The following is a 66,316-nucleotide window of genomic DNA, read 5'->3' as shown; positions in this document are numbered from 1 at the left end:
ACTAATCATGTGCTTAAATTGTCTGCCATTTTGGACATGACAGTTATGGTGGCAATGTACAATGAAGTTAGGTACCTTGGTCTAGTGACCCAGTGGTTCTGATTTTCTATGTTATATTCTGTGACTTAGTATTCCTATTATTTAGTTTCTGTATTTCTTGCTCCCTAAGTTACTTAGTATCTCCTGATTTCCAGTCTTAGGTTTTGTTTATATGCCTTCCCTGTGTTCAGTGTTATGCCTTTTTCCTGTCTCTGTCTCAGTGTCAGGTTGCTTTGTTATGTCTGACCACAATGCACAGAACCACCTCCTCATTCTCCGTGGGCAGCCATCGTCAAACCATGCGTCAGCCTGAGTACTACAGCACTAAGCCTTGTTGTGCACCTTTGACAAATACAAATACATAACTGTTCCTAGGAACCAGTACAAGTATCTCGTACAACATGGCACACTACTCTTAAGCAATACGCACATGATGTCATCTCATTACATTCATCAGCCATTTTATTAGTTACATCTCATTACTAGGTTTGACTGCCTTTTGACTTCAGAACTGCCTTACTTGTCCATGACACAGATTCAACAAGGTGATGGAAACATTTGTCAGAGATTTTGGTCCATATTGACATGACAGGATCATCAAAATGATCAAAAACAATCATTTCTGTTGTTTCTTTAAGTATCCTGCTTTATATTTGCTTTTTTGTGATCCACTGTGCTCAGCTAGTTTCTAAGCTTGTCTTGTTTATTCTTGTTTGGAAGGTAGCATATAAAGGGTCTATCAAAACTAGTTAACGGCAAAAATAGGTTTCTGTGTCCTGAAAAGCAATATTAAAACTGCTCCGTAGCAAGAGCTATAACTGTAGATTTGGGCTTGTTTCATTTCAGTTCAATAAAGTAATGCCACCAAAGATAAAAATAATCCTTATTTATAAAAAACATTTATCCTGACATTTTCAGCTGAGCAATTTTGACAAAATAGGTGTTTCCACTTTTGGAGCACATTAAAATCTTCATGTTGACAATTCTTATAGCAGCTCAACTTTATATCATCAAGTTTCACAATCACATTTCTGTCTTTTCTTCTGTTTATGCCATTGTGGCTTGTGTATAACAGTCTGCTTGGCAAATGTTAAAGGGACAATAAGTTGATTAGAACCATGCAAAGCCCCCAAATTCCCCACATAATTCTTTTGGGAAAAATGCTGAAACAATTAGAATAGAATAAATACAGATGAGGATAATCCCTCAGCTTTTGAAGTTTTACATTTTACGATATCAACTTTGATCTCTGATGACTCAGATTGGATTATGCCATTGATTAAGCCTTGTCCTAGACCATCGATTTTTTTTTCTGTGGAGGTTTTCTGGGCCTTTCTTTTAGTCTGGGACTAGGCATAATCCATGTTTGGGAAACTTGTGTCTTAACTTTCCCCACAGATTTATACTTTCTGACCTCTGTTACCAGCTCAGAATTTGGTCTTTCTTGGACCACGACTGATAACGCAATTAATGTGAATTACGTTTTTAGTTTAGACAAAGGGCCTTACAGGCTAAAGAGCCAGTAATTAACAAGAAGCTGCATAACTCCTGTTAAGAGGGTGGAAGTAACAAAGTACAAATACTTTGTTATTGTGCTTAAGTAAAATTTTCAGATATCTGTACTTTTCTGACAACTTTTTACATTTACTCCCTACATTCTTAAACAAATATCTGTACTTTCTAGTACTTACATTTTCAACATGTACTACTTTGGTTTAACAAATTTGAGGGGAATCATTACTTCAAATACCAAACAGATTTGAGTCTAAACAGTAAGACAAGAAAGAAAATCTTGTTCATGTATTAATCACCAGGTCATGTGGCACAAAAAGAGATGAAAGAGGAAAAACTGTGTGCCATATTCAGGGGTTAAAGTGGGCTGATGTTTTGATTTATTTAATTAAAATAGTTTTTTGGGTTGTTTTTTTTTTTTTTTACTTTTTGGCATGAAACCAAAAGTTGCGGTTGTGGTACTTGAACATTTTGCTAGCCCTACAAAAGAAGAATCAAAATAAAGGGAGTAATATTTTTTAAGTGGCAGGTAATTTCAAATGTAATGTCAGATGATCAGATTTTGGGTCTGTACATGTGACATTATGTTTTTTCATACCGTGAAACATGCTGCCAAAAAAACTGAGATGGACTAACTGTTATTTAAAGGTTGCATGAAAATCCTCTGCAGGTTAGTGCAGGATGAACAGATTCGTTTACTGTACTGTGATAGATTTAAAGTAAAGAACAGTGTGTGACTGATTCACAGTGGCTGTGGTTTCATAGTCAGAGTTAGCAGACATGAATTTGAAGTTAAGTGGATGATGCTTAGATTCATTCACTGAATTCCACCTTCATACCAACTTTATACTGTCTAATATAAAGACAGTAAGAACAGTGTACTGTCAGTGTAGAGGATGGAAATCAGCCAGGCAAACTCAAAAAAACAACTGCTGACATCTGGTCGACTTCAGTTGTGTAAATCCACAAAGTGCAGCAGGTCAGCTGATCACAGCTTGTACATTAAGAATATCTACTGGGACTGTAACTTTATTATTACTTTAATAGAAACAGATGGTAGAATTTTCCTTCAAGGAGCTATTTTCAATTTCTTGCTTTGAGTAGATTTCAGAGCCAGTATTTTTCACTTTTACTTGAGTAAAGAAGTTGAATCAGTATTTCAACTTTTACTGGAGTAACACTAGTACCTGTACTTCTACTTAACTACAGAATGTCTCTACTTTTGCCAACTCTGCTCCCATCTAAATTCATCCTAAAACTCAGTTTAGCAAAACTATCTAAGCTAAGCTCTTTATTTGGGACTCCAAGCTCTAAAAACCATTATTATTGTCAGTTAACATTAAAATGCTTACCTTTACTGAACAGCACTATAGATGTAGGAAATAAAACACCTGATTAGAAACCGAGCTGTTTTTCATCAACAACTATTTGAGTATAGTAGCCGTAGACTCAATATCCTTCCTTCAAAAACAAGGTTGGGGAAATCATTCCTCAGTTTCTCATAAACAGCATTTTGCATGCATTGCAGTACCAGGCTTTGGCAATGTAATCAACAATGTTAAAATGCCAAAATGCATTTTTATACCACCATTAGAGCTCCGTCCAAAGTACTGAGTCTTTCCCGAGATGTAAACAAGCCCCCAGCCTTTGAACAAATTGAAAGTAAATAGTTTTGGGAAATGGGGGAAAAAACTGTAAATCATGTTACTGCTGTTCACTGGGGCACATATTCCTTGAATATGTTTGCTCTTGGAGTGCTTAATTTGGGGATATTTATGTGGAAACTCTCCTGCTGCATTGTGAACTGTAGTAAGCTAATACTTACTCATTCAAGTCCCAGGCTATCTATTTGAGTGGGAGGTCTGCCGATGACCTGACGATTTTGTAATTAGTGTGCACATGATCTAGTAGGCTGACTGTTTAAGTATGTGTGACACAAATACAGAAGATGTGGTTCAGCTAAAAGTGTATGTGTGTGTGTTTACATGAGAGATCTCAAGTGTTACAAGTGCTATCTGGTGCCCCACAGATGGGATTCTTCCCACTGCGTCTGTGGGTATTATGTGTGTGAAACAAGTGTTAAGTACTGCTTATGCAATGTTCTGTTTATTGTGTGTAAGATGAAAATTTCACACAGCCCATGTTAGACACTTGCCTCAGACTCACTTTAACCTACGAAGGATGCTATCATTGTGTGTAGCAAGGTATCAGCAATAAATCAAATGTAATGTAAGTACATACTGTGAGCGCTCCCCAATAGGAGTCATATGGTTAACAAGCATCCGTCATTTCAATATTCTAAATCTAACAAGACAGACCTTTAGCAGGACATGTTTGTTTGCTGTTTATGCTTCAGTCAGATAAGAAGATCAATATGCTTTTTCATGTGTGTCTGCTCCAGCAATAGGTCAGCCACTCAAAAATGCCAATGTGCTTTAATTTGCTCTGTTATTTACACAACTATTTTATTTTCTAAAATTTAAAGGATTTGGTTATTTTAGAGTCTGGTTTGTTTTTTTGTTTTTTTTGCTGAATGTGCAAGACATTTCCAAAGTGAGGGTGGATTACCATTCATTTTCTATGGCGGTGACTTGTGACCGGGAACAACAACGTTGATTAAAACACTCAAAATTCAATAAAGTGCATAGTGTGGAGGATGTCATAAGGCCTCGAGGCAATCGGATGTAAAACAGAATATTTATGAGTTTTTTAATTTGTAAAAAGCGAACACGACAGGAAGGTTAAGCTATTAACTTTGCCTTTGCTATTAACCATCTTGTAGCTAATGCTAGCTTAACTTGTAATTAGTTGATGCTAACTCAAGCTTCTTGAGTGGTCTCTCCACCGTTTGGTTTTACAACTGAAGAAGCTTCTCAGATGAGAGATGTCCAGTCACTTTCTTTCCAAGCTCCTTACACTACCGGTACCTCGATTATTGAGAACAGATATGCTACCTTAACCTATTTGTTAAGGCTAGGTTAATTTTTCTGTTGTCAGTTACTCCTGTTAGCAAGCACACCTCAGTTGCTATGTGAAAGGATCAGGCAGATTTAGCAGGAACAAAAAGACCAAAGGTACAAAAACATAGATTGGTTTAAGCCAGTATGTATGGCGTTATTTTTGTGCCACTATTCTGAGCGCACGTAAAAAAAAAATTGCAGGTGCAAGTGTTGCATTTTGAGGAGGAATTTATTTTGAGCAAAGAAAAGCAAAATTTCAGTGAGCAAAATTAATTGCTGCGTGCAAAAAATGTATTTCAGTGTTTGCTATTATCCATACACACACACAATAGCTGCCCCTCTCGCTCAGTTTTTACATTTGCGCTAGCTCGCAATGTGTTGCTTGCACTCTCAACATTTCTGCCCGTGCGGGCTCAACTCTTTCTGTACACCGTTATATTTGTGCCACAAAACCAGCCAATCACAGACTTGGATGCAAAAAAATCTGATTGGCTGTTTTCATCTCCAATCAGCTCAAAAGGACGAAATGCAATTTAGTCCAAAACTCAAATGAGGCAGTGGCGGAGGAATGCAGAGTGGCAGAGTTTGAAATATTACTCTTTCTGGGTCACAAAATAAACTTTTAAGATATTTTCATGCGAGAATGGTGCTGTGTAAACTTCAAATATCTGCTCGATTCATCAAGACATCACATATTTCCATAACTGCACAAACATTTTTGGAGATACCTGTTATCCACCAGCTGACCGGGTGGTCACTCGGGTTAAACATAATATATAAGGCTGAACTGACAAAAAATCAGCCGACTAGACCACCAGGTATTATAGGAGAAACCATAAAGCCTTTGAACTAAAACAAATGCTGTTGTGACAGTGATGTACACTGTCTTGTTGGTATATATGTATGATTTGTATCACCTTCATGTTTCCCTCTCACCACATATCCAAACCGAAATCATGAGCAGCAGCTTTTACAGCTGTGGCTCCAGCAAACATCAGCTGATACTAGAAAATAATATTAAATAAATTCTAACTACAGCTGATCAAGCTTGAACGTGCTGCTGTTGTTGTTTAGCGCAACATCCACTGGTTTCCTCTTTCTGGCGCAAAGTGGGCGATAAACAAACAAGAGAGACGATCAGCTGATCATTGATCAGTTTCATGATTGAAGTAGAAACGGGAGAGGGAGGGGGAGAGAATGAGAGAAGAAGAGGCAGCTGACAGCGTAAAGACAGAATAACTCCAGCTTTGTGTCTTTTTTATTGTAGCTGAAGTCCGGGACGAATCACGTTCCTTTTCACCTTAATACAGATGTATTGTAATTTGTCCAGCCCAGAGTTGATCATGACCAATTGGCTAATCCACCACCTTTCATTGTTTATACCGTTACAAAAACAAACATAAAAATGAAAAAATCACTATCAAATGCCCGGTATGCCCAATGGCCAGTCAAGCTATGCGGTCAGCTGGTGGGTAACAGGAATCTCCGAAAACGTTGGAGCACTTTTGCAAATATGTCATGTATTGATAAATCGAGCAGATATTTGAAGTGTACACAGCACCATTCTTGCATGAAAATATCTTAAAAGTTTATTTTGTGACCCAGAAAGAGTAATATTTCAAACTCCGCCACTGCCTCGTTTGAGTTTTGGATGAAATGGATTCTGGGATATTGCATTTCGTCCTTTCGAGCTGATTGGAGACGAAAACAGCCAATCAGATTTTTTTGCATCTATGTCTGTGATTGGCTGGTTTTGTGGCACAAATATAACGGTGTACAGAAAGAGTTGAGCGCGCACGGGCAGAAATGTTGAGAGCGCAAGCAGCACATTGCGAGCAAGCGCAAATGCAAAAACTGAGCGAGAGGGGCGGCTGTTGTGTGTGTGTATGGATAATAGCAAACACTGAAATACATTTTTTGCACGCAGCAAATAATTTTTGCTGAACTTTGAACTTTGCTCAAAATGCAACACTTGCACCTGCAAATATTTTTTTACGTGCCCTCAGAATAGTGGCACAAAAATAACGCCATAAGTATGTCCATCGGCTTCAGTTTCTCCATCTCTCACCCTCAGCCAATCACAGAAACACTGCTGCTTAGAGGACACTGTGAGTGCTTTTCGAGACCCTCAAAGCGCTTTACAATTCCACTATTCATTCACTCTCACATTCACACACTGGTGGAGGCAGCTACAGTTTTAGCCACAGCTGCTCTGGGGCAGACTGACAGAGGCAAGGCTGCCATATCGCGCCATCGGCCCCTCTGGCCATCACCAATAAGTGAAGAGTCTTGCCCAAGGACCAAGTCGGGGCTCGAACCGGCAACCTTCTGATTATAAGACAACCTGCCAACTCTTGAGCCACGATCCCCCAAAAGCAGAAGTGTCTTCTGCTTTTTCTATTGAGTGCTACCTTTAGGTGTTGCCACAGAAGATTGTCTCCATCCATCTCAGCCTATCCTTAGCATCCTCCTCTGGTATACCAACCATCTGCATATCCTCCTTCAATCTTTTCTGTGGTCTACCTCTTTTCTTCCTGTCTGGGAACTCCATATTCAACAACCCTCCTCTGCACATGCATGTCCAAACTATTTCAGGCTTGCCCGTCTTTGTCTCTAAAACACCCAATCTGAACTTTTCTTCTAATTTAATCTTCATTCGAATCTTGTTCATCCTCTTTACGCCCAATGAAAATGCTCAACTTTATTTCAACTCTGCCACCTTCACCTGAGTCTCCAGTCTTTTTGACAGTGCCATCGCCTCCAAACCCTAAATCATGGGAGGTCTCACCACCATCTTGTAAAGCTTCCCTTTCATTCTTGCTCCTATCTTTTTGTCACAAATCACTGCTGAAGTTCATTCCCACCCAGCCTGTGTCCCCTTCAATCTTCTCTTCTAAACACATTTTCAGTATTTAGTAAATATATTTGTTATCTTAATTTAATGATCTTGTTAAATAATCAACATTACTTTGTAACTGGTAAAAAATGTGGGTTTGGCTATAATTAAACCCCTGTAATAGTTCAGGTTATTTAAGTAGTTTTGATTTGTGCTTGTTTATTTCACAGGTCAGATTCTGGTTCTTCTTTCCACCTTTGGAAGACATATTTCATGACAACCAGGATTTCAACACATCTTGTGGTTTACACAGATGTGGCACCTTTCTCTGGCTGCTCACATGTACTAACCAGCTGCCACATTCAAGAAAGATTCACAGTATCTGATGTTCTCCATGTCCAAGCCATTCTCAGGTCTGGTCCCCAGGTCTAATTATCACTTACACCAATCAGTTTATCAGTATTTACAGGATATATACCACAACCTTTCAAGGTGAACTTCTAATTAAAAGCCTGTGTTCAGCCTCATGCAGCATCCAACACTTTTTAATGCTGCATTGAATACAACACTATTGTATTACAGAGATTAGAACACTCCATAGGTATTAAAGGAAATGCACTGCAATGGTTTGAATCATATCTATCTGATAGACTCCAATTTGTTCATGAATTCACACATGAATTTAATCAAGGAGCTCCACAGAGTTCTGTCATGGGATTTTATTTACATTATTTATGATTCCCCCAAGGTAACATTATCAGAAAACACACCGTACAATTTTATCGCTTAGCAGACGACATAGATTTATTTATCTACGATACCAGATGATGCAAATTAATTAATAAACTGCAGGCATGTCTTTAACATAAAGGTGTGGAAGACTTTTGATGCTATTGTTTTGGCCCTAAAAGTTTTTATGTAATCAGATATTTAGATGAAATTACCTTAGACTCTAGCAACACTGTGCGCAATCTTGGAGTCACTTTTGATCAAGATATTTCCTACAACACACACGTAAAACAAATAATATCTGGGATAAGGATTATTTCAGTTAATTATCAAGTTATTCTAAAAATAATACACTACACATTAAATACATGGTTTTCTTTATGTTAGGGCTTTGAATATCAAGGGTGAGAAGAGACTGAAAAACTATAACTAAAAGGGGGGGGGGGAGATGAATAAGAATGAAGCTGAAATGCAACTAAAAGTAGTCAGGTCAGGTCAGCAACAAACATCCCTTTCCAATTAATGCCTCTAATTACATGGAATAATACAAGCTATTCTATGCACTGAACATGAAGACCTAGCAATCTTCGTGAATGAGCCAGAAATGAATACTCCATCAGGCCTATTTGTATGATAACAATGTTGCCAAAATGACAGCATCAATTTCTACCTCTGAAAAATGGAAGCGCCGCATTTTCATACAAACAATCAAAACCTAATCAGTTGAATTTCCACTGTAGCAAATTAAGCGTGGAGTGGAAATTATACAATTGTCCTGTAAAAATATGGCAGTAATCACTTAAATTGAGCAGGAAAACAGAAATCAGCAACAAAAGGCCTTTAGACATACTGTGTGCTGGATCGAGTGTGAGAGTGGGTGCCTCGGCTCATCAGTGGAACATTATGAATAACTGAGCTCTGCACGTAGTGTTGTAATAAAATGTTTTTTTGTGTGGAAATGCTTAAAAAGAAACTATAATGCTATACATAGCTACATCATTACCATTTTTTTGTGTATTTCACACCTTCGAACCCGATCTTTCTCTGCCTTTTGTGAGATGTGCTGTATGCGCGTATTCTTCTTGTATTAACAGCTGCTGTCCATGCGCCAAGTCAATATGAGCTCAGTCTGGGAATTGGAGCACGGAGGGGAGAAGTAAGAAGGAGAAAACACCCCAATTAAAGCCCAGTGATGAAAGAGGCGGAAAGCAGTGGGAAGTAAAGAAAATGAGAGGTCAAAAAGTGTATGAGTTAAAAACAAGGGACAAAGAAAGGGAAACAAGGGAAGCTAGTTGATGTTTATGTCAACTGCGTTTGAGGGGGACAGAATGAGTGGAACAGAAGAGATCCCAATGAAAGAGCATCCAGATGCTACCTTCATATTTCATCAACTTCCCTTTTTCATCTTTAATTTTTTTTAAAGTTCAATTATTTAGTCAGTCTCATTAATAGATATGAATGCAGCGTGTACAGTCTCTGTGCCAGACATTTGATCTCTTCTGGCTCTGAGCATCCGATTGGTGGCGGGGGGCGGGAGATTTAGTGGGTATTATTTTTTCCCCCTCTTTCATGATGGCCAGCACTTCAGACACTGAAGTAGTTTGGTGGTGTCTGCATGCCTAGAAACGTTGACTCGTCATTATGTAACCTCCCTCGTACACACACACACACACACACACACACACATAAAGTAACTCAATGCTGCATATTGTATCGCAGCGGGAGCAGCATTAATAAAGGAGGATTAAGAATCTCATGGCCTTTCACTGTCATAAGTCATTATTTTATCACTTTCCTTCTGTTTATTATTTTATGATCGTGCAATGTTACAGCCGTGCTGTCTCTACTGTCTGTACATGGTCAAAACTGTAATGCTTATGTAAGTACTACAGTGCAACGTGACTATAAAAGCCGTGAATAACTCAGTGTTCAACTTTTTTTTCCATCTATTACTGATGAATACTTAAGGTTGGTTTTACCAAACTCTAATTAGCCTTGGTGAAAAAGCTGCCCTTGCAAGAAGGACCCTCAACTGATTTTGCATTTCCACAAGTGTCTTCACAATTTCACCGCCACATAATCACACTTGGTTAGGATGTCTTTCATCACATTTCAGAGCCTGACCATATATCTTAAAATGGGTTATGCTGTGAGATACAGTATATACTACTACTACTACTACGACTACTACTACTACGACTACTACTACTACTACTACTAATAATAATAATAATAATAATAATAATAATAACACAATTCTGGTATTTTTGTCACTACTTACTTACTTACTGTTACTATCTTATTAACTTGAGGTTGTGTTTTGCATCTGTATAGTTTAGCACTTTGCTATCCAAGTATAGTCACTTAGTCACAGCTTGAAAATACTAACATAGTGACTTAAATAATAATGTTGAGACTTTATTTATGTTCATATTCTGTCTATGATTGTTTGTACATTTGGTTTTGTTTTTTGTTTTTTTTTTCACCGTAGAATCTGCAGTTGTTTTCACTTTTTCATGATTTTTTTTAATGTTTCTAACACAGAAGCATAAAACTGTCCTGGAAAATTTAGTGGTCGGTTTAAACACAACACCAACTATTAGCAATGTTGCAGCTATAAAGGCAGAAACTAGCACTACATTAAAAACTTTGTTAGTTGCTTCACTGCCAGGCAAAAATGTCTTGCATTAGGTAAATATGTCAGCGCTGGACTGGTTTAAGTTGCTTTATCTTTTTTTTTTTTATTCTTTGCTGCTAACTATCATCCTGTAGTTTCAGAACCATCTGAACTGCAACTGTACCTCTATGATTCTAAGCACGCGTTGTTTCAGCAGGTCTCTGTAGTAAAATGGCTCTCTAAAAAAATAATTACTAAAAAAAACAAAAAAACAGTGACAATGTTCCAAAGCGCAGACTGACATAATCTTATGTTTGCTTTGTCAAGCCAAAGTTAATTAGAGCTTTGGTGGACTCTGCACTCTGAGGGGATTTATTCAACAACAATAAGTCTTATCACAATGAGCATCACACTGACTGCAGGGGTCCACACTGGTTACATTTGAGTGGATTAGTTTTACACCTACAGGAGATCACAGTGAACCTTTCTTTTTTGTCAGTAGACAAAAAACCCTGTCACTATCATAAATAATTCTGAGGGTTTATAATAATTATAAATAAGATTATAAAATAAATATAACAACAACTCTACAAAGTCTTTTTTTCTTGGTTGGTTGCTTTTTCACTCAAGCACAGAAAAGAGATGAACCAGTGTCTACACATGACTCAGCAAAGAAGTATTTGCAAATTGTATATTTAGGTACTTTGTTATTTGCAACCTATTTTCCAAGAGACATAAAATAATATCTTTGCACCAAGAAAGTGATCCTTAAAGAGCTGAAAACTTAGTATATCTCTGCATGGGATGCCTTCCCATGTGGAAAAGAAATAGAAAAACCTTATAAAAGACTTGCATCAGATGTGGCCTACTTCATATAGTGAATCATATAAAGCTTATATGATTTACTCATGAAAGTGGCCACTTTCATATATTGTTTCAGTAAGTATCCAAAACATACACGTTTCATTTATATAATTTTTGTAGGGATCTTATATCTGTTTTCACTCTTGCTTTTCATACAAGTTTCACACAAGACAGATACAAACTTTATAAGATTTATATATATCTTTTCCATATGGGTTGTGTCTTCAAAAAATGGTGGGCACTGGAAAAGTGGAGGACAAAAGAAGAAGTGGGAGGCAGAAGAGCAGTGTCTGAGTGTTACGTCTTTAAAACTTAAAAAACAAATCACTGAAACTTCAACGTTTTAGGTACATTTAGGCACTGAAAGGTGTTGGTTGGGTTCAAGCACTCAAAAAAATGCTTCTTGAGGTTAAGAGACACATCAGTGAAAAACTTCCATTATTCTCCACTTTCATTCTCAAGATAAATAATCACCCTGGTGCAGCAACTGACACCCTGTGATATGTCTTCAGTAGGTGTTTAAAAAGAAATCATGAATAGCCCTTGAAAAGGTATATTAAGTGTGTCCTTTCAACTAGACTGCGCACCTTGCCAACTTCCACTCGTGACTGGGGTGCTGCAGGATTTGGCCCATGAGTCCAACCATATGTTCCTGCCAGCATGAGGCATCTATCATGGCCACATGAGAACTGCTTCACCCAATGCCAAATTGGAAGTTCACATGCAGTGAACATACTCAACACCATAAGTGCACTGATTGATGACTAAGACATAAGGTGAAGTGACCTAAAAAGATCTGTCCTCAATATTTTGTTGCTGCAAGTGTGACCCATTTAAATTAGTAGTTAAAGTATCTGGTGGTTAAAGGTTCATATTTAATCAGCATTTAGAGATGGGGATGTATTTCTATGGTGTGGACCACCTCTGGCCCATGAAAATAGACGGCATGTGAAAGTCATAAGGAAAATCAACAGACTTTTCCAGCCAGCATTAAAGTTCGAGCAGTGACTGTCTGATTGATAGGATTTTTCTTTTAAAATGATAGCATGGGGGAGTGCCTTGAGTGCTTTATAAAAGTATTATGATTTCTTTTAATGAGCTGATGTCCCAGAGGACATAAAACTACATTATCTTACTACATTTTCGGTTAGAAACATATCAAGTTCGGGGCTGCCAAAGTTAACACATCTGCCTCATTTCTAAGATAGAACACCATCTTGAAGATGTGAGTCAAATTTAATGTAAAAGCACATTTTCATATTGATTAGACAAACCTGTAAATAACTGCTCAGTGCTTCCTGTCCTTATGCACTGCTGCCTGTATAAATTGCCATTACAAATTCCTATTGAAAATGGGAATCAATCCTTGTTTGATCAGGTGGAAACAAACAAAGATGAAAATGAATTTAAAATGTGATTATTTTGCTGATGAAGGGGTAACGAAAAAGTTCACCTTTCATTGATGTGAACTCTGTTTTGAACTTTTTGAAATTCAAAGGTTTTGTGTTTATTTTAGTAGATTGGTGTATTAGTAATAAACACTTCAAAAGGACAGCTTTAAAACTCTGTTCTTTTTAAAGGCCAGCTTGGTGTGAATGCTGTGGGGACTTATAGGGGGAATAGTTGGCTGATCCATGTATAGTCCAATGCCAAAATAAGCTCATTTTTTACAAAGAAGTAAAAGAATGATCTTGTTTTTGACACTTGGAAAATGTGATTTTTGATTATTAAATAACTGTCTTTCCTCAAGTCTATATCTCCTATTCTCCGATGTACTTTAATTATGTGGTATTGGGCATTTTGTCTTAGTTTTTGGTAAGTAAATAAATAATATATTGTGCTGTTTTTCATCTCAGTTTGTATTTCCCCAATTTTAAGACCTGGCAATAGATATATATAGATTTTTTTTTTTTATCCTTTCCTGAAATATAAAGGCTCAGAATTCTACCATGACTGTACTAGTATCTTCATGTGTCACTTCCATACTAATAGAGCATGAACTTAAACTCATTCAAATGTATAAATGGTACATTTTGCAGGAAGCATGAATATTGTTGCTTCCTTGGCAGTCTTTAGACTTAATAAGTGGTAAAAAGAAATAAATAAACAAGGATGTGCAAAACTGACTTTTAACTTTCTTCTTCTGTTAAAACCTGAATTCAATGTTTGACAGGCTTCAGGGTAAACACATGCTCATGTGTTCTGCTCTTCACAAATACCATATTTTCCTATATATTGCTGCATTAGAAATTGTTAAAGGGCCCTTCCAAGGTTGCAGTATATAATGATTGATTACACAAACACATACACACAAGCAGAACTTTGTTAACTGATGGTCGATAATAAAGGTGAAGACTGAGCCCAGGGTTTGAGCCGTATTGACAAGTTAGTATGCTCAGGTCAATACAGTGATCAAGGCATCTCATCAATGTGCAAGAGGTGCTTGTGTGCATTAGTCTGGAGTCTCACGGGAAAGCATGGCATTGACTATTATTGGACTTGCTTGCGTTTGAAGTATTTATTTTTTTCATTTTATTTTTTTTAACAAATTAATTTCATATACTACAGTTAACAAGTATTTCATTTAATTTTAGCAATCTGCAGATGGTGTCAAAAGTGTAGTAGTGGCCACTCATTTCATGGAAATGCTCTCATTAGATCTGATTGAGATCAAATCTAATGAGATTACAGTCAGATCTGATATCACATCTGCTGACTTGAATTAAATTAATTATTGGCTGCCCTGAAAAATGTATTGTTTTTCACCTCTGATAGCTCTATGAAGCATATACAGTGGGGCAAAAAAGTATTTAGTCAGCCACCGATTGTGCAAGTTCCCCCACTTAAAATGATGACAGAGGTCAGTAATTTGCACCAGAGGTACACTTCAACTGTGAGAGACAGAATGTGAAAAAAAATCCATGAATTCACATGGTAGGATTTGTAAAGAATTTATTCGTAAATCAGGGTGGAAAATAAGTATTTGGTCACCCCAAACAAGGAAAATCCCTGGCTCTCACAGACCTGTAACGTCTTCTGTAAGAAGCTTTTCTGTCCCCCACTCGTTACCTGTATGAATGGCACCTGTTTGACCTCATCATCTGTATAAAAGACACCTGTCCACAGCCTCAACCAGTCAGACTCCAAACTCCGCCATGGCCAAGACCAAAGAGCTTTCGAAGGACACCAGGAAAAGAATTGTAGACCTGCACCAGACTGGGAAGAGTGAATCTACAATAGGCAAGCAGCTTGGTGTGAAAAAATCAACTGTGGGAGCAATCATCAGAAAATGGAAGACATACAAGACCACTGATAATCTCCCTCGATCTGGGGCTCCACGCAAGATCTCATCCCGTGGGGTCAAAATGATCATGAGAACGGTGAGCAAAGATCCCAGAACCACACGGGGGGACCTGGTGAATGACCTGCAGAGAGCTGGGACCAAAGTAACAAAGGTCACCATCAGTAACACACTACAACGGCAGGGAATCAAATCCCGCAGTGCCAGACGTGTTCCGCTGCTGAAGCCAGTGCATGTCCAGGCCCGTCTGAAGTTTGCCAGAGAGCACATGGATGATACAACAGAGGATTGGGAGAATGTCATGTGGTCAGATGAAACCAAAGTAGAACTTTTTGGTATAAACTCAACTCGTCGTGTTTGGAGGAAGAAGAATACTGAGTTGCATCCCAAGAACACCATACCTACTGTGAAGCATGGGGGTGGAAACATCATGCTATGGGGCTGTTTTTCTGCCAAGGGGACAGGACGACTGATCTGTGTTAAGGACAGAATGAATGGGGCCAAGTATCGTGAGATTTTGAGCCAAAACCTCCTTCCATCAGTGAGAACTTTGAAGATGAAACGAGGCTGGGTCTTCCAACATGACAATGATCCAAAACACACCGCCCGGGCAACAAAGGAGTGGCTCCGTAAGAAGCATTTGAAAGTCCTGGAGTGGCCTAGCCAGTCTCCAGACCTCAACCCCATAGAAAATCTGTGGCGGGAGTTGAAAGTCCGTGTTGCTCGGCGACAGCCCCAAAACATCACTGCTCTTGAGAAGATCTGCATGGAGGAATGGGCCAAAATACCAGCTACTGTGTGTGCAAACCTGGTAAAGACCTATAGTAAACGTTTGACCTCTGTTATTGCCAACAAAGGTTATGTTACAAAGTATTGAGCTGTATTTTTGTTATTGACCAAATACTTATTTTCCACCCTGATTTACGAATAAATTCTTTACAAATCCTACCATGTGAATTCATGGATTTTTTTTTCACATTCTGTCTCTCACAGTTGAAGTGTACCTCTGGTGCAAATTACTGACCTCTGTCATCATTTTAAGTGGGGGAACTTGCACAATCGGTGGCTGACTAAATACTTTTTTGCCCCACTGTATCATGGAAGTCCAGGAAGTTGCACATCCTTGGTGTACAGTAGCGTAGCAAAGTAAAGAAAAAAAATACATATTTGTAACATTAAGAGCCTCCACTTGAGGCCAAAAAAAGCTTCAGTGCACTTTGCAATGAATTGTCCAGGTGTCTGGTAGGGGTTCAGTTTTAAGTTCTTCTGTATCGAGAGGAGCAAGTTAAAATGGTCCCTTAGAAAAAATTCAACTGGGTTACATAAAATTATGTGTATCAGTGCAAACAATAATAATGTTTAGTCCACCTTAGTTTCGATGTTATAACTGCACAATTATTATCTGTCAAATTAGATTTTTTTTTAGGTTTTAATAATTATCTTATGTTAGCGTAACAGTGAATGATTGTGTTTACAGTTCAAACTTTCTCTCCTGAGTGTATTTAACACCCACTAACTGAGCAGTTATTTGCTGTTAAAACAGCATAATTATGTGATTTGAATAATCCCATTATAATGTCATATTCTAATTATTCTAATATTATATCTTCCAAACCGATGTCCAGCATATTAGGACTAACATTTATTTATATTTTTTTATTTGAAATGTTTATTTCAGTCAACAACAACAGATTATAATTTTACATAAAAGTACACAAACATTTATGCTGCTAATCTTAACATCATCACTAAGAAAAAAAAAATTATACTTTAGGCTCAGTTTTGATAATAATAAATGCATTTTGTACATCCCTATACATTAACTAGATAGTTATGACTTATTTACCACATTTCTTTCAAGCTGCTGTAGCCATTCTCTCTTGCTTTACCTGCTTGGCTCTCCCCTCTCTTCCAGGTCCCAGCGTGCTACTGAAATAGAGGAGTTATGATTTGATGATCATTACCAGCTGCACTAGCCAGCCTCTCCTGGCACACCCACTGAACTCACACCCATCCCCTGCACCTGAGCTAGAGACCCCACCCCCAACACAATGGCAAATTGCAGTAGCTGAAGTGGCAGTGATCCCAGCACACTGTGGGTTCAAGGTGTTCTGTACTTGATTCACTTAAGAGAGGATCAGAAGTTCCCAAAAAGTATAGTGGAGCCGTAGCCTCTGTGACATGCACGCCAACAGGGATTTCATCAGGTCTGAATTTTAGTGTGACAGCTTTCCAAAAGGTGTGCATACCGTTTGCTAACACAAAATGTAACCAGTTCAAAAATCATAGCCTGACCTGACGAATCTCCATTTCATGCCATTTGGTGTTACTAACATTAGGCTATGAAACCAGCCTGTTGTGGTTTCATAGAGTACTGTTTTGAGTACTGGACAAGTAAAGGGGGGATTTTTCCTTTACACACTTTGGGCCCATTACTACTGTACCAATCAGTCATGGTCTGAATGCCATGTTATCTGAGTATGTGGGAATGGCAGCCCATCTTATTACTGCCATAACCCATTGTGTCAAAACTATCTTGTGCATCACTGAGATACACCACTGAGTTGGACATTATTTTCATTCTTGGCTCAAAAAATGTTGTTGATTTAGCTCTGGTTACTGGGGGCCGCTATAGTACACTGAAATCATAACCCTTTGTCACGGTCTGTGGGAGGCAGACTGAATGGAGAATGAGTGGAGGACTCAGGTGCGGACACTGACGAAAAACAAGCCTTTATGATCAGAGAGCATACAAAAATTAAGCAAAACTAAGAAAACTATTACAAGACTAGAGAGACTGAAAGCTATGAATGCTGAAAATACTATAAAACATGAAGGGACGCTATGAAGTGTAAACTTAGACATGAGGAAGGGAACACAGGAAGACTGAGGACTTAAATACACACATGAGGTGATCAGGGGACGTGGAGACACATGGGGAAAACAGCTGATTGGAATGAACATAATGACACCACAGTAGAAGCAAAAGCAAAGTACATAGAGCATGGAAACAAGACTTCCAAAATAAACAGCAGACATTACGAAGACGCAGACAAAAGGATCTGCAAAGCAAAGGACTAACACAGCAATCTAGGCATGGTAGCATTTAATAAGGTAAACTAAACTCTGACCAGAACATGAATAGAAAACAAAATACAATAAAACTCAAGCACTGGGTCACCCAGTACTGTGGCACCCTTTGTCACAGATTTATGGAGTATTATCTTCCTGAAAGTGGCCATCAAAAGATAGTAAACTATCTATAAAGGTATGCAGAAGGTTAGCATGGTGAAGAGCCCTAAGCCAGCATCTTTTGCAAAACCTAACTATTTAGTGTTTTGACCTAAACTGTCATAAACTTTAGAGTAAAGAACCCAAATGCAGTCAAAATAATAGAACAGATTGCGAGTCATTTATTAGGTGGTATTCAAAACCAAAAATACAGTCCAGAGATCTCTCACACACACATTTGCTAACCATCACAACACTTAGTTACTCCTTATTTCAGTAAACACACATACCATAAACAATGTTGAAGGCAGGTGAAAGTAGAAAACTCAAAATGTATTTCTATTGTGAGTCAGCAGGGAGTAAACAAAGGGTAGAACTCAGGCACTTTGAAAAAAGCCCAAACTTTCTAATGAGATGTCATGTTGCCATTACTCATAGCCATTCTCCACTGTGGATACTAAAACACTGCTGCCTTAATGGCATTATTAAGCACAAGCTCTTCTGTTCCTTGGCTTTATTCAACAGGGAATAAACAATTGGGTGTCATACATGTTTACCACTTTGTCAGAAACACGCACAATTGCATTTGGCTGGATCTTGCAGGGCAACAGCAGGACAGCCAAACCACTTGCTCCTTTGTATTTAGTCAAATCCTGACAATGTCATCACAATTCCCAAGTATCTTTACACAAAGCCACTAAAACTCTGTTCATTTGTCAGCCGTTTCCAAAAATGTATTAAAATTGAATTTTGCTCTGGCATCACAGATAGTTGTTGGCCTCTCCACATAAATGCATTTTTCTGATTTATCACTCGAATTAATTTAATACATTGAACATCATTATGTATGCCTTCACTGTGTAAAAGATTCAGTTCAATTTTATTTATACAGCGCCAAATCACAACAACAGTTGCCCCAAGGCGCTTTATATTGTAAGGTAGACCCTACAATAATACATACAGAGAAACACCCAACAATCAAATGACACCCTACACTGAAAAAAGTGATATTGGCTCCTTTTAGATATAGCATATTTTATTTTGGTATATCTTTTTAATTCAAATGGGTAATTCCTGTCTACATATATAATTTGAGTAACTCCAGAATACATTCCCTGCGTTTTAATCCAATTAATTTTAGTTAATTAAATGTAGCTCAAAATGCTTAAGTATGTTTTTCATAGCATCCTGCTGGGCCATTTTGCGCATGCGTTAGGACAGGCCACCATTTTGCGCGCGGACTGAAAAAGCGGACGGTTTGTGTGCTGCAAGCGGGCTCAAGTTAATCACACAACTTTGTGTAAAGGTGGTCTAGCTTCGGTAAGTAAACCTTTTACGGTCGTTTTTTTTTTTTTTTTTTTTTTACCTCAGTCAAAGCATGTTGACTCTTTAAGACGTGTGCACATGGAGAAAGAAGTCTAAGTAGTTCTACACCTCTGAACTTTGTCGTGATTTGACTTAAGCTAGCTATGTGCTCTATTAGCTACTGCTCTATTAAAAGAGTAATTGTATTGATGAAAACTGTTATGTTAAAATGTCATGTTTTTAGCTTAGTTCTGGTGGCACACTTTGTACTAACAAATTATGAAACGAGGCAATTTCTCTGTTGTAGTTAGCTGTAAAATTCATACAGACAGCCTGCAGTTTTAAATTGAGAAATCGTCCCTCCCGCCACAACATTGGCATTAAGAAATAGTCGGGCGGGGGAGGGGGCTTCTGAACGCACCTGCACAGTCAGGGGTGCGGTAGGAAATAAATAAGTAGGACTGGCGTTGCACAACGTCTTTTGTGCAGAAACAAATAATGGTTGTAAACTGTGGAGGAGAATAACTCAGTGGTTGCCAATAATGTGAGATCAAAAGGCACTGAGAGTGATGTTTGTCAGGACTGAAATTAACTCAGAAAAGAAGTTGCTTCACTTGATAGAGCTGTTGAGTGCGAGACCTGTCAGCGGTCTGGTTTAGCATTTGAAACATCGCTACGTGCGTCCAAACCGCTGCATTTAATCTCAGAAAAAACTAACACAGAGAAGTAAAGCAAGTGTGTAAGTTCATCTCTGTATGTTTGCATAGTATTTCCATGTTGAGCTTAACAACCGATGTATGGAGCCACAGCTGGACTGGCTGTCGGAGTTTTGTATTGAGGGGGAAAGGAAGCGATTTGTTTCGTACTTCAGCTAGAATGAAAAAAGACACAAAGCTGGAGTTATAAGGTGTCTTTACGCTGAACAGCCACAACTTCTTCCCTCATTCTCCCCCCTCCCTCTCCTGTTGCTACTTCAATCATGAAACTGATCAATTATCAGCTGATAGGCTTTTCTGTCGCTAGTCCCGTCTCTGTCGTTTGTTAATCGCCTAGTTTGCGCTAGAAAGAGGAAAACAGCAGATAAACAATAGCAGTACATTTAAGCTTGATAAGCTAGAATTTTTTTTAAATATTACTTTCTAGTATCCACTTGTGTTTTCTGGAGCCACAACCGTAATAGCTGCTGGTCATGATATCAGTTTGGATATGTGCTGAGAAGGAAACATGAAGGTGAAACCAGGAGATGTTTTTACTGAATCATTAGAGCTGAAGAAACAGGTTTACATTTTAGGTGACATGAATGAGTTGAAGGGAAGTTATGAACTGTTTCTGAGAGACAAATAACACCAGGATCCTTGTGGCTGACAGCTGGTAACTGTGCAGGGGCAGGTCTAGCAAAGTGTTGCTAGGGGGCCAGGTAAATGGTAATGGTAAATGGACTGGTTCTTATATAGCGCTTTTCTACTCTTCTGAGCACTCAAAGCGCTTTACACAACTTGTGCATTCACCCATTCACACCCATTCGCACAAGCACATTGATCTAAGTGCATTCTAAGTAACATTCACACACATTCATACTCCGATGGATGCATCGGAGAGCAATTTGGGGTTAATATCTTGCCCAAGGATATTTGGCATGCAGACTAGGGGAAGCCAGGAATCGAACCACCAACCTTCCGATCAGTAGATGACCTGCTCTACCACCTGAGCTACAGCCACCCCAGGTAGGGCATTAACAGGGAAAGGGGGGCACAAATAAATAATTTTCTTTCTTATTCTCATTTAAAATGTCTAGCTTTTAATAAATAATTATCTAAATCTTACAACCAAAGTGGTGATCTGGTTAAATGTATAGAAATCCATTATTGTATGTAGTAAATATTAAGTCTAATATATACCCTAGTAATAGTAGTACATATAGCACTTTTTCCTTTGGGAAGGTACCATCTGTGCTGTCTGCAACTGTATTGAAGAAAAATGTTGAATTTAATTATTGTAGAAAAATTGATTTCTGTGCATTAAAGTAGATTACGTCAATTAAGCATTATGAGGCAGAGGGTGGGGGGTGGTTTCCTAATATTTTTGCTGGGAGTTGGCAGCCCTATTAGTTAGGTTGTTTAATATTTTTATGTACTGTTTAGAATACCCAAATAAGGAGGATGGTGTAAGTTTTTTAGGTTGATCAGCATTGCTGAAGTATAAAATATTTTGGGAGCAGTGTATTTTTTGCATACAGGTATAACAGAATAGCTTTAATGTTTTTTTTTTTTAACTTAGTATGAACTTATACAAAATGCAGCAAAATATTTTTAAAAAAAAAACAGTTTTATTTTTTATAAAATACACTATATCGGATTCATATCAGCATCGGCATATAATCAAATTTATGATATCGGTTTCGGACATAAAAAAGTGGTATCGTGCCATCTGTAGTTTGTACAGAAGCACAAGTAAGATTTGTTTTGTTACAAGGGAGTATCATGAAGTGGCTTGGAAATGGTAATTGTTTGTCTTTCTAAAGTCCTCATTTTAATTTTTTGTATTTGTTTTCCTTTTCTGGCAGATTTTCATCTCCTTATGTGTTATTGTTTATTCAAGGAAACGGTGTTATTTTGGTAAGTACATGCAAATTTCTTACATATTTATCACGACAGTATTGCAGTGACAAGTTTATCTATCTCATCTTAAGGGTTCTTGTGATTATTAATATTGATATTAATTAATATCAATTAATACATATGACTAATATAGTTTAAGAAAAGATGCCTCTATATTTTGTACAGTTTTTTTTTTTTTTTAAAGACTAGGGCATAGAACACTGATTCCATGTGTTGCCAACAGTTCCCATCCTTTAGAGCAAATTATTTAAAGTTGAACATGAAAGTTGCTGGCTGTAACATATTAGTTTTTGTTTTTTTCTTTTATTTGATTGTTCAATTGGCACTGTTATGGTATTGCTTTCTAACCTGATCAGATTTTAGGTGCACTCTAGATCAATGTTTCCCAACCCTGTTCCTCAAAGACCTCTGTCCTGCATTTTTTAGATGTCTCCTTGCATCGCCACACTGATTTGAATTAATGTTTAGCCTAATTTCTTTAAGTTGTGCACAAGTCTGTCACTGACACAGTTAATATGCCAGGGTGCACTGAAGCAGAGAAACATCAAAAATATGCAGGATGGGCATCCTCAAGGAACAGAGTTGGGAAAAGAATGCTCTAGATAATACAGCCTACAAGCATACTTCTAAGATGCATCCATTCTTGTAGGTTAACCACGGCTAAAGCTTTCTTTGTGTAAAGTACTAAGTGTGTTTTTTGTTTTTGTTTCAAATTTTCTCTCTTTGTTGTATGTCCAGTTTATGTGGAAGTTTCTAGACGATCAGAACTTCTTAAGCACTATAGACTGAAACATAGTCATTTTGGGCGTGGCCATCACATTAAGTGCCTATATCCTGAGTGTCCATGTCTTTTAAAGACTTGGAATTCACTTCTGACACACTTGTCAAGGAATCATAGCAATACCTCAGAGCACTCTGACAAATTTGCAACTTTTTCCTGTCAGTTATGTGGTTGTAGTGAACTAGGAACAGAGCGTGAATATTTTGTGCACATTAGCCGTCATTTAAAAAACAATGAGACAGTAACATGTATGTTTAAAGGTTGTGACTACAAATCAAATATTTACAGTACCTTTAAGTCACACAAAAGTCGCAAGCACAGTTTACACTTGCTGGTAGACTTCAAAGAGGATATTGTCAGAGGATCTTTTGCAACTGAAACTGCAGAGCATGATGCTTCAAATGCTGAGGAATTGTGGGGTGACGAACAGCCTGTTGATTTAGAGACTTCAAATGATCATGAAGACGTAGTTCAGCTAAAGCTTGCGGCAGTGTTATTAAAACTAGAAAATATTTTTCACGTTCCAAGTGCTGCAGTTGATGAACTTTTGGAGGAATTTCAGTATTTGTTGGGCACAGCATCTTTGTGTAGTGCAGCAAACGTTATCCAAGACACATTGAACAGTCACAGCTTGCAAATAGACCAGTCAGTCATTGAAGAACTTGCATCTGCACTGTGTACATCTAACCCTGTGTATAAATCGGTAGGTAAAGGCTGTCCCCTAGCAACATCCTTTAAGCGCAAAAATTTCTACAAGGAAAATTTTAAAGTTGTAGAGCCTGTAGAGCATGTGCTGGATGAAAAAAATAAAAGAACATTTCAGTATGTTCCAGTTTTAAAGGTTTTACAGCAGCTTTTCAGTGATTGCCACCTTCTTGCTAAGGTTTTGGATGGTAGTCGCATAACAGAACAAAGTGGGGAAGAAGTGATTTACAGGTCTTTTAAGGAGGGGTTGTTTTTCAAAGAAAACAGTTATTTATCAGCAGGTGAATTGCGAGTTTTACTGAATTTGTATATTGACGATTTTGAGATTTGCAATCCACTTGGCACTTCCCGTAAAAAGCACAAAATCTGTGCCATATATTGGACTCTTAGCAATTTACCACCTGCTTGCCATTCATCACTGACTTCCATTTATCTGGCTTTACTCTGCAAGTCTGAAGATGTAAAGACATATGGATATGAAAAGATTCTAGAGCCCTTGTTGAGTGATCTTGTTACTTTGGAAAGTCAAGGGAGAATTTGTCAGGGGCACAATACAGTGTGTCATAGCAGATAATTTAGGAGCACACAGTATTTCTGGATTTATTGAGAGTTTTTCAGGTGAATACTTTTGCAGATTTTGTGAGGCCAAAAGATCTGATATTCAAGAAACAGAGGTTAGTTCAGGTGCGTTTACTCTGAGAAGCAAAGAGACACATGAAATGCATGTAAGTTCTGCACAGAGTAATGCAAAACCATGTCACGGTGTTAAAAGACGGTGTGTTTTCTCTGCACATCTCTCCCATTTCAGTGTTTGCAGTGGATATCCTCCAGATATTGCACATGACATTTTTGAGGGCATATTACCAGTTGAGTTGGCATACTGCCTGAATATCTTAATTTTGAAAAAATATTTTACACTTGACAGCCTCAATGAGTCCATTCTGACATTTCCCTACAAATGGGCAGACAAGAGTAATCGCCCTCATGCTATTCCCAGGACTTTCATGCAGAACAAAAGCATTGGAGGAAATGCTCATGAAAATTGGAGTCTCTTACGATTCCTTCCATTGTTGGTAGGACACTTGGTACCTCCAGATGAAACAGCTTGGCAGGTAATTTTGGACCTAAAGGACATTGTTGAACTAGTTGTTGCAGCAGTACACACAGAACAATCAATTGCTTTCCTTGAGTCTAGAGTCTCTGACCACAGATGTAGGTTGAAAGAGCTGTTTCCAGGACTGAAGCTGTTACCAAAACATCATTTTGTGGAGCATTATCCACAGATGATTAAATTCTTTGGGCCACTTGTTGGCATGTGGACCATGAGGTTCGAGGCAAAGCACAGTTTTTTCAAACAGGTTGTTCGTCACACACGGTGCTTTAAAAATGTGCTACTGTCACTGGCAGTGAAACATCAGTTCATGATGGCATACCACTTGGAGTCTGTCACAACTGTAAGGCCAAGCCTAACTGTTTCATCTGTTTCTACTGTCTCTGTTGACATTCTGCATCATGATGTACAGCGAGACTTGAAGATTAAATTCCCTGATATTACCCATATTCAGCTCACAAAGAATGCTTCTGTGAATGGAACAAACTACAGGCCTGGCATGATTGTAGTTTATGGCTCCTCTGCTGGATTGCCTGAATTTGCAGAAGTTGTCCAAATGGTTGTTGTGGAGGAAAACCTGAGCTTCATTGTCAAAGAGATGGATGCCTGGTATAGGGAGCATTTTAGAGGTTTTGAACTTTTTCCCACATCACACATCTCCCTCGTTGATCTTGGTGCCTTGGGAGACCAGTACCCCTTGGCAGATTACAGGATTGGAGGCCGGCGAATGGTCATACTTAAAAGATTCATTCATATAGAAGGTAGTAAATGTTGTCTTCAATTGCATGTGTTCAGTTGCATGTGTTCAGTTGCAGTTATCTTCATGGCAACAGGAGGGGCACCACAAATTTTTAGCTTATTTTTAATAAAGATTGGATACTTCCCACAAGGGTAATATTTTTTTCCATTACATTTGAGTTCTTTTGGCCAAACATGCCTCATGTTGTCATATGTCTTTAAAAAAAACATCATTGATGATGCTCAAAACATTTTGATAAAGGATAAATTGCAACACATACCACTAAAAGCAAAGTGACACTTTTTGAGGATTCTGGCTGACGTAAGCAAAAAAAACAGTATGAAGCTATAGAATAAAATTTAATAAACTGCTTTTTACCCGTAAAACCTGTGTTGCAGTTCTGCACTCTCGTGCTCCGTAATAAAATTATTCAATGCAAAGTATTTTAACTTTTTTTTTTCTCCTAATGTCTTTAAAAATCAGATTGAAGAATGGCAGAGCAGCTGAAGCTGAGAGTCATTGTGGCAGATGATGATTTTAGGAGACTTGACGTTCCATCTGGGATGTCAAGAACTTTGACTGATCTTCAGAGCACAATTCGCCAAGCATTTGGAATTGAAAGAGACTTTCGTATTCAATTCATGGATCCTGACTTCAACAATGAGTTTATGAACATAACATCAATGCAAGACATTCAAGACCGAAGTACAATCAAACTTGTGTACCTGGCAAATCTGGATACAAGTGCATCTTCTTTGTCAAAGCAGTATCCCACATGCAGTCTTGACTCCTCTGCAAGTCCAGAAAGTATTCAAAGAAACTCCCGTCTCTCATCGTCTTCATCCAACTCAGACAGCACCATAATTCTACCACAGTCAGACAGTGAGCTGAGATCATGTGCATGGCCTCGCGAGTTTACTATTCCTCGATTTTCATTCAATGTAGAGGTGCAACTTCAGCGTGGAAATGAGACCTTCAGAGAAACTGGAACTCGGCTCAAGATTACTCCAGGTGTTAAATCTGACATCTTAGAGAAGCTAGCTGAGGCGATTTTTCAGTTTACTGCTTATCCTCAAAATTACCAAATAGATGAAGTTGCAGGGGCACTGATCAAAAAATTTCCTTGTCTGCGAGAGCCATCTGCCACAGGTTACTATGGCTGGATGATTAGCCTGAAATATAAGATGGCTAATTACAGGACAAAGATGCGCAACATTGGCTGTCCTGAAGTGACTATAAATGCTTTGAAAAACAAATCCAGTGATGATTGCCTCCCAGCCAAAAATGTTAAGAAACCTAAAAAGGCTGAGGTCAATTTTTGTCCATTACACCCAGCTGGCGAAACGGATGACAGTCTAGAAAACATCAGGGTTGAGCTTTTGACCGACGTCAGACGAAGAAACAGTGCCTCAGATGTAAGACAGAAGATGTCAAGAACATTTTCCTACCGTAGACAAGAGGTGGTGCAGGGAAGTCCAACTGCTGGGGAGTTTAAAGCTAGGTGGCCTGCACTTTTCCAGATTAATGAGGTAAAGGCATGCTTTTTTTGCTGAGTGTTCTTTTCAGTAATTCCTTATGTTATACATTAATTAATCTGGGCCACTTGGATTAAGACTATCCCAAATATAGGTATAAAGAGGCTGGCATTTATAGTTATTGTCGTTAAATGCTTGACCTGTGTACCGAACAGAGTATTTATTTGAGCAGCACTTAAAATACAAGTATGAAAAAGTGACTTAAAGTGTAGAAACATGAATAAAATTTATTTTTGATTTTTCTTGTAAATAAAAAAATATTTGATTATTTAAGTAAGTTTGCACTACATATAGGGCCCAAACTATTTTATAGTGAGTTTGATTATTGAAATGATTGATTAATCATCTCAATAATTAATAGTGAGATTGAGTGAAATCAGATTATCAATTGTGAATTAACCTAAAACCTTTTATTTAGCTATTAGTTTTTAGTTGGCCTGAGATTGTTAAAAGCATGTGCTAAACAAATGTAAATTAAAAATGTGATGAACAAACTTTGTTGCTCATAAGATAAAAAATAAATGGGTCAAGTTAAAACCCCTAAGACCTCTCACCACCAAGAGGTGCTGACCTCACAGGTGAGACACTCCCACCAGTGGACAAAGAGCACAGGAAAATGTGTTGCCAACCACCTGAAACAGACAAATATCTGCTTTTTAAAACCCTTTAAACCCGCTAAATGGACTGATGCCATTCATTTCGTCTTTGATTAACAGTAGTAACATCCTTCATGCACTGTATACTAACCCACATGCTAATCATGCTTTATGAAGTGATGGCAATTGCATTGTAGCATTTAATAAAGAAATAACAAAATAATCATACCAATGATTAAGCACCAGTCTTTTTTTCTCTGTGTGTGTGATACAGGTAAATGCTGAATTCCAGCGTATTACAACACTTCAACTGGAGACAACCTTCGCGGCACAGTTAGAATTACACCTCAGCTGATGACAGCTTTCCAGAAGAAGGGCGGTGTTTCTGGGCAGAAACTTGCCCACCACTTGCAGATCATGCAAGAGGTAAATCTGAATATTGCAAATTCTATTTGGATTTCTTTTGTCTTAAGTGGCAGGTCACTGGTGAGTCAAATAAGCCATTTTAGGTGACCGGCCAAGCAATCTAAATTTTGAAATTTCATATATAAATTTTATTTACTATGTTTGAACTGACTTATGATAAAATTTACTTATTGCGAATGTCAGACATTGTTGTTGTTTTTTCCCCAAATTGGTTTAATCAGCAACTCTCTTTAAACAGGCTGAAAGTGATGTTAACGTGAAAAGGGAAGCAGTTCTCAGGGCACTTTGCCTCTACCTTGGTGAAGAGGACGGAAGCCTTATTCGGGAGTACTTGGTAAGTCATTTAAGTCATTGTTAGCAAGTCATCTATACACACACAAATATCTATCTAAAATGTGTGTGTGATACACACACACACACACACACACACAAATGACTAGATTGGAATTTAATTGTTTTTCTTTTACCTTTTTATTAAATGTTTAGGACATTGAAGGAGATGACATCCAGAGAGACCTAAAGAAGCACACCATGGGCATTTATGTCATCAACAAGGAGGATGGACAAAATGGACATTATGATGACATTGGAATATTTGTTGAAGGGGAGATAGTCATGGACAACATTGGATCTCCGGCCCAAGCTTGTGCATTGATGCTTGGAGTAATCTATGCACTAAACCTAGCCTACCCCAAGGAATTGAGGCACTATTATGAATTCATTCAGAAAGTATTGATGGGATTGGATGGGGAAAAGCTCTCCCCCAAAGTCCTTGGTCTGAAGAACAAAATTGCTACTGGATAGGAAGATTTCTAAAACCACACATCCAGAGAATGTCGTTATGTAAATTACCATTGACTGGTGCTCTTGTAAATAGGAGTGAAACTCTTGTATAACCATCATTCGTTCTCATGTTATGCGTTATGTTTTGATTGAACATTTTAACTTTCAATAATGAATGTTTCACGTTTGGTACATTTGAGTAGCTTGAAGAGCAACTTTATAATTATTCAGTTTACCGAAGCAATTTTTCTTTATTCCGGTCCTTGATAGCTGCTGCCCTATAATCAGTGTTAACTCACCTGATTTTAAAAAAAAAAAAAAAAAAAAAAACAAAACAAAATACAGTATATGCATGATTACCACACTGGTAACGCTTTGTTTTAAGTCTTATTAAAATGCAATTTTTTTTAAAAAAATATGGATCACAGAACAGCAAGTCTGAAACTTTGGTTTGTGGATGCATCAGTTTCTAATTGTGATACTTGATACCACTGGCAGTGTTTTATTCTTTTTTTTTTAGAGGAAGAGAAACATTGCTTAACATTTCTCTTGTCTGTTGTTTCTGTTTTATTTGAATAGAGCTTTTTAAAGCTATTAGTTCATAGGCAAAAGTTTTGTAATTTGTATTATACAAATTACAGCAATTTCCCTTAGATGTGGATTCTTATTCTGTTTGCAACAAATTTTGCATTAATAAAAGATGTGAAAGAATTTTGTAGTTTTCATTATTGACGTTAATAAAAGAACTACAAATCAGGGTAAGCATTTTTTTTTTTTTTTTAAGTAAAATTTACTTAATTGAAAGAGAGAAATTAACAATTTGATTGATTTGAATATAACTTTGGGACATAAGTTTAAAGAAAACAAATTATTCTGGTACACTTAACACGACCTTAGTTGGAATTACTAATATTATTTGACTAAGTCGTATCCACAACAGTTAAGTTAAAGTAGCTTAAAAATATATGTTGGCTTTACTCGCTTAAATTAAATTCTGTGTACTTAAAAAATATTTCTGGATTCAAACAAATTTATTTCGTGCAACCACTTGTCATAAAAAATTTTAGTAAATTGAACAAAACATTTTTTTCAGTGTATGAGCAAGCACTTTGGCGACAGTGGGAAGGAAAAACTTCCTTTTAACAGGAAGAAACCTCCAGCAGAACCAGGCTCAGGGAGGGGCGGCCATCTGCTGCGACTGGTTTGGGTGAGAGAAGGAAGGCAGGATGAAAGACATGCTGTGGAAGAGAGACAGAGATTAATAACAGGCATGATTCAATGCAGAGAGGTCTATTAACACATCGTGAGTGAGAAAGGTGACTGGAAAGGAAAAACTCAACGCATCATGGGAATCCCCCGGCAGCCTACATCTATTGCAGCATAACTAAGGGAGGATTCAGGGTCACCTGGTCCAGCCCTAACTATATGCTTTAAAAAAAAAAAAAAAAAAAAAAAGGGAAAGTTTTAAGCCTAATATTGAAAGTAGAGATAGTGTCTTGTTCTGGATTTGACAGGAAGCCAATGAAGGGAAGCCAATATAGGAGAAATATGCTCTCTCTTTCTAGTCCATATCAGTACTCTTGTTGCAGCATTTTGGATTAATTGAAGGCTTTTCAGGGAGGTTTTAGGACATCCTGATAATAATGAATTACAGTAGTCCAGCCTGGAAGTAATAAATACATGAACTAGTTTTTCAGCATCACTCTGAGATGGGATATTTCTAGCTTTAGAGATGTTGCGCAAACGGAAGAAAGCAGTCTAAGGTCTATCAGGACAAGCACAGAGATGAGTCCACTGTCAGAGGCCATAAGAAGATCATTTGTAACCTTCACTAAAGCTGTTTCTGTGCTGTGATGAGCTCTAAAACTTGACTGAAACTCTTCAAATAAGCCATTCCTCTGCAGATGATCTGTTAGCTGTTTGACAACTACTCTTTCAAGGATTTTTGATATGAAAGGAAGGTTGGAGATTGGCCTATAATTAGCTAAGACAGCTGGGTCTAGGGGTGGCTTTTTAAGTAACGGTTTAACTACTGCCAGCTTGAAGGCCTGTGGTACATAGCCGATTATCAGAGATAGGTTGATCATATTTAAGATCGAAGAATTAATTAATGGCAACACTTCTTTGAGCAGTTTTGTAGGAATGGGGTCTAAAAGACACGTTGATGGTTTGGAGGAAGTAATTATTGAAGTTAATTCAGAAAGATCAATTGGAGAAAAAGTCTCTAAATGAATATCAGTGATACTGAAAGTAGCTGTAGATAACTCACAATGGGAGTTGCTTCAGTTATGTTGCCCGTCATCACTCTAAACTGTCATTGACTTTCCATGATCTATGGTCACCTCTATTGCTGCCAGTTGCTTCCTGTGTGAACAGGGCTTTAGTTCTAAGAGGGTCAAACATGGCTGAGACCCACATAAGTGTCTCATGACAGTAATGTCAGTGTTTTAAAAAGCTAGGTTATATTTATGTAGATTCCTATTTTAATATCCTCCAGCAGTGTACTAACTGTGCAACCTTGAATGAAATTGATTTCATTTGTCACTGAAGTTGTCATTGTGGAACTGATAAAATGTTAAAAGCAAAGGAATCTAAAGTCGAAAATCTAAATGAGCCAAGGCCAAAGTAGATGGGAAACAGAAAAAGCAAGACCAAGGAGGTAATGAGTTAGAAACAAGTAAAGAAATATCTGGAATCTGTGTTTCAGCATATATTTTTAGAACCGTGACAGTACCCTCCCCACAACAGGAGCCTCCCGGTGACCCCCAGGCTTGTCCGAGTGGGCGCGATGAAAGTCCCGCTCCATGGCCCTGTGCAACACAGCAGCCCGGGGAACCAAGGACCGCTCCTTGAGTCCATAGCCCTCCCAGTCCACCAGGTACTGCAAACCCCATCCCCCGGCGCCTGACGTCCATAATCCTGGTAATAGAGCACTTTAGTCGGCCAGACACTGGGTTGATCAATGAGTCCACCACAAATGGGCCAATGTAATTTGGAGTGAGCTTCCTATATTCAGTTCGGATTGTCACAAACCTGGTCGACAGCCATACCTTTTGTCCAGGCAAGTAGGTGGGAGCAGGGGTCTTATGCCGGTCTGCCAGACGTTTGTTTCGGTCCTTTGTGCGGACCAAAGTGGCTCGGGTGGCCCTCCATGCCCGGCAGCACCTACGAAAATGATGTTGAATAGATAGTACAAAGTGCTCACCTTCATTCGTAGGGAACAGTAGTGGCTGATAACCAAGGGACGCTTCAAAGGGGGACAGTCTGGTGGCTGAGGAGGTGAGGCTAATGTGGGCATATTCGATCCAGGGGAGTTGTTCACTCCAGGTGGTTTGGTTCGTAGAGGCCACACAACCAAGAGCCGCCTCCAAATCTTGATTGCCACGCTCTGTTTGTCCGTTAGTCTGGGGATGAAAAACCGGAGGAGAGACTGACCTGTGGTCCCCGGTTGGAGACAATGTCGGCCGAAATTCCATGGAGTCGGAACACGTCCCGGTTAATAACCGTGTGGTTTCTAAGGCTGTGGGAAGCTTGGGCAAAGCAACAAAATGTACAGCTCTGGAAAAAAGGTCAATAATAGTTAGAATTACTGTGTTACCTGCAGAGGGAGGAAGCTCGGTGATGAAGTTGACCGCTATATGAGACCAGGGGCGGCCTGGGGTCGGCAGGGGCTGGAGTAGGCCAGCAGCCGGCTGACTTATTTTGGGCACACGTGGAGCAGGCAGAAATATATTCACGGACATCTTTAACTAGGGTGGGCCACCAAGCAAATCGCTGGATAAAAGAGGCAGTGCGATGGATTGCGGGGTGACATGTGAACTTAAAAGTGAATGCCCAGTGTAGTATCTGCGACCGGACTGCAGCAGGGACGTAGAGTCGTCTGGGAGGTGCGGTTACCGGGTCCGTGCGCTGCGCCTCCCGAATGGCAGATTTGATCTCCCAAGAGATGGCCTCCACGATGCAGGATTGGGGGGGGGGGGGGGGGGGGGGGAGGAGAATGGGTAACTCACATGTCACTTTCCTGGAAGCAGTAAATTGTCGTGAAAGTGCGTCTGGTTTGATGTTGCGAGACCCCAGTCGGTAAGTAATGGTGAAATCACAGCGAGTGAAAAACAATGCCCACCTGGCTTGTCATGCATTGAGCCTCTTTGCAGACCGGTGGTACTCCAAATTCTTGTGATCAGTCCAGACGACGAAAAGCTGGACTGTTCCCTCTAGCCAGTGTCGCCACTCCTCCAGGGCCAGCTTGATGGCCAGCAGCTCGCGGTCCCCGATGTCTTAGTTGTGTTCTGCTGGGGAGAGACAGCGGGAGAAAAATGCACAGGGGTGGAGTTTACCTTCACTGCAAGCACAGCTTCCACCCCTGAATCAGAGGCGTCCACTTCCACAATGAACTGCTGGTTAAGATCTCGTGGTGAGAGAATGGGAGCAGAGGCAAAACACTTGAGTTGTGTGAATGCTTCCTGAGCTGGCCAGTCCCACAGAAAGGGAACCTTGGGGGAGGTGAGATGGGTTAGGGGGAGCAGCAATCTTACTATAATCCCGAATGAAGCATTGATAAAAGTTTGCAAAGCCCTGGAAGGATTGGAGCCGTTTATGATCGACTGGAACCGGCCAGTTCAGCACTGCATCCACCTTAGCAGGGTCAGCCTTAAGGTTTCCCCGTTCAATGATGTAGCCCAGGAAGGACACAGTGCTGACATGGAATTCACATTTCTCAGCTTTGACAAAACAGGCGGTTTTCCAGGAGACGCTGAAGGACACATGACATTTATGTTCGGGCACAGACCTTGAGAAATGAGTATGTCGTCCAAGTAGAAGAAGACAAAATGGTTGATGAAATCATGGTGGACGTCGTTGACAGCTGGAGCATCAGTTAACCCAAATGGCATGACTAGATACTCGAAGTGACCAAGATGAGTGTTGAAGGCCATCTTCCATTCATCTCCCTCCCTTATCCTCACCAGATGATAAGCATTACGCAGGTCCAGCTTAGTGAAGATGGAGACTCCCTGAAGCAGTTCAAAGGCAGATGTTAGCAAAGGCAGCGGGTACTTGTTTCTTACAGTGATCTTATTAAGACCCCGATAGTCAATACAAGGCCTTAAACTCTTGTCTTTCTTTTCTACAAAGAAAAACCCAGCCGAAAGAGGAGAGGAAGAGGGCCGGATTATTCCAGCAGCAAGGGATTCTGTGATGCATCTTTCCATTGCTTCACATTCAGGTTGAGAAATACTGTATAAATGGCTCATAGGAAGGGGAGCGCCGGGGAGGCAGTCAATACCACAGTCATAAGGTCTGTGTGGGGCAACAGAGACGCACGGTCTTTACTAAACACCTCCAGGAGATCATGATAGATGGGAGGGATGGAGGAGAGATCAGGGGCAGAGCCTGGATCTGAAGAACTGGTAGGCGGTGTTGCGGCCTTTAAGCAGGTCATGTGACATCCCTACCCCCACCCCAAAACCTTAGCTGTCTTCCAATCTAGTGTGGGATTATGTTGTTGCAACCAAGGAAATCCTAGTACTAATGGCGTGAGCGTAGCTTTAAACACAATCAAGCGCAGGGTCTCGGAATGATTGCTGGAGAGAGTTAAAGAAATACGCTCAGTGATATAGGTGACATCCGGGAGGCGTTGCCCATTGAGCACCGTAATTTTAAGTCTGTGAGGAAGGAACTCAGTTGGAATGTTTAACCGGCGGGTTAAGCTGTATCAATAAAACTTTGCTCTGCTCTGGAGTCAATTAAGGCACGGAGCAGGTGAGAAGTTGAACACACGTTGATTTGTGTGGGGATTAAAAGGCGTGAGGAAGAATCTCTACAAGAAAGTTTGCCCACCCGTACTCTCCTCTCTACCGGCGGGCGCGATCTTTTGGCCGCGCCCAACAGTTCATAGCGATGTGGCCTTTGCGGCCGCAATAATAACACTCACCAGCCTCCCAGCAGCGGTGGCGCTCCTCTGGAGTTAATCTTGAGCGTCCTGATTGCATGGGCTCCTCGTTACTCCCCAAATTTTCCGACTCGCAATAGACTCTGCCTCCAGTCGCTCCTCCTCCAGCGGCCATTGCGCTTTTCTGTGGAGGCTCAAGGGATTTGTAGTTCCACGTACCGCGGTGAGCCCGAAGGTGATTGTACACCCTAAGACAAAGACATGACCTCATCCAAAGAATCAGGCAACTCTCTCATAACCAATTCACCTTGTAATTCAGGGCAAACATTGTTTAGGAGTGTACTTATCAGTGCAGGCTGCCCCCACCTGGTCTCCTCGACTGAATAATCCGCCATACTCCGTCTGTTTTAAGTTCAGTAACCGGTGGGCAGCAGGAGCGGCACCAGAACCCTTGTCAAACACACTACGGAACTTAGTGAGAAAGTCAAGGTAAGAAATCTCTGGATTAGTTTTCAAAACAGATTGAACCCATTTTAACGCCCGCTCCTGTAACAGCTGGACAAAATACGCGATTTTAGCCCCATCACTCTCAAAAGCCCTTGGCTGCTGCCGAAACTGCAGAAAGTGTTGAGCTATAAAGCCTGTACACTTTTCTAACTCACCAGAAAAAGGCTCGGGGGTTGGGAGCGGTCATTCAGGAAGCGCCGGCGGAGCTGGTGATGGCATGGCTGAAAGCTCCGGCGCCGGGGACATCTGGGGTTGGGGTTGCGAAAGAGGAGATTGCGGGGGCATACTTTCCAACGGTGTGTGCTGGGCCAGTGCCAGAGTGAGAGCTGCCAGCTGTTGGTTGATATGCTGCAACATTTGCTCGTGCCGTACCAGTATGGCTTCAGGCGAAACGGCAGGCTGATCTGGCTGTGGCACGGATTCCGCTGAGTCCATACTGGCTGGATCGTTCTGTTACGGTCACTGTGGGGACTCAAACGCAGGACTCCTTGCTCACAGGAAGAACAGAGGGTTTTTATTTACAAACACCAGGTGTTTGTCACTTCTTCCCTTTAGTAGAGGCCAGTTAATGAGACGCAGGTGTTGATCATCTGAGGTATGTAGGCCAAAGGCGGGAGCCCATAATGAACTCCGCCCAGGCGACAGAGGGAGAGAAAAAGAACAAAACCGAACTTCTCAGACAGATCTGCCGGACTGGGACACCTTGATGGTTCCTATGAAAGAAATTGTATTTTTCTCAGATGTATCAAAAAAGACGAAGTCTTGCAAACGGCAAAGTACCTTTTGTGTTGAGGGAAGACACAAAGGACAGGGTTGCAGGGAAATTTACAGCCTGATATTCTTCACTTCTGTTACTAAATCATTCAGGCACTGCTCATATTTTCAGGGCAGTAGACTTCTTTGTTATGGCTTCAGGGGGACTGATGACAGAAGCAATTACATGAAAGAGGACCCCAGAATTGTAGGTGAACAAAATAACACAATCTGACATCATTGACCTTTTTTAGTACTTGAGATGTAGAGTTGAGGGTCAACAATAGAATCTTTAATTGTGCCAGTTCATTTTCTATTGTGCACATCCCAATAAATCACTAGAATAAAAAGCACAAAAACATGTATTATGTGAGTGTATAAAATGTCAGACTGTTGCATCAACATTAATACATATTACATGAATAGAAATGACACAAGAGGTCCAGGAGACAAATTTTGTTTTATTTTAACTGTAGAGCAGCAATGACAGGTCTGTTAAACAATTAGCTGTCATCAGAGAACAACATTGGTGGTTTCAGCTCTAGTGTGAGAATGTGTTCATTCTTTTAACTGAAGATGAACATGAGCAACTGTGACATTGGACTGCTGGCACTTTTCTTTGTTTCTTTATATGAACTGTACATCAAGCAACTAAATACTTAAGCAGACATTCAAATGAATAGCTTAACTAGACAATTTACAAACAACCAGCAGAAAACAAGATCAATTTAAATTTGTATTATCTTTAACTCTTTCACATGAAGGGCTTTAAAGTCTAGTTTAATTTTCTTCCATGCAATATAACTTTCATGAACGTCCACTAATAAATGTTTGTAGGAGGAGTCTGCATGCCTAGGTGCTTTATTTTATTCACCTGTGGCAACAGAAGTGATTGGAACACCTGAATTCAAATTTAGAAAGATGAGTCAATACTTTTAGCGCTATAATCCTTTCTGACAGTTGCCTTACAGTACAAAGAATCAGAATAGAGACTGAGCTGCTCATAAATCTGTGATGTAATCATCATCATCCTTACATTGACAACTTTAGTATAAAATCAAAAGTAACAAACTAGAAGGCACTGCAGTGGGTGGCTGAGGACCACTGTGTGTAGCTTACCTGACATTTACACCAGCATATGCAAGGACAGAGACGCTCCACCCACCCTGCCCACAGACCCCGTTTTTTTTTTACACCTCTCCTCAGGCTGGAGGCTGTGCAGCACTGTAGCAAGGTCCACCAAGTTAAAGAATAGCTTTTTCCAGCTGCTGTGAGACTGTTAAACTGTGCCCAACTGCAACACCTCTGAGTATGCACAAATTATATCCTGCAGTTTTAAAGGACTTATTGATTAAGCCATTATACTTAATAGATCAATTATTTGATAGGTTTTTATTTATATTAATACTATTATTATACACTTCTATATGACTTTATAATTCTATGAGCATTTTAGAGTATTTTATCATAAACAGCACTGTTTTGCAGAATAAAAGAATGCTGTAATTTTACAAGCAGATTTTATATACAGTTGCACTGATGTTGTCATCCTAAGCAACACTTTATCTGCCTCATACTCTCACATGGCAGTTGAGGTTAGCTTGCCAACAGCATGCCTTCAGCAGCAAAACTAACCAGTCAACTATGAACCTTTAAAATATGAGCTCTCAGGGCACTGGTTTAGCTCAGTGGGTGAGCGGGCAACCATATACACATGGCCTAAAAGCAGCAGACTGGTTCAAGTCTGACTTCCGGCCCTTTACTGTGTCTGTTCTCCTTCCTCCCCTGCTTCGGTTTGTCTTCACTGTCTCTCTCCATTAAAGTCAAAAGCCTAAATAAGAACCATTAGTTGAGAGAAAACTAAATGGTTAATGTCATACTGCTTTTACATCATGTGGTCAGTGATGGTTAGTTTGCCCATGCACACAAAGACAAAGTTAGCCATGAAAAGAGTAAATAATTATCTCCCAGAACAATCTGCCGTCTTTGTGATGTACAAATTTTGTAATTGAAAGGATATCACATCTGGATGATACCATATATAAACACTTGTGATGGATCAGTGCTCCCTATATTCTCTCCAAAAACATTATGTTTTGGAGACTACAGATCTATTGACTTGTATACTGGATCCGTTTACACATTCATTTTTAGCCCATAAAATGAAAAACATACTTTTTTTTTTTTTTTTTTTTTTTAAAGTAAACAGAAAAGTTCAGAGCCTGATTATCTGGAAGTCTGTTTACTTGCATACGCATTACTGGGATTTCCTTTCGAGGCACAAAATATAGGAAAGGGAATATTTAAATAAATAGATTTACTGTACTGTTTGCAAATTGAACTAATGTTTTGTAGAGAAAATGCATGTCTTGTTTTTTGTGCTTGATAGGCCGTTATTGCTCCCACCATACCCAGAGGCATCCTAAAATTTAAAAGCATGTGCTGGTTTTATTAAAACGTCAGAATTTCAGGACCATAGACAGTGAACGAGGTTTGTGTGGTTTGTGTGAGCTGCACGTAACTGTTTTTTGGGGTGGAACTACACAAATTCAGCCGTATATAAACAAGACTTCCCTATAAAATCTGTGCATCAATTTGTTTTCTGGTTTTTACTAAAAAAATAAAAAATAAAAAAAATAAAAACCCTAAAAACTAAAAAAAAAAAATCCTGCAAAGAAAAAGTGCAGTGGTACTGTTAACACCAGCAATCATAGACTATAGAAGTAAACTTTTTTTTCTCCAATCAGGCATTTTTGGTTTGCCTTATCCCTCGAAGTGATGAAAGTTGTCTTAATGCGAGAATGCTACAGAAACAGCGTCAAAGTAATGTTGCATCATTTACAAATACTGTCTCCATTGTATTACATCGGTCTGCCAGGCTTGGCTTAAATTTAATGTACACATGAATGACCTAAATTTAAATGTTTTTTGGAAATATTTGTCCTGTCATCCATAAGACTTCCTCAGTTCTAAAATGAAAAGGTGGTTTTCCCTTAGGAGGGTGCTGTTGACGCAGTATTACGTTATTACGTTTTATTTGGGACTTCCGGTCTGGCTGCCCAGCTACGATAAAAGAATTGCGTGCTTTCAGAAAAGATACAAATGAGCAGTTTAATGCCATACGGGAGAATGTGAACGGCATCGGTAAAAGACTCAATGAAGCAGAGGGACGCATAGATGGTGTGGAGACTCGAATCCAGGTTTCGGAGGAGCAACTAATGGAATTGGCAAAATTTCAGATGTGATACGAAACTAAACTGGATTTAGAGGGACATTCAAGTCGCGAGAATGTCAAAATAAATGGCATGAAGGAAGGGGAAGAGGACACATTGCCATCTGTTGTAAACTTCGTACAGACTATTTGAAAAGACAATGTGTCTCTCTTCTCCCACCGTGTTGGGGATTGAAAGAACACACCGGGCCTGTGCTGAGAAATTGTCGTCAAACTCGCAAGTTATCGTATCAAGGAAGACATCAAGAAGGCCTGGCAGGCTAGGGGGTTTGGTTTTCAAGGCACTAGGATACATGTGGACAATGATTATGCCCCAGAGATACAACGAAGAAGAGCATATGTAGCAGCGAAGAAGGTGCTTAAGGAGAATAACATTCATTCCATTTGCCTTTCCCGGCCAGTCTGAGAGTGTACTACATGGATGGAACAGTGACGTACAACACGGCTCATGAAGCGACTACAGACATGGTGAAGAGAGGATTATGGGTAGACATTGTGAAAGACAGGGCAAATAAGCACGAAGAAACAACATGATCCAAAAGCAGGACTTCAAGGAGCGCCTCCAGGCATTTAGGCACCCAGGTGACTGTGGGTAATTAAGTTGCTTGTGACGGATAATGAAGAAGTTTAAGTATTTTTTCTCAAACGAACAGCATACTGTACAAATTGGAAGACATTCAGCTAGCTTTTTAAAAATTCTACAAAGAACTATACACACAACCTAGAGTGGATGATAAATGTATGATATCCTTCCTGGACTCACTTACCTTACCAAAGGTGAATGAAAGTCAAAATATAACCTTAATCAAGGACATATCCAAAAATGAAATTAAAAAAGCTATCTCAAATTCAAAACCAAATAAATCCCCAGGTCCGGACGGATTTCCATCTGTTATGGAACAGCTGTGTGCAGGCAGGAAAAGGACCCAAAGTGCAGACTCCGGAGACAGACGTGAACTCAAAACAGTTTTAATGCTGAACTCAGAAGGGCAACAAAACTAGGAATACAGAATACAAAATACACTTACACAGACAGACCACACAACTCGATAAGGGTAGATCACAACACTGACAAACTGAAACACAGGGCTTAAATACATAGACGGAGCAATCAGGGAATGAGTAGCAGGAGGGAAACACAGCTGGGGCAAATCAGGCCTAACAAGACAAAGGAAGCACAACCAGACGCATTTACATGAGACACGGACTTTCAAAGTAAAACAGGAAACATAACACAGACTGAACTTACAGACACAGACTCACAGGCAGGCACTACAGAGGGAACAGAGACGTGGGACCAGGGCAGACACAGACACGGAGATATAGCCGACAGGGGAGACAGCAACTAAGGATTACACAGAGACATAAACCATAAGACAGAACTCTAACAAAGAAACCAAAGACTAGAAATGATCAATAATATAATAAACTCAAAAACCCTGGGTCAACGACCTAGGCATCCTAACACCATCAGATTGGTATAAGAAAATTAAAGATCTATTGATCCCCTTGATGAAGACAACATTTAATTATATCTTAAAGACAGGAGTAATTCCCCCATCTTGGAATGAGGCATCTATTTCCTTAATAGCTAAAGAGGAAAAGGATAGCCTTGACTGTGGAAACTACCACCCTATTAGTGTTCTTAACCAGGATTATAAGATATTCACATACATTGCCAAAAGAATTGAAAATATTCTCATTCAGATAATTAGCTTGGATCAGACTGGTTTTATTAAGCAGAGACAGACCCAAGATAATGTTTGCCGAACACTACATATAATTGATCATGTAGTTAAAAATAAAATTCAGATGGTCCTTATGAACTTAGATGCTGAAAAGGCTTTTGATCGGGTTAATTGGGAATTTCTATACAAAGTTATGGGCAAGTTTGGATATCATCAGTCATTTATCATGACTGTCCAAGCACTATATAAATCACCAAGGGCAAGAATTAAAGTCAGTGGGGCGCTTTCAAATTTTTTCGATCTGCAGAGAAGGACATGCCAGGGCTGTCCATTAAGTCCTCTACTCTTTGCCCTTTTTATAGAGGCACTGAGTCAAATTGTTACTCAAAGCATTAATATTACTGGAGTCAAGATCAGGGGTAGAGAACATAAGATCTCTTTGTTTGCAGATGACATTTTGACTTACTTGACAAATCCAAATATTACCTTCCCCAAGCTGTTAACACTTCTGGAGACCATTAGCTCAATATCAGGTTAATATATATATATATTTAATATATCGAAGACTCAGATTTTAACTTTTAATTATAAGCCAAATCAGGAAATTAAAGCTAATTTGAATTGGGAGCTGGAGCAAATGAAGTATCTTAGAGTTAATATCCCCAAAGATCTCTCCAAAATATGTGATGTAAATTTTAAACCTTTGTGCTATAAAATAAATGAGGATATTAAAAGATGGAACTTAATACCAATCTTACATTTCGAGTCACGTATTGATACAGTAGTAGTAGACAGAACGTCTTGCCTAGGATGCTTTATCTGTTCCAAACACTCCCAGTTGAAATATATGACAAACAATTTCAGGAGTGGGAAAAAATAATTTCCAGGTTTATATGGCAGGGGAAAAGACCACGAATTAAGTACCAAACTATCCAGCTGGCTAAAGATAAGGGGGGGAGTTGATTATGTTTCAGCTCAACTGAGGACCCCAGTGTGTTGGTGCAATGTAGACTACCAAGCAAGATGGAAAGAAATAGAAATAGCTGCCTCAAGAGATTTTCCAATTCAGGCAAGCTTAGGGGATATGACACTTATTAAAAAACAAATTAATCAAGGAAACCAATGGATTAACTTGCCTTTAAAAGGAATAAAACATTTCCACTTGTTTTGGTCCTGTCCATTGATAAACACTTTTGGGGTATACATATACATATATATATATATATATATATATATATATATATATATATGTGTGTGTGTGTGTGTGTGTGTGTGTGTTAACTAGAAAGTACACCCATGTTTACTTTTGTTTACTTGTGTTCTTACAGGTTGTGTTTTATTTTATGTTCCTTATTAAAAGAATGTTTTTTTTTTTTTTTTAAAAAGACTCAGTATTACATTACATGATCCAAGGTGTAAAAAAACCTTGGATCATCACTACCAGAGTCTATTGCTCCATCATATAATGTAACCTGACGCAAGATGTGAGTTGGGGTTGAGGTGCCTGAGAAGGGATCTCAAGACTGCACTGAAGATTGCTGACGATGTTGTGAGCCACTCCCCCTGTTCAATCATGGTTGTTCACACACACACACACAGATGGACACAAAGGATCCTCTAGGTGGACCTAAAGGATAAAAGGTCACTCTTTTGAGGATACCATGCTGTGCCATGCTGTCACATTTTGAACAGACAAGACAGATTTATTGAAAGAGGGTTAAAAGAGGACTGCAGGCAGGAAAGTGCAAGACCCAGACTCTTGGAAAACAAAGCCATTGTGTTGGAATAGATGACATATACGGTTTAACCTTGTCTCGGCTGAAATATGCAAGACACAGTTGAAAGCAATCGACTTTTCTTGAAAAAGAAGTTGTCTCGATGTTAGCATACAGTGCTGGGATAAAGTATCATCACAGCCCTATTATGGGCAGAAATCTGTGCCATCAGAAACTGAATTTGAATAAGTTAAATTTGAATTTGAATTGCTCGGATTGAATCTGAATTGTAACTTGAATAAATGCTTTTAAAAACTGAATATGAATTAGCCTAATTTGAAATTCAATTTACTGGTTTGAAAATGATCATCACTAAACTGAAATTGAATTTTATAGTTTGAAAATGAATTCATTTGCTTTGAAACCATATTTTATCCTTTAAAAATTTAGCTCTTGAATAATTTCAGATTCACTTCTCACCATTCAGCTTCAGTTCTACAATTCAATTTCAGTTCCAAAAATTCAGTTTTTTGGGACTGTAGGAATGTTTAGCTTATTTTAAAGTTTAGAAATGTGTTAACATAGAATGTAGAATTATTGTAGAGACACTGACACTGCCCTCAATGTAATAAACGCCTGACTGTGTCATGAACTTAGGAGTAGATGGTAGGAGAGCCCTCCCCCAGTTGAATTGTGAAAGGTCTCAACATTTGTAACTGGATAACTGTGGTCTGGAAGGGAGATGGGTTTTTATGACCTCTAGGGAGTCACCTACACCCACAGTGTTTTAACTGTCACGCACACTCACTCACGTGCACACACATACACACAGGTATGCGTACACAGTCACTCACGAGCACTCACATAGACACAGACAGAGTTTGCAGCACACCGTGGGGGGGTTTTATGATGGGGTCGCCTCTATAAAGCTGGCTGTAACTAACAAAGGGGTGAAGATTTTGCAGAGGGGCACACCGGCCTCGTCTTCCCTTCTAGAAGTGCATGCTTAAATGAAGATGAATAAAGATGAATAAAGGTTTTGTGAAATAACTACTGAGTTCCGGTGCCGTCTCTGGATGCCTCGACGAATAAAAGAACCGGGGTAAAACTGATTTCGCAACAGGACTTACATCCGGTTCTGGTTCAAGAGTAATCAAGCGCAGATTAATAGAACTACATTTTACTAGCGGACCGAAAGTTTTACTGACGGGAATCTACAGCGTCTTGAGCTGAATTAAGACTTCAGAAGTCATTCGTCATGTCGAATGACCAGCGGATAAACTCTCAGGTTGGTAATAAATGTATTACATGTATAAGAACAAGCGTCATGTTAACAAATGATAGCCGTACAGTAACTTTTATGCTTATTGTAGCTGTTAGCTGAAAACACTAATTTAGCGTCGTTTGCCCTGGATTCAGCTTTGACAAACAAATATGATCGACTGTTTCTAGTAGAATTCCAGAGTTGTCATCTTGGACCCTGTCAGTGCCCTGTATGCTTGCAGAGACCCCTACAGTAGGGAAACATGCAAAACAATGTCCAAACCTTTGTAGTTTAGCTTTATCTATGTCTTACACAGCATCCCAACTCTTTAGCTAACTTAATAACTTTAGCTAAAGTGAATAGTTAGTCTAATTCATTAGTGCAGCATTACTGGATCACCTCTGTTTGAAGTGATATGATATGTGACTATCGCTGTGTTTAACTACCATAATAATTCTTAGGGTACTGAGTGCATGCTTAATTATTATTATTATTTTTTAACTCCATAGCTCCTTTGCTATGTTTGACAGGTTGAAGTTGTTGGGTCACATCCTAAATCGACCATCTTTTACAGGTGTTTTGTGCCAGAAATGGAGTGTCCACTGAAGACTGAAGATACTGAATCTCTACGCCTTGCCATTGATCCCTCTTGTGCCTTCATCTAGACAAGAGACATTAACTTAACCACTCTCACATGCTCTGTACCTACATCACCTTCCCTGACAGTCGTAGCTTGGCTCATCTGAGGGTGAAATTCTAAGAGTGTGTTATTTTGCAAAGTGCTCTCTAGGGTTCCTAAATAAAATATGGCATTGAGGTCATTTATTTTGAATTAATCCCTTCTTCTGAAATATAAGAACCTCTCCTGGTTTTAATGGCACTTTGGATTTTCTTACTTTCTGTTCCACTCCCAACCCCATCCCAGATGCTGACAAGCTGAAACAGTAACATGGAGGAGGGAAAGAAGTTGGAAAGGACTACTACAAATAAACCTAATGCCTAACAATGTAAAATAAGAACAACAATAATAATAATAAAGGTATTATTATTATTGTAAAGGTAGGTCATTAGGAAGACTATAGAACTTGACTGCATGCTGAGTTGGCAATTCAGCCATTTGATTCATGTTACAGCAGCTCATGAGTGAATGAACATGGTGCAATAAAAGTATTTCTAGAAGTATATGTTTCCAAATACATACATTTACTTGAGTAGGATTAGGGGTTGCCACCTCAGCATGCAGTCAAGTTCTATACTCTTGCTAATGACTTACTAATTGTATTCAGGTGTGTTGCACCAGGGACACATGGAAAAGTTGCATGACACCAGCCCTTGAGGACTGGAGTTTGAGACCCCCTGTCATATGGAATATGACAGGGGGTCATGAAATATGACAGGTGTGGTTGAACTGCATGAAGACTCTGAAGTTTCTCTTCTCTTCTGGCAGGACAGGAATGTTGTCAGGGCTCTGTGTGCAGGCGGATGGAGAGGAGGATCCAAATGCGAGACTCTGAGACTGAATTGAAACTGAGAACCTTAGCTTTATTTAGTGATGTGTCCTGTGTGTCGAAGCGTCGAATCGTGTGTCGGGTAATCTCGGGGGCGTTTCTGTGAAGCGCGTATCGAGGCTTGCTTTGATTACGTATGCAGTGACGTTCGAGGCCTCGCGGGCAGTCCGTACCACGTGACTGATTCAGGGACTGGTTCACCGGTTCGCGGCAGATTCGAAATAAAATGGGCAGAAAAACACAGCTGATTTCCCATCACACTGTGTTGTGGAATTGGATTACGTACGTGTTACATAGTTACTTGAGCATTTCTTCTTCGATGGAACCAGGAAGGAAGAGATTTTTTTATTTTATTTTATCTCTCCTAATAAAGTATGCACACAGTAATAAATATCACAAACGATAAGCATAATAATATAAATAAACAACACTACAGATCCTATAATCTGATTTCTGTCTTTTAGTTTATTAAAAAGTGAAGCGCCAAATACTAGTTTGTGTCATTATCCAGATGTACATAAGCATGATTACACGGGTACTAGGAGCGCGTTTTGATTATCGATTAAAATCGATTCTAGCTTGGATAACGTGATATCATTCATTAAAATCCTGAATCGATTTTTAATATAAATATTACTACATTTCAACCACCACCAAACAGCTAAAACAGTAAATGAGAGCAGGTACACCGATTCTGCACAAAGATGTAAACACAAAGCATGGACCCGCTGACGCATCAGAATCAGTGAGATGTCGCCTTTCTCACCAGACAGCACGGACACGGTCAGGGCTGAAAACCGACAGCTCACTGATTCTAATCCGTCGGCGGGTCCATGCTTTGTGTTCACGCCTTTTTTGCGCTGATTCTGAAGCTGCAGGTTTTATTTACCTTCAAACAATATTGACCGAACCAGCAGCAAAAGGAGATCCAAACTACGCTTCACATAAACATCGTCATTAATTTCCTCTTACTTTTGCTGTTTTGCTTTCACGAGGATAAAATCACACTTCATGCACAGCTTTCTCTCTCTCTCTCTCTCTCTCTCACTCACACACACACACACACACACACAACACAGTATACTTCAAGAACAGTTTCCCGTCTAAAAATCTGTTTTCTGCATTATTCGCTTGTTTGTTACACATAAGACCTCCGTTGTTTGTCAGCCGCTGTTTTTTCCCTTTTAAATACTTCCGAAAAGAAAACCTAATTTCTGCCGTTCAATAGGCTACTAAAATAATTTAAACTTTTTAACATTATGAGAAATTGCAAAACGCTTAGGTGTGTCTCTAATAAAACCTCTGTAATTTGCTCTGCTTCAATTCAGCAGCATCAGGTAATGTTCATTTGTTGATTAATGGTTTTCTCTCAGTTTTGATCTACTGCTGAATATTTTTATAAAATCGTTTTTCTGTTTTAGCCTCAGCTGTGTTGACACAAAGGCATCTGCTGTGATGCTTACACATTAGATAAAGTCTCGAAAGTGTCAGCTTTCTTTTTATTTGCATATAAAAATATGCAAATGTACTGATCTATGATCTGAATTATACTATTGACTGACTGTCTGAGGCTAACAGTTACACAATTATACCAAAACTCTGTCCTGATAGTTTCCACTTTCTCTTTTGTATCACACATACTGAGACAATATTCGGGATAAATAACCAAGAAAACAATTTATTTATTCAGTTTAGAGGTTTACACATCATTATAATCACAGAGCCCGCTTCACTTGAACTGTCCACTTGATGGCGCAGTAGAGCAAATGAATCATCACAATGCTTCGAACCATGAGTCGACCAATTGGGTGGAAAGCTTCAGTTCATCATGAGGCTTCATCTCACCATCACTAGCTTTATTGCTGGTGATAAACGAAAACATGAACTGAACAATGACACTGAGAACTGAACACACAGGCATAATTCTGAGGGTACGACGCGACACTAAGCACAGGAAAACACAGGGCTAATATACACAGGGTGGTAATCAGGGAATGGGCAACAGGAGGGAGACACAGCTGGGAGAAATTGGACTAATGAAACAGGGGGAGCAAAGCTGCACACACTAACATAAGACATAGACTTTCACAATAAAACAGGAAATAAGACACAAGGACGCAGACTAAGACACACAGACTTAACACGGGCAGAACTAAAAATAAACCAGAATAAGCTGGAACATAGAACATCATCATAATCATCATCATCATCATCATCACAAGCACTAAGAGAATAAGAAAACAATCAAACACACCAAAGTAACTTGAAACGCAGATTCATCATAAAACCCAACAAAGTACCAGAGAAACATAAAGAACAATCCATCATTCAAAAATAAACCAAAACATAACTCAAAATACTGGGTCAAACTGGCCCAGAACCGTGACAAATGTGGCCTTGTCCTGTGAGCCACCGTAAGGGTGTACTTGGAGTAGAACTGGACTGTCACTGGCCTCAGGCTCTTCACCTTTTCAAAGACAAAGCAGTCATTTAGATAAAATATTAGATATTGTTTACCTGTAAATGCACAAAGTAAATTTAGAAATGTAATTATTGTCAAGAGTGAACAAGCACTGAGTGTAATCTACAGCTGTGGCCAAATGTTTAGAGAATGAGAAGTGTTGTTTGTTTATTTACAAAGTTTTCTGTTTCAGTGATAGCTGTATATCATATTATATCACTTCAAACAGAGGTGATCCAGTAATGCTGCACTAATGAATTACACTAACTATTCACTTTAGCTAAAGTTATTAAGTTAGCTAAAGAGTTGGGATGCTGTGTAAGACATAGATAAAGCTAAACTACAAAGGCTTGGACACCGTTTTGCATGTTTCCCTACTGTAGGGGTCTCTGCAAGCATACAGGGCACTGACAGGGTCCAAGATGACAACTTTGGAATTCTACTAGAAACAATCGATCATATTTGTTTGTCAAAGCTGAATCCAGGGCAAACGACGCTAAATTAGAGTTTTTAGCTAACAGCTACAATAAGCATAAAAGTTACTGTACGGCTATCATTTGTTAACATGACGCTTGTTCTTATACATGTAATACATTTATTACCAACCTGAGAGTTTATCCGCTGGTCATTCGACATGACGAATGACTTCTGAAGTCTTAATTCAGCTCAAGACGCTGTAGATTCCCGTCAATAACACTTTCGGTCCGCTAGTAAAACGTAGTTCTATTAATCTGCGCTCATTACTCTTGAACCAGAACCGGATGTAAGTCCCAAAAAACTGAATTTTTGGAACTGAAATTGAATTGTAGAACTGAAAGTGAATGGTGAGAAGTGAATCTGAAATTATTCGAGAGCTAAATTTTTAAAGGATAAAATATGGTTTCAAAGCAAATGAATTCATTTTCAAACTATAAAATTCAATTTCAGTTTAGTGATGATCATTTTCAAACCAATAAATTGAATTTCAAATTAGCCTAGTTCATATCCAGTTTTTAAAATCATTTATTCAAGTTACAATTCAGATTCAATCCAAGCAATTCAAATTCAAATTTAACTTATTCAAGTTTCTGATGGCACAGATTTCTGCCCATATCCTATTCCGATTCTTTTTTTAAATTTGTCACACAACTGGTTATGACACCCTTGGCAGGTAGAGCTGTAACAGAGTCTTTCACATAATTTTGGAAAAATGTTGGCACACTTTTCTTTGTAGCATATTTTTAATTCAGCTACAATGGAGGCCTTTCCAATGTGAATCACTCAAATGTGGACTGGCTGGTACAATCATCATCCCCTCAAAACCCAAGTGACATGAACATGAACTGGACATGAACCGGTGGCCGTACAGTCTCCTTTAGGGTTTTCTGGTAGAGCGCTGAATTCCATCATCATTTAAATTTTCCAGTTTTTTGTCTGAAGCAGCAAAGCAGCTCCAGACCATCACACTACTGCCACCATATTTACCTGTTGATACTATATATACTATGAAATTCTGGATTCCAGAACGGGAATCAAACCTTACAAAGAGTTCAGTTTTTGTTTCATAAGTTCAAAGGATAGTTTCCAAAAGACTTTTGGGGATCATGAAGATGTTTTTTGGTAAATGTGGGTTCTGATTGGTCAGCAGTATAATTGTCGCCGGAAGAACATATCCAACATAAGCATAACCTAATGGAACTTCTCATAGTTTTTCATCCATTTGAAGTGATGGACAGCTTTTATTATCCAGAACATGTGCACTAGTATAATTAACTAAATCAGGCTTGATAAGCTCTGTTTTTCTGTCTACTGAAACAAATGAACACAAACGTTCTGACTGTGTGTACCAGGAGAGGACAAGAGTCTGATTATTCTCACTGTGCTGCATCACTGTAGCTTCTCTGGGAAATTAAAACGTGTCCACTCAGCATGTACAGACTGAAGTAAAGACGCCTCCCTCCTTGGTTTTTCCACCCACTCCTTTTCATTGCTTGCACTTACAAGCCCCCTCTGCAAGCTCTTTATCCTCATCATCCTTCATATCTCCTTATTGACCCCTTCATCGTCCCCTTTCTCTCCATCTCTCCATCTAACAAGCTGCCCATCAATCAAGGTAACTTTCCCTCTTCCACCCCTTTTCTCTCTTTTCGTCAACAGCTGCACTAAAAGAGTCTCTCAGCTGTGCCTCTCCAGCCGAACTGAATGGCTCATTACCTGGATTGTGGCATTCCCTTCACCCTCTCAGTCTCTCTCTTTTGCTGTCTTTCTCTCGTCTGCGTCTCTCTCTCTCCCTCTTCTGTCACAGTTCAGCAGCTGTAGCTTGTCGGTGCCAACCCCGGCCATCACTCTTCAACGTCTCTCTACAGCAGGCCATCCCTCTGTCTGTCCTCACTCATTCTCCCAGCTTCATTTCACACATTCTCCTCTTCTATCTTTCTCCAATTGTTTGATTCCCGTCTTTCCCAGCTCTGTACTTTCTTTCTCTTTCTGTCTTACCTTGGCAGCATTCAGCACTATCTCAGCACACAGAGACTAGTCTGTGGAGGAAACAAAAACAAAAGATGGAACGAGGAAAGAAGGGAGAGAAGTGCGAATAGGAAATCAGCGAGGAAGAGTCCTGTTGGCTTGATTTCAGACTAGCTAATTGGTTTATGCAGCAGCCTTCCCAGCATTGCCTGGTTCACTCAGCATTCACTGAGTGTGTAGGCACGTGTGTGTCTGTGTGTGTGTGTTTAGGTGTGTGCAGTTAACTGTGAAAGAGGCCAGAGTGTCTGTGTGGTTGAGGTTTTGAACTAAATCTTCACAATTGCCATTGCGAAGAGCCGGTCTCTCTCTCTGCGTTTGAGAGCGAGAGAAAAAGAGATAGATAGATAGATAGATAGATAGATAGAGAGAGAGAGAGAGAGAGAGAGAGAGTGTCTGTGTGTATGTTTGAGTGGGAATTTAGCCAAAAGAGTATAAGAAAGATCTTCAGAGACGAAGCTGAAGTGGGAGAAAAGGAAAAGCAGATGAAAAAAGAGAAGATAATCAGAATTGGAGTTAATTGAGGGAGAAGTAAAAGGCTGCAAGCAGCTTAATGCAATTTACAGGTTCAGACGAAGCGGATGCTCGAAAAGAACATGTTTAGAGAGGCTGAAAATAGTAAGTTGTACACCCAAATGACCAGCAGAAAAAAGGAAAAAGCTTTGATTCGAACAGGAGCTGTCAGTGTCATGTGCTTCGCTTAACTACACCCCCTCCAGGCCACACAAGGACAATCTGAGCGTGTGTTGTTGGTCTACCACATTCGTGCAACATCTTCCCTTCTGTTTTAGTCTCTTGTAGCGGTCTTTGTGATTATATAATATGTAATAAAGCAGAAATATAAACTACAAATGCTGTTTTTCCTTCTAAATAAAGACAGCTGGCCTGCACTTCAGGGCTGAAAGCCTTGGAACCTGACACTGCTCTTGACTCCAAATAGAATTTTGACTGTCAAATCACAGATGTTTGCTCATTATCAATTCTGACTGCAACACCAAAGAAGCTTTGAGCGTTTCAGAAAGACAGCTTGTTAGGAAATGAGCTGGATTTTCTCTGGAAACATATGGAATTTTAAATAAGATGTGGTCTCTTTAATAGCCACAAAGACCTTCACTAGATTGCCTGGTAGATATGCTGCACTAGAGGAATCTATTCACTGCACATCTGGCTCCAAATATATGACATGATTTCTGTCAGGACCACTTTAAACAAACTAGAACTGTCTGCAGAAATTTGTATTTAGTGGTGTGGCTCTGTTTGGGGACCTCCTCGCCAATCCAAGGCAGAGACACTGAATGACTAAGGTGAGGAGAGCAGCAACTAGACTGCAGCACAGAGCATATGGCAGATATGAGACTGATTAGGTCATTTACAGTATATAGTTGAAAAGGTCTGTTGCAAAACAGCTTGCAAAGGCAGCAGCAACTGTATACAAGCCAAAACAGTATGAATAACATTTACCAATAGGACGCAAAGAACAATACCAGGTGGCTTTTCAGATGACACGGGCTGGTACTAAGATCAGTTGATCTGCCAGGACTGCTGCCTAAACGTTATTCAATGGCCTGCCAGCATTAATTCTATGGCTTAGTTTGTACAATATGTGTCCAGTGTGATATTTTCTCTCTTCAACAACTTAAACCCCCCAAATATGTGATGCTGCACTAAGAAACCCCTCGCTATTGAAGGAAGCCAGCCTGAAGGTGCTTTTTGTTAATTTCAGACCTTTTTTAGAAAATATTATTATTTGCACATTTATTTTCTACTAATTATAAAATTAACATGCATTTAATTTACAGTCTAGGCAACGGCATCCTTACTGCCAATAGGTATCAAAATGTCCTTTGACCCATTGTCAAACCCTACACTGGTGCAGTGGGTGCTGTGCTCCTCCTGGTGCAGCTTGCACCTCAGACTTCATTGGGCCTCTGTAGATCTACTGGTCAATGATATCACAGCTAAAACCTTGTTTTGTGAATCTTCATATAACATCAAGATTTTTACAACTGAATCACTGAGAATTTACATTTTCATACAAGGTGGGAGCGTCATGTGTAACTCATGGGAAAAATGATGTCAGGAACCTGAAGGTTAAACAGGAGACACTGCTCATCAAAGTCTAGCTCTTCAAATCTGAGTAGGAAAGAACTTGCAATACCAACACCTACTCTAAATGTGCCTTTGGGCAGGCTTCTCAGCTCATTATTCCAGTTATTCCAGCAGAGCAACGCGGAGCTGCTGGATAGCTCCCAGTAGGATCAAAAGGCTTTTAAAGGAAAGCTACAAACACTAACAATGGCCGTTTCCATGGATAAATAAAGGCAGATGATGTTTAAGAGCAGACTTTATGTTACAAGTCTCATGAAAAACTGAGAAACAAAAATCAATTCCAAAGAAAATGAAAGAGCGACTGTGTGATGCAAATCATGGTAATTAAGTCGTGGAAAAGGTGCTTTAAATGAAGCTGAAAAGCTCCACTTGCACAAAACTAAGGCAAGAGAACGTCACTCAATGTTCATCTAAAATGTAGCGAGGGATTTCACATGTAGCTGATAAGCTGTCTTCCATAAAACAGCTTTCCGGGGAATGACTGAAATTTAAATCAGTTTTCTCAAGAAAGACAAGATTTATGCAGCGTGTGCATGGAAACACTCTTTTGCCACTACATTCACATAACTGACAGTATCATAATTCACACCTGCATCACACAACTCAATTCTGTTGTGTTAGTACCAGGGGATTCATGCCCATTAAAGTGTGTTTGTGTGAGTGTGTGTGTGTGTGTGTGTGTGTGGATGTTTGAAAATGAAAAATGGAGTGTGAAAGAAACAGAGAGAAATTAAGATGACAAATTCCACGGTAGAAAAAAGGATTTGATTGCATGTGAGCCGAGTGCCAAGCTGTGAATTAGCCACTGAGGAAGTGACGCAGGTATTTGTGTCAAGTAGAATTACACACATTCACAAAGGTGAATTTCAGGGAAATGTTTAGCACATACACACACGATATTACTCACATGAACAGATATGGATCAGATATCATACAAAAAGAAGAGGAGAGAAGCTGCGAGGTGAATGTTAAAGTAACAAATTACTGATAGGACAGACAGTGTGCTTCTATGCCTTCTATGAAGTATTACTATAATACCCACATAGCAAAATTGCTATGAAGGATCTGGCCCACACAATGTGCTTACACATGGCCCGCAGAGAATGATGGCCCTTTGGTGGCCCAGATCTGGTTTGCCAGAGGTGGCCCACACATGGGCCAGCACAAGACCAGTTGCAGACACACTGGTGGCCCTCTGCTGGCCCAGAACACTTTCAGCTCTGGACCCAGATGTCAGCCTGATGCGTACCTTAATCAAGCCATGTAATAACAACATGTGCATAATCTGGGCCAGACCTGCTTGCTATGTGGGTATATGCACTTATGATCTGTAACTTTCCCCATACATCAGGCTGGGTGATAAATAAACAGAGGCCAGGACAGACAATAGAGTGAATACTTAACACAATGAACACAGATCTGTATTGTCAGAGTCACCGTGGAATAACATCTGGGTTTGGAAACAGCTTCATTTTTTAGCGATGATTCCACACATGCTACCAATACAGTGTAAAGAAGGTTTGCATACTGTGTTTTTGCATGTTTCATGAAATCATTGCATCCCTTTCTATTTTCCCAGCAAAATGAAACAAATGGCTCCAGCAGTGTACCATGATGTTGATGGTTAAATTCAATATATTCAAATGTGTCAAAAAGGGGCATAAAACATGTATTTATGTTCACTGAGCTTTGATTGACAATGACTTTGACTGTTACTCACACTCGGTTAGACCCAGCCCTCAGGGCCTAGCGGTAGGGCTAACCTAGACCTCAGAGGGTTGTGGAAAGACGGACTCCAAGAACTTACTGAGCTCTAACAGACAGGAGCTCGGTATTTCAGATGTGCAGTTCCAAGCTAAACAGATGTCATAAGACATCCAGCAACTGAAGACTGCACACAATTTTGTGCATTTTCACAGATTTCAAGTTGGAGATAAAGTAGTAACACAATAGGGAAATGAATCAGAGACTATTCCAAAAACAAAAATTCCACCTCTGCGTATTGGATACACGATCATCACTGCATTAAGAAAAATGGCTTGGACCTTGAACTAAACATTGGCCTGCATCTTGCTGTGCACGCATTCTCAATATAATACATGCAGTGACAGCTTTACATAAATCTTCAGTTAGGAATAAATAAAAGACGCATAATAACTTGTCAGGATGGAGGTATCCTGCAGGAAGCCATCTTAATGCTTTACGCCTTAGGCTGTGTTTTAAAGCTTTTACCTGAGAAAGAGTCTTCAAAGCAGTGACTCCTTCAGAACAGTAAAAACAAACAACTCCTTTTATAAAAACGTCTCTGTCATTTTTTGTGGAGTTTTTCTATTCCAACTCTGCCTAATTTTAAATAAAGCTTACTGATGCTACAATACATCCTTTTTCATCATACTGGTACTAGCCTGCTTCGTTACTGAATGTGTTATGCCTGGATACATCATAAATTGGTGGTAGCCTATGTTTTATCTTTGACAGCTAAAATCTGGTTTTGGGTCAGAAACCTATGCACAGGAAAGGGGTTTAAGTTGTAACCCAGAGCTACCAGGTTATAGCAACAGCACAAACCAACCTGATTAGGTGAGAAATATGGCCACCGTTAAATGAAAGACTTGACAAAGTGATTGGCTCGGTAGAAGTGGCATGTTTTAATTGCTTTTCTTGACTTTAACTGTTGGTCATGGACATCTGTATGAGCTCTTTGCAAAGAGTTGAAGACAACTGGAAGGTTTCTTCAGTAATGGAAAGCTCTATTAGTTTGTTAAACAAAAAAAAACTGTTTAATAATCAATGTGCCATTAACACACATGTATGCAGCCCTGCACAGCACAGTGGGGCTAATTACTGCCTAATGTTTCCATGCAACAAACAAGGAGGTGCACTCATTTGAAAGATGAGAGGAAGGTGGATGTTTATTTTAACAAGTGCGAACACACATGCTGTTATTCAAATTATTACTAGCCCACAAACACATGCCGCCACCATGTTCATTATTCAGTTATTCAAACACACACACAAGGAGGAATGTCTGAAAGGTGCCGAATACATTGTTTTAAAAGTTGAGATTACACACAGACTCAAACACACTGTAGCTTCAGGCATATGTAGGAGTGTTTACTTTGCTGAAGAGCAAATATCCCCCGAATTACCTGTTTCTGTAGCACTAAGTGCTATGTTATGTTATATGTAAGAGTGTGAGGCCTCACTAGCGGTCTCTGTACTGAGCTACTGATGTAATATTTATTTTTAAAAAACTGCAACAGAAAAAGGACTGTGTTTTAAATGTTTACCTAAATAATAATATTAAGAGGGAAACACAGGAAAGCTACATGATTATCTATCACTGCAAAAAAAAAAAAATCTGAATTTTGATAATCTCACAAGATCTACAAAATTAACAGTTTCACTAAATATTTTCTTTTAAAACTTTACTGATTCACTTTTGCCCATAGTTAAACTTACCTACCTTTTGGCCCTCTTGCAGTTCTAAATGGTATTAAAACAGGCACTGTTGCAAATACACGTTTTCCTAGAGCAGCGTCACTTTCCAGATTTCCTCACAACCTAGCATCATTATAAAGGTTATCTCCCCATCCTCACTATTCTTCTTCTGCTTTCACTGATGGTAGAAAAGATCCATGAATGTGTTATTTGTATATATTAGCATTCCTTCAGTGGATCCTACTTGTTATGCATGCTAACGTTAGTTAGTATGAATATATCTGTGATTCATAGCAATGTGGCATCCAGAGATCCCAAGATAAACGTGCAAGCTTCAAAGTGAGCAATTCAAGTGACTACTAGTGACAGCCCAGGATAATTTGACTGACATACAGCAGTTAGCTGCTTCCAGGTTTGTTTGTGTAATTACTGACATACGTACTTCTTTGTAGCATGGTTATTAAAAACAATTTAAAAAAAGCAAAAGTGTTATCTAATGCCTAAGGACATATTTTAAAAATAACTTGCTTAACCAGTATAAAAAATCTCTGAAAGTCTGCATAAAAAGTATAATAAGATAAACCTTTATTAGTCCCTTTATTAAAACTAACCTGAGCACGAAACTACAGTGACTCAATCATATCAGCCACAAATCTGGAGAAACCTTCAAGTCAAAGCACAGTGCCAGGTTCATGGAGGGCTCTGAGCTATGACAAAAGACAACAAAACAGAAATTAATGTAAAAAATCAAACAAACAACTCAAGCAAACAGCATAACTCAATAACAAAACAACAGCTTAATTGCACCAGGGTGTAAGTTACTAAGTCTAAATTTAATTAACTACTTTGCTGAGTGAAATGAAGCTTTCCTGGTGTGTGAGAGAAGTTATCACAGTGACAAAAAAGTACTGTCAGAATACAGTGTGTGGATGAGCTATGGCTGCAAACCTGTTAGTTTGTAGGTGAGTAAGTGCTGGTGTTTGATGTTTTTTATAGTCTTGACATGCCCGTCCAATATTAACTAATAAATAAATATATATAAATATATTAGCTATGAACAGTACCGGTCTATCATGTTATACATACCCTTTTAGGTATATATAACATGACAACCCCCCACCCCCAAAAAAACAAAAACATAAAAACAAAAACAAAACAACCCCCACCCATCAGCATTAAAATCGCCATTCCTGGCTCATGATGTAGCATAGTAGTCTGCTTATCAAAATGTGTGTACAGCAAACAGTATTGCCACAGTTGCTGAGAGCAAATAATTTTACATTTGTTCCTATGGAGGCTGAAAATAACACAAACAGCACAGAGGACATAGAACACAAGCCATATGTAACACGTTACATGTAGCAAAAGCAACAAACACATTGTAAAGCTTAATGGCATTTTCTGCTGCTACTGCTCACAGATGTGGGCATGTAGACGACCATGGGCACCAAACAAAAATACTATTTTATGAAATGCATTTTATGTTTTTGCAACAGACTTCTAGTAATAATAACCTTTATTTTTAAAATACCTTTCTAAACCAAAGGTAAAAATCAGGATAAATACGGCACTTGTAACAAAGTACCAAGAGATCAAATTTAAAATTGGCTCCTTCCTACATTATCAATTATGTGTTGACACAACACTGGTCCATCTCTTCAGTTATTTGCCTTGTTTAATGCTTAATAATTAATAATTCATAGGTCAGTGTTAAGTGGGTGACCAAACAAACAAAAGAAAGCACTCCTCTGAAAATCGTAAGATGCAAGGACTGAACTAAAAAGTCTAAAAGCAGACAGTTTCCAAATTTGAATGACCTTCAGAAAGGCTGGAGAACTGCTGCCCAATACCACTTTAAAGGAATTACAATCAAGTCTGGCTCCATGGATGGAAAATATAAAGAAGGGTTGGCTCAAGAATTTGGCACAGTAACAGTACTGTATACTCAACAGTTACCGTGTCTTTTTGTTTCTTCATAACCACCAAAGTACATGAAAATTGGGCTTCCTTGAAGGTAAATATAATGCTGGGTAGTTCAAGACTTTTGCCCAGTACTTAGATGTTGCTTTCTTTGATGAAGGAGGAGAGCATTACTCATGGCCGCAGTTATTTATAGCATCCACAATTAGTTATCCAATAATAAGACGGTAGATACGATTCAATGCACACTGACTTATTTTCAATGAAGCTTGTGAATGGCAAATTGAGTATATTAATGTGGGTAGAAGGAAAAAATATATAAAAATATAATAAGAAATTCAAGCACTGTGAAATTGACTGTCATGTTAAATTGTCGGACTTTAATTTTCATATTTGCTTCACCTTATCATCAGTAGCAGAAAACAAAGTATACACTCAACTATGCATGAGGTCCTCACATTGTTTAGACATCCAGTCCTTGGTTAATAGTTTGTGAGGACACTGATTAACCAGGACATGCCAGAAACCATTTAAGACTTTATACGTGCTCTGCTTTTTACACTGCTTATTACACTTGTTCACACACAGTCTGTGAGCTAGTGTGCTGTATGTTGCAGGATGATATGAGGTGTTCCAGGTCAATTTTAGTAATGAAAATCCAATTGAGCTCCCTTATGATATGTGTGAAGATTCTAACGCTTTTAGTTTACCCTTGACTGAAGTGCCTCTTCATTGTCAAGACTCCTGCTGAACCCATTCCAGCATGCATTGCATTATAACTTCCTCAATTTGTGCCTTTTGGTGACTGGTCATTTTAAGATGTGAAATATCCTGAATTTTAATAGAATGTCAACTGAAAACACTTGTAGTAGCGAACACTGTACACATCTCACAATATCTTGGGAAGCCTTCAGATACAACATTGTTCTTTTTGCCAGATAAGTAAAACTATGGCAGTGGTGGACTTTGAATCCACATCTGTTGAGAGACTGGTACATTACAGGTTCAACTAATGAAGTGAAACAAGCCATTGTATTCCTATTGGTGTTCCCAAGCCTAGATAAATAGGGAGGGTTGTGTCAGGAAGGGTATTCAATATAAAATAATTCCCAAATCAAACATGCTGATCATCTTAACAGATATGGGCTCTGGTGCTGGCGGCCAACAAGGTGCCAGTGGACACTGTGCCACTGCTGATCGAAGACAAAGGAAGAGGAAAGGGGGGAATTGTGTTTGAAGGCAGCAAGTGAGAAAGTTCACTAATGTAGTGAAGAGGACATGTAGAGAGTAGGTACCACAGAGGACAATGCTGGGAATAGGGTGATGGAGGTGTTGTGACCCCTAAACGGAACAGCAGAAAGAAAAAGAAGTAGCAATGTGCATTTATAATGGCAATGGCAATTTTGTAAACTCGGTGACTTCATGACTGGTGGGGCCCTGTGGCACTCAAATCACTTTTTACAATATGCCTCATTCATCCATTCATTCAAGCACTTTTGTCTATACTTAAGTGCTTTCTATCTAACACTCACAATCCAATAGATTCATCAGACAGCAACTTGGGGATCATGTCTTGCCCCAGGATATTTGGCATACAGACTCGAGCCACTGATTAAACCACCAACCTTTCGATCAGCAGATGCCTTACTCTGCCTCCCGAGTTACTGGTAAACTGGCTCATTGGTCAGTAGTCCAATACACTGGGCCAAGCCAATATCCACATCCATGCTGTTGTACTGATGAAGATCTAAGGTATTGCAAAGCTAGCCCGCATGGTACACTGGAAATGGTGTATGGTAGGGTCATGAAACACAGATGCAGATTTTAAATAGATTTCAAATTTAATAGCTAGAGCTTAGGTCTTGTTGAAAATTAAGTTTGAAGCCAGTAAACCATGTGTCCTTTTTTTTTACGATGGTGAATGGTGAGGCATTTACCATTATTGAAACATGATTACTGGGATATACTGACAGAATGCCTAGGCATACTTGACATACTTTTTTTCTTTTTTTTACCAATTGCTCTGCCTGATTTAAAGAAACTAGTGTTAAATGTTACCCCAGAAACTCTAGCCCATGAAACTAATCTACGTCATGTCTGTGTCTGTAAGCGTGTTGGCGTTGACCTTATTGCATTCTAAGTCACCTCTCCCAATGTGTCATCTGGACACTCTCGCCAGATGAAGCTTCTGACCCTTGAACGACTGAATGCTAATTTGACTAATAATCAAATTCTCCACCCTCAGCAACATGAGCTCATTCATTTGTTTTATTTAGTTTTTTGTTTTTAGAAAAAGAGTTCTTTATTATCTTAGAACCTGATCAGATCCCCACAGATGGCTTCTACTTAGCCAGTTGTAATCTGGAAAAGGTCACCTTAAATTTGTTCTCCCGAAATTTTTTACAGCGCTGTTAATTCAATCTTGCAGGCCTGCTTAGAACAAAACTGAGAAAAAGAGAGCTGATTATTAGCTCATAAAAACACAAAACATAATCACCTGACAGGATTTCTCTAAGTGCACTGTTACAATTTTAAAGGGCCCAGTTATAAACGTGTCCATGATCTCTGGTCCCCTCCCCAATCAGACCAGGAGTGACATGTTTAGCCGCATGTTCTCCTTAAATTGCTGGCTGTCTGAGTGGTGTCCCAGAAACGATGTGGGCTTCATAGATAATTGGCAAACCTTCTGGAGGAAACCTGGTCTTGTTAGGAGAGATGGCATCCATCCCACTTTGGATGGAGCAGCTCTCATTTCTAGAAATATCGACAAATTTATTAAACCCCTCAAAATATGACTATCCAGAGTTGGGACCAGGAAGCAGAGTTGCAGTCTTACACGCCTCTCTGCAGCTTCTCTCCTCCTGCTACCCCCCCAAAAACCCATCTCCATAGAGACTGTGTCAGCTTCCAAAAAGACAAAAAACAAACTAAAAACCAGCAACAAACAACTTAAACATTTACAAAGAAAGAACAATACAGTATCCACATCTGAACCAAAGAGTAAAACAGTGAAATGTGGATTATTAAATATTAGGTCTCTCTCCTCCAAGTCTCTGTTAGTACATGACTTAATAATTGATCAACAAATTGATTTACTCTGCCTTACAGAAACCTGGTTGCAGCAGGATGATTATGTTAGTTTAAATGAATCAACACCCCCGAGTCATTCTAACTACCAGAAATCTCGAAGCACAGGTCGAGGGGGTGGTGTGGCAGCAATTTTTCACACCAGTCTATTAATTAATGAAAGACCAAGACAGACTTTTAATTCATTTGAAAGCCTGATGCTTAACATTGTCCACCCCAGCTGTGAAACTCAGAAACCAGTCTTACTTGTTATCATCTATCGTCCACCTGGGCCTTACACAGAGTTTCTGTCTGATTTCTCAGACTTTATATCTAATTTAGTTCTGAGCTCAGATAAAATAATTATTGTGGGTGATTTTAACATCCATGTAGATGCTAAAAATGACAGCCTCAACTTGGCATTTAATCTGTTGTTAGACTCAATTGGTTTCTCTCAAAATGTAAAAGAACCCACCCACCACTTTAATCACACTCTAGATCTTGTTTTAACATATGGCATAGAAACTGAACATTTAACAGTGTTTCCTGAAAACCCTCTCCTGTCTGATCATTTCTTGATAACATTTACATTTACAATAAGTGATTACGCAGCAGTGGAGAGTAGACTTTATCAAAGTAGATGTCTTTCTGAAAGCGCTGTAACTAAGTTTAAGAATATAATCCAGCCACTGTTATCATCGTCAATGCCCTGTACCAACACAGAGCAGAGCAGCTATCTGAACGCTACCCCAACAGAGGTCGATTATCTTGTTAATAATTTCACCTCCTCACTACGTACGACTCTGGATACTGTAGCTCCAGTGAAAACTAAGGTCTCTAATCAGAAGTACCTGACCCCGTGGTATAATTCTCAAACACGTACCCTAAAGCAGATGACTCGTAATCTGGAGAGGAAATGGCGTGTCACAAATTTAGAGGATCATCATTTAGCCTGGAGAAATAGTTTGTTGCTTTATAAGAAAGCCCTCCGCAAAGCCAGAACAGCTTACTACTCATCACTGATTGAAGAAAATAAGAACAACCCCAGGTTTCTCTTCAGCACTGTAGCCAGGCTGACAAAAAGTCAGAGCTCTTTTGAGCCAACCATCCCTTTAACGTTAACTAGTGATGACTTCATGAACTTCTTCACAAATAAAATTTTTATCATTAGAGAAAAAATTACCAATAATCATCCCACAGATGTAATATTATCTACAGCTACTCTTAGTACCATTGATGTTAAGTTAGACTCTTTTTCTCCAATTGATCTTTCTGAGTTAACTTCAATAATTACTTCCTCCAAACCATCAACGTGTCTTTTAGACCCCATTCCTACAAAACTGCTCAAAGAAGTCCTGCCATTGATTAATTCTTCGATCTTATATATGATCAACCTATCTCTAATAATCGGCTATGTACCACAGGCCTTCAAGGTGGCTGCAGTTAAACCTTTACTCAAAAAGCCATCTCTAGACCCAGCAGTCTTAGCTAATTATAGGCCAATCTCCAAGTTCCTAGAGTATTTAAAAGTAGAATGGGAGGGAGAGCCTTCAGTTTTCAGGCCCCTCTTCTGTGGAACCAGCTTCCAGTTTGGATTCGGGAGACAGACACTATCTCTACTTTTAAGATTAGGCTTAAAACTTTCCTTTTTGCTAAAGCATATAGTTAGGGCTGGACCAGGTGACCCTGAATCCTCCCTTAGTTATGCTGCAATAGACGAAGGCTGCCGGGGGATTCCCATGATGAATTGAGTTTTTCCTTTCCAGTCACCTTTCTCACTCACTATGTATTAACAGACCTCTCTGTGTTGAATCGTATCTGTTATTAACCTCTGTCTCTCTTCCACAGCATGTCTTTTATCCTGTCTTCCTTCTCTCACCCCAACCGGTCGCAGCAGATGGCCCCGCCCCTCCCTGAGCCTGGTTCTGCCGGAGGTTTCTTCCTGTTAAAAGGGAGTTTTTCCCTCCCACTGTCGCCAAAGTGGGAGGAAGCCGGAGTGCCCGGAGGGAACCCACCGTCCAAAGACATGCAGCTTGTGGGGATAGGTTAATTGATTAATCCAAATTGTCACTAGGTGTGAATGTGCGAATGAATGTGAGTGCGACTGGTTGTCTGTCCCTGTGTGTTGGCCCTGCGACAGACTGGCGACCTGTCCAGGGTGTACCCCGCCTCTCGCCCTATGACAGCTGGGATAGGCTCCAGCACCCCCCGCGACCCTGAAAAGGATAAGCGGAAGCGAATGGATGGATGGATGTCGCCAAAGTGCTTGCTCATAGGGGGTCATATGATTGTTGGGCTTTTCTCTGTATCTATGAAGCGCCTTGAGGCGACATTTGTTGTGATTTGGCGCTATATAAATAAAATTGAATTGAATTGAATTGAATAACCCATCATTTATAATACAATAAGCGTCTGGGGGGAAATGCGTAAAAGGTTGGCTAGAGAAGATTGCACTTCATTCTTGACTCCTTTACTGAGAAACAAAGATTTTGTTCCAGGATGTCTTGCAGTATGTTCGATAAGTGGCACAAAAAGGGATTAAGGGTAATTGGCGAAGTTTAAGTCAATTACCTTAAACTTCATGAGTCAGTAAAGTGATTCTCGAGTATTGTTCATGATTCGCGCATCACTACCCCCAGATCAACACAGGCCCAAATCAACTGTTTCCTCTCTTCATTCCTTCTCTCTTGATCTTTTCAGTCTTTTCTTGGAGGTTCACTCCCGGATTGGCAAATATAAAACTCAGTGTCCAGTGTTGTCCTGTGCTTTCACACAGTCATCTCACTGTTGAACTTCCCAGCTTGTCATTCAGAGTGCATGTTCCATCAAGTGTTTTCTTACATGCTGCTGCTGGAGTCTTCAGTGTTATAGTTCAGTTGCACTTTCTCTTGCCTGCTGGTAATTCTTCAAGTACACGATGTTGCTCTATCTGTCTTCATCAGGAGATTGACTGTCCTTTAAGCTTCTTCTCAGGATAAGGACAGAATGAGAGGTGAAGCTGTCAAATTTTAAGCCAAAGCCTGCCCTGTTTTCGTCCCAGTTCTGTTAATCTATCATTTTGCTGCTGTACTCATGTTTTCAGGTTAGGAAGAGTCCACCTGTATTGACACACTACAATATTTAATTAATATCATTTTCACTACAATTTCTTAACACTACCTAGATTTTTAACACGTCTCTCTGGTTGCACACTCCACACATCGGCCAGTTTCCTTTTATGGGCATGCAAAGTTGTTCACTTCCCTCCAGACACTTCCTGCCAGACACACACACACATTGCAGTTTGCCTACACACAGACACTTTTTATTTCACTGAATTCTTGTCTGTTTTCACAGCCTAACCGAACTCTTATTTTATATTTACAGTCTATAAACCCTCTGTATCTCTGCTAAGTGTTGATATAAAAAGAATGCACCCTCTGTACACGCACTCACACACACCCTTAAATATACTAAGCTCTTTGCATCTGCAAGCATTCACATCAAAATCTTCAGTGTGCTTAACAGAGCTTGTTTGGCACAAATCCTCAGGATAATTAGCAGTTTTTCCATCACCATTCTTTCAGCTCAGCTTTGTAGCATCATTCACACAATACTTTCATCAGCATTTTGCACACTTCCCTGAACTTCCTTAAAAGATAATTGTCTCACACACACACCCACCCAGTTTCAAAACAATGTGCACCTTTAATCATTTATCCAAAAACAATTTTACACTTCATTTATATATTCACACATTTATATATATATAACAAAAGACTGCCACTGACTGCCAAGATAAATTATTTCCATTTTTACAACTTCACTTCGTCTTCCTCTACTACTAGTCATCCTACCATTTCGACTAATTTACAAGCCTCTAAGCCCAGGTTCACCCACCTTGCTGGTCAATTGTAACCGTTATCTGTCCGGGACAGCGGCCCGATTACTAAGTTCTATCTTAATTTATAAGCGCTTCCCGCAGCTCGACAAGAAGCTCTACCTCATGAATGCCCATAACACACACTCACATAACACACCAACTTCAAACATACGTCACAACAATTAAAAATCTACCCTAGTATTAACAACAATAAGCTTTCGTCAAATATCCCCAAACTTTACTTTTATTTATCCCAAATTACCCAAAATTATCGTGGACATGTCACCTGAAATCTACTTAACAGATTTTATAATTTAGTTTAATTTCACCACTACTGAGCCAATTTGATGGTGACGATCATCAGCTCGGCGAACAGATAATTTAGAATTCATCCAATATGCACAAATTTGCTTTTTCTTTGAACAGGCTTGTGCTTACCTTTAAATCTTTTTAGACCGGTCTCCTGTTTGCCTCATATCAGATTGTACCTTAAGGTCCGAATTACTCCTCTCAGCCGCAAAAGAATCCGGGTCACTGGCACCAATTGTTAAATTTTGTTATTTGCATTCTTGAAGAAAGACACAAGCTCAAAGTGGTCTAACTCAAAAAATTATTTTTATTTTACATTTTCCGGAAAATGGAGACTGAGCACAGAGACACCAGCTCAAGTCTGAATGGGGTAGCAGCCAGCATGGTTATATTTCTGCAGCACGTCACACACACACACTCAGTTTACTCAGTTTCTCTTTCTTTGTGTGAAATTTCCGGTGCAGCTTTGCACTAACTTCCTCTTTCTAAAGTCTGTTGCCAGGGCAACTTGTCACCCTTAACCTAGTTCTTGTCTCGTCTGGGTCTAGTTTATAAAAGCATACATAAAACAATATAATCAGCAAATAAGCACTAAGAATATATATTAAATACATGACAACTGGTAGAAGGAAATTCAACCACATCACTCCAGTTTTGGCCTCTCTACATTGGCTTCCAATCAAATACTGGTTTTTAAATCTTTTAATGGTTTGGCACCCGTTTATTTATCCGATTTGTTGAAGCCTTATGTTCCCACTCGTTCCCTCTGGTCAGCTGAGCAACTGCTTCAGTCCCTAAGTCACAGCTGAAACTCAGAGGAGACCGGGCGTTCTCCATATTGGCCCCGTTGCTTTGGAACAATCTTCCTCTTCATATTAGACAAGCTACATCAGTACAGGTTTTTAACTCCAGATTAAAAACCTATTTTTATTCTATGGCTTTTAACTGGGTGACTGACATTTTTATAAATTTTTTCTAGTTTTATTCTTTTGTTCAGTTCTTATATTATTACTATTTATAACTGTATTGTTCAGCACTTTGGTCTACCAGGTGTGTTTTTAAAGTACTATATGGTGATGATGGTGATGATGATCATGATAAGAAAATGGAAAATGGAAGCTCATCATACTGAGTAAAAAAAGTCTTCAGCAAAGTTGCAACTCTCATGCATATAAGGTGATTAAACAAACTATTTTTAGGAACTTGAGAATGTTTTCATCTTGTTCTTTGTTGATCTCCTGAGAAGGCACTTTGCTTCACCTACTGAAGTTAAAATTTAAAACAAAGGGATATTGAAAGTTCATATTAAGTAGCAGGAAGAATAAACACTAAAACATTAAAGAGAAAAACGTAACTGGTGTGAGAAGTTAAGAAAAAGAAAGATGTAGATTTCAGTATGTA

The 66,316-nt window shown here is 39.3% G+C and overlaps 2 protein-coding genes across 2 annotated transcripts; both read left to right on the top strand.

Moving 5' to 3' along the window:
- Positions 1–25,839: 25,839 nt before the first annotated feature.
- Positions 25,840–27,813, top strand: LOC146523804 (uncharacterized; the record flags this gene model as incomplete). The annotated part of the gene is made up of 2 exons (XM_085134767.1): positions 25,840–26,877; positions 27,754–27,813. Coding segments are annotated over exons 1-2 (1,098 nt in total), but the record flags the coding sequence as incomplete, so codon positions are not given.
- Positions 27,805–28,733, top strand: LOC146523803 (uncharacterized). Its single transcript, XM_085183685.1, has 3 exons — positions 27,805–27,905; positions 28,144–28,239; positions 28,392–28,733. The coding sequence occupies exons 1-3, from the start codon at positions 27,834–27,836 to the stop codon at positions 28,707–28,709; spliced, it is 486 nt and encodes a 161-aa protein (XP_085039811.1). The 5' UTR covers positions 27,805–27,833; the 3' UTR covers positions 28,710–28,733.
- The last annotated feature ends 37,583 nt before the right edge of the window (positions 28,734–66,316 follow it).

The sequence above is a fragment of the Neolamprologus multifasciatus genome, chromosome 2 (assembly GCF_963576455.1).
Source record: "Neolamprologus multifasciatus chromosome 2, fNeoMul1.2, whole genome shotgun sequence".
NCBI classification, from domain to species: Eukaryota; Metazoa; Chordata; class Actinopteri; order Cichliformes; family Cichlidae; genus Neolamprologus; species Neolamprologus multifasciatus.
The sequence above is the reverse complement of the archived record's forward strand: the minus strand, read 5'-3'. Positions and strand labels throughout refer to the sequence as shown.

Bases quoted from the DNA above. Each gene is read 5' to 3' on its own strand.
- LOC146523803 (XM_085183685.1), top strand. From the start codon at position 27,834: ATGACAGCTTTCCAGAAGAAGGGCGGTGTTTCTGGGCAGAAACTTGCC. The intron at 27,906-28,143 runs GTAAATCTGAAT...CTCTTTAAACAG, and splicing joins ACTTGCAGATCATGCAAGAG to GCTGAAAGTGATGTTAACGT. The intron at 28,240-28,391 runs GTAAGTCATTTA...TTAAATGTTTAG, and splicing joins GCCTTATTCGGGAGTACTTG to GACATTGAAGGAGATGACAT.